The sequence below is a fragment of the Babylonia areolata genome, chromosome 22 (assembly GCF_041734735.1).
Source record: "Babylonia areolata isolate BAREFJ2019XMU chromosome 22, ASM4173473v1, whole genome shotgun sequence".
Lineage (NCBI taxonomy): Eukaryota > Metazoa > Mollusca > Gastropoda > Neogastropoda > Buccinidae > Babylonia > Babylonia areolata.
In genome coordinates this window covers 15,353,760-15,425,848 of record NC_134897.1, presented here as the reverse complement: position 1 = coordinate 15,425,848, position 72,089 = coordinate 15,353,760, and the positions used below count along the sequence as shown (strand labels likewise).

Below are 72,089 nucleotides of genomic sequence, written 5' to 3'. Positions count from 1 at the left end.
CACAAAACTCGACTATGTGCAAGCGGACGCCTCGCATACGTCGAGCCAATTTTTGTATCCCAGTAAAACGTACCCTTGTATAAAATCAACGCGAACATATACATCGTTCATTTTTAAGCTGTTCCTTCTGCCGGGCACAGAGGGGTATGATGAAACACCAAGGTGATGTTGGTCCACAGCACAGATGAGGATCACAGTCCTCGCTCTGTGTGTCGTGTGTCACGTTGGCCCGATGGACTGTGTCATGTCCCGGGCTGAAGCCGCGAAAAACTGCCGCCATCAAAAGTCCGGTGTAGGGGGAAAACAACGCACACACCCCTTGTCATTTTGAATCGGATGGAATGCGTGACAGTCCGACAATATTTCTGTCGCAAACACCAGTTCATTCCAACACTCTCTCTCTCTCTCTCTCTCTCTCTCTCTCTCTCTCTCTCTCTTCCGGGGGGTGGGAGACTTCTTCGCTAGGAAAGCAGTGTTTTCAGGCTTGGAAACTGACACTACCAGTTACTCTACCAAGTAGAACGAACACTTTGAGAATGCTTCTTTTTCTTCTTTTTTTTATTTTCGTTCTCACCTGTGTCACCAAAGCCAAGTTTCAGTCCTGGGAAAAGTAACTCAAATCGGTGCGGAAACCAAAGCTCAATGAGAGAAAGAAGGAGAAATGTGAATTCAGCATGCCAAAAGTTAAGGATTACTCAAAACTGAACACAAGTGCAAGCACTGAAAACGTGTTTGAAACAAAAACGTGAATCAGAGAAAATGGTCTGATGAACTGATGTGACAAAATGCAAGGGAGAGGGGGGGAAAAGAGATTTAAAAAACGAGAGAGAAAAAAAAGTAATCCCAAACTAATTTTTAATCATCATGACCTGCATGCAAAGGAGGTTGACAAAACAGATACACGTAAACCGATAGATACATCTGATAACCAAACAATATTTGTCATGCACCAATATAACACAGAGGCAGAAATAGTGAATGTTATCACATTTTCAAAGAAAAACAATCGGTTGTCATACTATTTAAGTGAAAATCAAACAAACTGACTTTCCATACCTTGGTTCAGTAGACTTTCAGCCCCCCAAAACGTTGACTGATCCAAACATCGGATAAATATACCTTATTTTCAGCAAAGGTCGACTTCTTCATCATACCTAGGATAAATTGAACTTGGGATAAATTGAACATGGGATAAATCGACCTGGGGATAAATCGACCTTCATGTTTGGTCTTTGGGGAAAGGGGTTGGGGGGGCGAGGGGGGGCGACTTATCTGGAGACAACTCTATCTTACAGCATCGTCAGAGGACTGTCTTGCTTTGAACAATCTTAGTTTGATTTTGATATCGCCACGCCGAAACGACTGAAGATGGAGAATCAGTGACTGAAAATTCTCCCATCCTTCAAGGGGACTGGGGTTCGGATCTCTGTCGAGCTAAAAACTTTGTTGGTCCGAATCTGCGGGTGAAAACTTGGTGGCTGTCTCGGTTTTGCTTCCTAGGTAAGTACAGGTTGATCACATTTGTTGCCAAACATTGCAACAACCCAATACACACACACACACACACACACACACACACACACACACACATATATATATATATATATATATTCGTACACCATTATAGTGAGGGAAAACAAATGAGGTAACAGCTCTTCCGTTATTTGAAAATGAATTTGCAAAGTTTAGAAAGGGGTCAAATGGAAACCCTTCATACTGCAATTTAGGGCCAATTGAATTCTCCTTGAGAGAGAGAGAGAGAGCAGACTGTATGTATACCTTATATGACTGCAGTTTCGTCCTCTCTGGACTCCTCGGATATCTCGACATTGGCAGTGACCTGTCATCCGCTAATGGCAAGTGACCCAGAGACACCAGTCATCGTATAGAGTGGAGTGATGGCCTAGAGGTAACGCGTCCGCCTAGGAAGCGAGAGAATCTGAGCGCGCTTGTTCGAATCACGGCTCAGCCGCCGATATTTTCTCCCCCTCCACTAGACCTTGAGTGGTGGTCTGGACGCTAGTCATTCGGATGAGACGATAAACCGAGTTCCCGTGTGCAGCATGCACTTAGCGCACGTAAAAGAACCCACGGCAACAAAAAGGTTGTTCCTGGCAAAATTTTGTAGAAAAATCCACTTCGATAGGAAAAACAAATAAAACTGCACGCAGGAAAAAATACAAAAAAATGGGTGGCGCTGTAGTGTAGCGACGCGCTCTCCCTGGGGATAGCAGCCCGAAATTTCACACTGAGAAATCTGTTGTGATAAAAAGAAATACAAATACAAAATACAAACAGTGGCGTTCCCAGTCCTAGTGGGGGAAAAGTCACAATCCAGTGAGTTCCCCAAAAAGCAGCATATGAAGGATAATGACAAGAATAAGGCCAAAAAGGAGACAATGAAAAATAATTATTGTAACAACAGACAATAATACTAGCTAATAGAATACTTTGTAAATAATCCATCTCTGCAGCTTATGCTTGAGGATTCAGACAAGGATGCAAGGGAGGTGATACATGTATGCCCAGCACGAGTGACCAGCTCCACTCAGCTTTTAGAAACCCAAACATTGTCAGGCGAGCAAGCAGTTGACACAGGGTAAGTATTGTGGTGTAGCCGCCCTAACTTGGATCTCCGAAGAGCAGAAGCTATCGGCCACTGGGTGACCAAATCAAGTTCGTGCAACAGAACTGTGCAGGAAAGCAAGTGCAAGCAACAACTAAACAATTCTTTCGTTACTGAAAAAAAAAAGACTTTGCAAAGATTAACAAGGAAATGTAAAATAGAAACCCTTTAAAGACCGCAGTTTGGCGACATTCGAATTCTATCTGTGTGGGAGAGAGCTAACTGTATACATCATAACTGCAGCTTCGCCCTCCCCCCCCCCCTCGGGCCCCCCTCCCTCCCAAACTTAGATATACCTACTATTATGTCCTGCGAAAAAGAAACAACTATCTATCTGAAATTGTATATTTATGGTGGGCTGGTGTGTGTGTGTGTGTGTGTGTGTGTGTGTGTACGCACTCGCGCACGTGTGTGCGTGCACGTATATCCATATGTGTGTGTGTGTGTGTATGTGTGTGTGTGTGTGTGTGTGTGTGAGAGTTGGCAGGCGTATTTGCAAATAATTTTTTTTATGTGTACCAAGGTGAATGTGTTAGCATGCAGCAGACGTGTATATCAGTACATGCGCTCGCATGTATGAACTCTGTGTCTGTGTGTGTGTGTGTGTGCGTGCGTCCGTGTGTGTGTGTGTGCGTGTGTACGCACTCGCGCACGTGTGTGTGCATGCGTGTGTGCATATCCGTGTGTCTGTGTGCGTCCGTGTGTGTGTGTGTGTGTGTGTGTGTGTGTGTGTGTGTTGTCATTTTGCTATCTGAAAAAAAAGAAGAAATAGTCATGACATGGGCAGATGTTGAATACGTTTAGAACGGCTATATATTCTGCACTTTATTTCCAAAGCATCGTGTTCAAGCGCACATCACAAATGCCCCAGCTCCTGACAAATTTAAATTGGAATGTTGCTTGAACAAGATTTTGTGAGGTTTTGAAACAGAAACCATGTCCCCGTCTCTGTTCAAACTGGTTTCTCTTGTGAATTTGGTCACGTGGGATCTGTTGGTCAGCGGCAATAGCACGACACAGATAAACGGCGTCCAGCAAGACACCACACATAGAACCGAGAAACCCCCACCAACCACTCCACCTGTTGTAGACGTCCAGCAAGACACCACATACAGAACCGAGACACCCCCACCAACCACTCCACCTGTTGTAGACGTCCAGCAAGACACCACATACAGAACCGAGACACCCCAACCAGTCAGTCCACCTGTTGTAGACGGCAAACGATGCACCACCACACCGTCCGATTTAGCAACTGACACGGACATCTCGATCAGCTTTAATAAGTTATTGTGGAACGACTGCCATCTCCACCTTCAAGCACCTGCTGGGAAGCTCGTCAAGATGCAGCTAACTCGTTGCAGTTCCGTCGACGTCCAGGTGTGGCAGTTCCAGGCAGGGGAGCGTTTCTATCCAGACATCCTGTCTAACTGGTGGTGCCCAGAGCTGTGCACGGACATCTACACTCAGACCAATAGCGTCGTGCTGAAGGTCAAAACGCGTTTCCTGTCTTTCTCCAGCTACTCACTCGGCTTGATCTACTCTGCGATAAACGTGTCGGATGCTTCTGGTTTGAAAGTCCTCTTTCTGACTCCGTCTCTTGGTGAGTGAAAGCAATGTTTTCAATTTGTTGAAGACTGTTCGCCGCCCCAGTTTCGCTCAGGGATGATGTTTCCAGTATCAGCCAGCAATTGCAGGACTCGTCGTGCATACGTTTATTTAAGATTTATTTATTTATTTATTCATTTATTTTCCTTTTATTTTTTTTTTCTTTAAAGACGTTACCCCTAAAGTCTGAACCCTTCTCCCCCCACCGCCCCTTACCCCTCCCCCTCCCCAACCACCCCCCACGCCCCCCAAGCCCCCTACTCACCCACCCTCCCCCAAGCCCCCTCCCCCCCCCTCCCCCCTGGCACTGTCACACCAGAGCTTGTTTGCCGCCTCAGTCAGTGGCCAGAAATCAGTGTTAGATCACCACCGATCGACGCCTCTTTCTAAAGGAAACTCTGCATTGATTACATGTCAGTGGTTGTTCGTGACTTCCTGACGTGTTCTAATTCAAAGCCCCGCAGCAGACATTAACCGTTATTAATTTTAGTCTTACCGTTTTATTTCATTTTTTTTAATGTTAATCCTTTACACAAACCTAGGATGGGCTGTAAAGGGCCTCTATCAGCGCGTTGGGTTTATGCGAAGGTCTGGCACCTTCAACCTTTAATTTTTTTTATTTTTTTTTTTTAGAATTCATTTTTCACTAACAGATGTGGCGTGGCGTTTAGGAATCTGTTCGCACGCCCTGACACCTCCTTGACACTGAAACTGACATTCCTGACCGACCAACAACACTGGCTCTGTCGCACACTCCGACTGAATAAGTACGCTCCTGGTGTGGAAGGCAGGGGGGAAAAAAACCCGCACGTACTGATGCAGTTCGAATACCCGAAGACATCGTCTATAAATCAAATCCTACGTCTTCTTTATCAAACCGACATATATTCCGCATTCGAAGCTTGCTTTGCCTTTCTCTTGTTCCCGATGATTTATGTGCGGCGGTAATGTCTCTGCTCTGTTGCGGTTGTTTATGAATCAATAATGTGTTTACGTACCTTGTCAGGAGAACTTGACGTTAACCAACTGTGTTACAAGTTGGTTGAAATAGCTCTCTCTCTCTCTCTCTCTCTCTCTCTCTCTCTCTCTCTCTCTCTCTCTCTCTCTCGGTGTGTGTGTGTGTGTGTGTGTGTGTGTGTGTGTGTGTGTGTGTAGGAAGGGGATAAGACGTATGAGCAGATATAAATTATCAAGTGACAGAAACAGTTGCAATGACAACTTGTACATACATACATACATACACACACACATCAAAAGCGGAAGATTCTACTCTCTTTTGGATTTTTCTAAAGCATACGATAGTGTTCAGAGATAACAGAAATCGTTCTATCTTCTGTTACACAGACAAATCAGTTGTGAAGTATTTGAAACACTGGAAAGTGTGTACAAACATGTGAAAACTGCAGTTTGTGTTGGTTAAGATTATTTCAAATCTATATCTGGAGTCTGACAAGGATGTGTTCTAAGCCCTTTTTGATTTTCTCTGTTTTTGTCGGAGCTCCAGGTAGGACATACATCACGTGGCTCACGTGAAATCGATATATATATATATATATATATATATATATATATATGTGTGTGTGTGTGTGTGTGTGTGTGTGTGTGTGTGTGTGTGTGTGTGTAAATCCGTTTGGTATTCTACTTCTCATGTATACAGATGATGTTGTTCTTTTTTTTTCAGAAGAAAGCCAGCTGCCTTTGGACAATATTGCAATAAAAGTCTTTCTCTGAATTTTGAAGAAAAAGAAATTTAGGCAGTAATTTTATCTAACGTCCTGAAAGTTGGTCAAGATGTGTTGAAAATCTGTCACGCAGAGCATTAAGAACTTAAGCAGGATTTAGACAGCTGTAATTGACTGAACGGTCTAAAAAAAAACAACAACAAAAAAACAAAAAACCAACAACAAAAAATAAAAAACAAACAAAAAAACTTTTTACGCAAAACAAAAAGCTTTGACATTTAAGGAATGAAGAAGCACAAGAATATACAAAAATGAAGGTTAGTAAATATTTTATCAAGTGCTGGAAGAGACGCTAAGAACAACATTGCACTTGAAGAATGTGGCAAGTTCACAATTTGCCTGCACGCTAATGTACGGGTTGTGAAATACTGGTGTTGATTACTATCAATACCGGATGGTCGTTACCTAAAACAATGCCACAAAATGTCATTTTCACAAGATGCAGCAGGGAAGTGTAACTGGATTAGTCATGTCGGAAAACTGCTTTGCTGTCATGGTTTAGGGTGCATGTGTGGGAACTACTGACATTCAGTGGGTAAATGAGTCAGATTTTTTCATAGCGTTCACTTGCAGATTGAACTATATGTTTTGTCAAGAATGGCGGGATTTATCATCATCTAATCTAGAATACCGCAGTTATCGCCCAGATATTTTGAGATGCATAATACTCAATTAATCACTGACCAGAAACACGGACGAGTGCTGTGTCTGCAGAGAAGCAACAGACTGCCCCTGAATTATGGTGAACGAATAGTAGACCCATATTGATTTAAAAAAAAAAAAAAAAAAAAAAAAGGTATTGAAGATCTGTGTTTTTTTGTTTTTTTGTTTTTTTTCATATTAATCCTTTGTTGCCAAAAATACATACATGCAACAAGCAAACACACACACACACACACACACACACACACACACACACACACACACACACACACACACACACACACATACATACACACGCCATAATGGTTGTCTTCGGGCGTTGTGCCACACATCAGTGGACATGCAGTAGCTCCGTTGCCCAAAGCCCGAAGCACACACGTGGTTACAGGAGGGGCAAGGAACACCAGCAGGCAGGGCAGGGCAGGGCAGGGGCAGGGGCAGACACAGGTCTGTGTTGCCGACCTCGAGCAGCTGCAAGAAGCTTGTGGTAGTCTCCCTTAAATGTCCTCATTGAAATGTTGTTTGTTGTTGTCGTTTTGTCACGCCAGTTACTTCTATCAGCAACACCAATCTCAAGCTGCCAAGGTTTGACGGATTTTAATGTGGAGTTCGGCTTTGCGATTGTCTTTGTACCTCTTCTTTGGGCGTCCCTGGCTGCGACTGCCACGTGCCAGCTACCCACAGAAGAGCTGTCGGGGAATTCTGGACCCTTCCATGTGGGTGACATGTCATGTCATGTGTCACGGCTTTCAGGCTTTAGCAGTTCTTTGCCTGGTCATTAGGAATTCTTTTTTTTTTCCCCAGGCCATAGAAGGTGGGCCTGGAGGATCTTGCCTTTCATGCTTGTAGGACTTCTTGGTCAGTCACACTGTCCTGCCAGCATGTCCGTATGACTGACCCCAGGGAACCTGTGTGGAGCACATACATACATGCATACATACATACATGCATAGTAGTCAGTCGTGTCCGACTCGGACCACCAGAACAGCAGAGAAGGCAACTGCTGTCCCGACTATCTGGGCTAGAATTTGATTATAGTGGAGAGTACCTTGCCCATGTTACATCCCCACTCTCTCGGCCAAGAGGGTTTTAGGACAGGTGGCGTTGGGATGGTCCCCAAAGGCCAATTTCACCCCCAAGGCTGCAGCACTAACAGCTAGTGCAATTTTGCCTCCAAGTTTGAGAGTCATGGTCCTTAACAAAAGACTAGGTTGTAAATGACGTCCCATTGCAATGAAGAAACCATTCATCATACAGCTCTCACTTTGCTGTTGGCCCAACTGTAAGCTTGTGTCAAGAGGTGATATTAGCTGAGCGGAATGATAACATAGATGTACGAGTCAATACAGAACTAGAGATCCAAGTATGTCTTGAAGGAAGGTTTGGAACGAAGTGATATGGATGCACACTACACTCTTTGATATATATGATAGTCGTGCCTGACTATGACCATCAGAACACTCAGAGGAGGCAACTGCTGTCCCAGCTAGATATCTGGACTAGAATTTGATTATAGTCGAGAGTGTTGATATATATGATATATATATATATATATATGTTTATGTTGCGTCAGCCAGACCCGAGGCATTCAAACACACGCGGTGTTGGTCAGGGAAATCGTTGCAACTCTCCCAAAGGCAGAATCTTAGAAGGGTTCATTCTCACCTCAGTGGTCCCAGTCAAGCCTGAGCAAGGGGACGAACACCCCCACCTGTGGTGTAGCTCCAACACGCGTCTTACAGGCAGGCGTTCAGGGAATACAGTGTCCCTGGCCCGTGTTGACCAGAACGAACCCAGAGGAACCTTTTTCCCAGACAGAAAGGTCTCCTGAGGTCAGTCTGGTGAATGTAAATGGTCGTCTTCACTCCTTCAGTGTCCCGTCAATGAAACCGTAACATGGATCATGAGACAAACATGATATATATATAAAAAACAACAACAACAAAAAACAAAACAGACAGACAGACAGACAGACAGACAGACTCAGAGAGAGAGAGAGAGAGTCAGAGAGAGAGAGAATGAATGAATGAATAGTGGTACCACTCATCTATTGTTATACTATTCCGTACTTGTCTACGTTTAGGAGATTTTTTTTTTTTTAAACATTATTCCAAAATTCCTGTTGGGTGTGAACTGATTAGAGAGAGAGAGAGAGGAGAGAGAGAGAAGAGAGAGAGAGAGAGAGAGAGAGAGAGAGAGAGAGGAGAGAAGAGAGAGAGGAGAGAGAGAGAGAGAGAAGAGAGAGAGAGAGGAGAGAGAGAGAGAGAGGGAGAGAGAGAGAGGAGAGAGAGAGAGAGAGAGAGAGTTCAGACAGAGGGAGAAGGCTGATAGGAAACTGGTGATCAATTATGTTCGATTGGGTCAGTATGCGCACTATTTGTAGGTAGGCAAGTAACAATGATAAAAATTACAAGCGTTAGACCGTTGGACTGATTAAACAAACAGACATACAGATAGTTAGATAGATAGATAGATAGATAGATAGATAGATAGATAGATAGATAGATAGATAAATAGATAGATAGATAATAGACATATATATATAGATAGATAGATAGATAGATAGACAAGAGAGCACTTCAAAGCATAGACCACACACACAGACACACAAACAGACACACACAGACACACACAGACACAGACACACACACACACACACACACACAATTATGTAACATTTTGGATACCAGGACTAGCTTCAAACATCAGGGCCCATCAGATCCTCGAGGTTGATCAGTGCTTCAGTCGGACGAAATAGGGTGAAACCAATCCTGACATTCCCAGCCACGCGGGCGTGGAGGAATTTTGTTTAATGTCCCGTCACACATATCGGTGATTGAAGACATTTTGTTAAAGTATTTATGAATACATTTGAGTATTATCGGCTAGAAGGGGTGGGAGATGTGAATGAATGGAGGGTTGGGGGGAAACTGGGCAAATGAGGGTGAAATGTGGGTGAAATTTGAAAAAAAAAAGAAAACAAAATTCTACATACAATTACAGGAAATTACTTAAAGGACTTCGTAAAAGAGAAGTCGTTAAACTGACAAGCGAAACAACTGATAATGAATGCCAAAAGTCAAAAACATCAACGGACGTATGTACACCCTTGTTCATACCGACCTTTATACTGAGACAGAGTTTGGGTCTGATTCTAAACTCTCCTCTCTATTTCCCCCCCCCCCCCCCTCCCCCCCAGGTTACATACAGCTGCCCGGATGCATCAACAAATATTTCAAATGGTGCGAAACCATCACTCTACCAGCAGGCCACGTGATCTTTCTGAGCCACAATGCTACTTCCTCTTCACAAATCAGGCCGGTCCTTTTTCGAGGTCCCTGCGGTCAGCCAAACTCGAAAAGTAAACGGCCAGGACGATTGCCCATCATCTTTCCAGACTCGCTGTGGTCTCCCAGACGTAGCTATGGCTGGTTCGGTTCCGACAGAGCCGGTGAGAAACTTTGGAATGGAACGCCGCCCATGTCCATATTGCACGATGAGACCTCCAGCTGCTCTGCCGCATGGAGTCTCGTGTTCTCCTTCCAGTGGAACAAACCTCAGGAGGTCCGTGGCGAGTGGAACTGCTCCAGGTCAGAATGGCCAGAGCTGTACCGACACTTCCCTTGTGACAGACGCTATCAGTGCCTGGACGGTGAGGATGAAACTCAGTGCTTTTACTATTCGGAAAACTGTGGGAAAGACAATGTAATTATATTCATGTCTATCTTTTTTTCTTTCTTTTTTGTTGTTGTTGTTGTTTGTTTGTTTGTCTGCCTGTATGCGTGTTTTTTTGTTACTGAGAACAGGTAAGTGTACATGGGGAAGTGTTGCTGCGTTCGTTTATGAGGTATTAGAATAACGTATTTTACAACATCAACAACAACAACAACAACAACAACACCACACACACACACACACACACTGACAGACAGAGAGAGACAGACAGACAGACAGAGAGAGAGAGAGAGAGGGAGGAGAGAGAGAGAGAGAGAGAGAGAGAGAGAGAGAGAGAGAGAGAGAGAGAGAGAATAGCTATAAAACTACAATAGCAGCAACTGGCTCGGAAAATGCCTACAACAAAGTCCAATAACAATTTGCGTTTTTGCTAAAGGATGCAGGAAGTTCGACACTGAAAATGGTTGAAACCATTTTTCGTTTTCCTCCCTCTCCCTCCCCCCCCCCCCTCCCTCTCTCTTTCAGGCACACCTCGCAGCCTTCACAAACATGCGCTTAAATATTGTACTAAACAAAACTTCATCCTTGACAAATCTGACACAGAAAACTTAACATCTACCGCTGCACCAAAGACTGACTTACAATATAAAGGAGTACTGATGCACAAAATAGTGACAGGTCGTGCTCCAGACTACCTATTGAATATATGTTCCATAAATGAGAACCGAAATCAAACAAAATGAAATGTCCCAGTACCCAGAATAGACCTATATAAATCCAGCCTTGCTGATTTTTGGTTCACGACTCTGGAATACACTCCCAGTATCCATCAAACAACACGAAATCATCACAACTTCCAAAAAGTATTATTTTCCCGCATCTTTTCCAGTAAATATAGAACAATTCCCACTGTTACAAAATCACACTCAAAATGTTTTCCTTCTTTTTTTTATTATTTCAATCTGCTGTACTTTGTTAGCGTTCAGTAGTAGTGACAAATGTATGAGCTTACTACAGCGTTTACATTCAACGCTGTACTTCGTTAGCGTTCAGTAGTAGTGACATAAATGGGTGAGCTTACTACAGCGTTTACATACAATGCTGTACTTTGTTAGCGTTCAGTAGTAGTGACATAAATGGGTGAGCTTACTACAGCGTTTACATACAATGCTGTACTTTGTTAGCGTTCAGTAGTAGTGACATAAATGGGTGAGCTTACTACAGCGTTTACATACAATGCTGTACTTTGTTAGCGTTCAGTAGTAGTGACAAATGTATGAGCTTACTACAGCGTTTACATTCAACGCTGTACTTTGTTAGCGTTCAGTAGCAGTGACATAAATGGGTGAGCTTACTACAGCGTTTACATACAATGCTGTACTTTGTTAGCGTTCAGTAGCAGTGACATAAATGGGTGAGCTTACTACAGCGTTTACATTCAACGCTGTACTTCGTTAGCGTTCAGTAGCAGTGACATAAATGGGTGAGCTTACTACAGCGTTTACATACAATGCTGTACTTTGTTAGCGTTCAGTAGCAGTGACATAAATGGGTGAGCTTACTACAGCGTTTACATTCAACGCTGTACTTCGTTAGCGTTCAGTAGTAGTGACATAAATGGGTGAGCTTACTACAGCGTTTACATACAATGCTGTACTTTGTTAGCGTTCAGTAGTAGTGACAAATGTATGAGCTTACTACAGCGTTTACATACAATGCTGTACTTTGTTAGCGTTCAGTAGTAGTGACATAAATGGGTGAGCTTACTACAGCGTTTACATACAATGCTGTACTTTGTTAGCGTTCAGTAGTAGTGACATAAATGGGTGAGCTTACTACAGCGTTTACATACAATGCTGTACTTTGTTAGCGTTCAGTAGTAGTGACATAAATGGGTGAGCTTACTACAGCGTTTACATACAATGTGACTCGAATTTGCTTCCACCCTCGCCCAGTTCTCTTTCTCTCATATTCTTTACTTGAATCCACAATTGTTTCCGTGACGTGACTTTTCTTTATATCTTCCGTAAATGGAAAAAAGAAGAGATGACTGTTGTTTTACATGTGAATATCTTTCACTTGAGTTTTCATTGCTCGATTATTATGTAGACATGGATTGATATCGTCCCTCTCTCTCCTTCTCACTTTGTCGTTCTATTTACCTGCATCCCCGCCCCCCCTCTCTCTTTCTCTCTCTTTGTCTTTCTCCCCCTCTCTCTCTTCACACACACACACACACACACACACACACACACACACACACACACACACACACACACACACACACACACACACACTTCTACTTAATGATAGTTACCTGGACGACTATCTGCGTCGTCTCGAGGGTCACTCTCGGGCCCTTAACCCTACTAACCGTTTCACTGCTGAATATTTCAAAAGTTGGGGCCTACAGTCTCTCACCCAGAGACTGCCGTAGAGTTCCAAGCCTGAGATGCTCATCACTACGTAGCCGTCATCACCACGGACCCGAACAAATGAAGGCAGCAATACCCTGGCAGTTCTGACTCTACAGACATGTATGATAGTCAGTCGTGTTCGACTATGACCATCAGAACAGCAGAGGAGGCAACTGCTGTCCCAACTATCTTGGCTAGAATTTGATTATAGTGGAGGGCGTCTTGCCCAAGTTACATCCCCGCTTTCTTGGCCAAGAGGGTTTAGGACAGTCAGGGCTGGAATGGTACCCAAAGGCCAACTAGCCCCCCAAGGCTGCAGCACTAAGAGCTGGTGCAGTTTTGCCTCCTAGTTTGAGAGTCACAGTCCTTCACAAAAGACTAAGCTGTAATTGATTTCCCACTGCAATGGAGAAAGCATTGATCACACAGCTATAACTTTGCTGTTGGCTCTACCGTTTATGTCAGTCTGTGACATAAACTGAGCGTAGGGCTTTGGCCACCGCGAACTTGGAAGACCCCGCAAGCGCTTCAAGGGCACCTTGAAGACAAGCCTCAAAGCCTGTGACATAGACATCGCTTCCTGGGAAACTGATGCCCTTGACCGCTCTCGCTGGAGGATGCCGTGCTCTAGTGGCATAAAGACGTTTCAAAACAAGAGAACGCTGGCCATTAAGGAGAAGCGTGAGCGAAGGAAGCAGGGCTCAGCTTCTGGAGACGTTTTCCCTTGCAACACCTCTTCTCCCATATGAGGATACACACCGACAGATAAGCCTGCCTGCCTACTCATCCGTCGGAACGACGGGAGACTCCATCAGGGCTTTGAAGACAAAACAAGTCCATAAAAGCCAAGGAGAATGCCGAACTGTTCACCACTGCTGCTCACTCGAAACTGCACAGAGTTCAAGTCTGTCAACAGCCAAAGTGTGCAAGCAGGTAGGGAACCAGTCAAACGCTTCGCGTGGAAATCGGTGCATTCTGCTTTGCGTCAAACTGAAAGAGTCCGAGGGTTAAAAAAAAACAACAACAAAACAACAACAAACAAAGAAAAAACAAACAAAGAAAAAACAAAAACAAAGAAACAAACAACAACAACAAAAAAACCGAAGAAGAAGAAATATGGAAAAATAAGAAGAATAAACGAAGAAAGAAAGAAAGAAAGAAAAATAAATAAGATAAGATAAAATAAAATAAAATAAAATATAGGAATGAAGATCGGTTACCAATCAATGAAAAAATCATAGAAAATGTATGTATGTATGTATTATTATTATTATTGTTGTTATTTGCAATCAATGTGACTATCAAGTTCTCTATCTATCTAAATATTTTAACTGTTTTTAATGTTTTGTGTCGTTTATTTTCTTTCATTTGTTTAGACATCTGATTACTTTTCTGCTCCAACACATGTGATGTACGCGATTGTTTGTCCGAGTCCATTTCATCCCTCTTGAAAAAAAAACACGTCAGGAATGTCGCATTTTTTTTCCCCCTGCTTGTTTTATGTTGGTTTCAGATTGCAGTTGACGGGAGTTGCTTCCTGTTGATCAAGGATATGCTTTGGAGCTCCGATGTCGGGCAGGCCAGAAAGGCGTGTGAGAAGCAAGGCGCTTTACTGGTCAGTTTCGATTCCGTCGTCCAGTGGAACAACACCATTTTTACACTTGCGAATCTTGGTAAAGGTGCATCTTCAATGTGGATTGACATGCACGCTATCAGGCATACTATGAAAACTTCAGAAAACATCTACATCAGGAACATGTGAGTTTGAATTATTATTATTATTATTATAATATATATATAAAGTGGAGTGATGGCCTTGAGGTAACGCGTCCGCCTAGGAAGCGAGAGAATTTGAGCGCGCTGGTTGGAATCACGGCTCAGCCGCCGATATTTTCTCCCCCCCCCCCCTCCACTAGACCTTGAGTGGTGGTCTGGACGCTAGTCAATCGGATGAGACGATAAACCGAGGTCGCGTGTGCAGCACGCACTTAGCGCACGTAAAAGAACCCACGGCAACAACAAAAGGGTTGTTCCTGGCAAAATTCTGTAGAAAAATCCACGTCAATAGGAAAAACAAATAAAACTGCACGCAGGGAAAAAAAAAAAAAAATGGGTGGCGCTGTAGTATAGCGACGCGCTCACCCTGGGGAGAGCAGCCCGAATTTCACACAGAGAAATCTGTTGTGATAAAAAGAAATACAAAATACAAAATATATATATATATGTAAGCACTCATTTCTGGCTGATGGAACGCTGATCCAAAGATACCTGGTGACGTGGTTGGCTTGCGCTGAGTGATGCATCACTAACAGACAATGTTTTAAGTGTGTACGAGTGAACGAGTAGTCTCGGTATCACTGTTTCTCAGTAACTGTCCGTGCTTATCACCAGAATCATCTTTTCCATTTAATACCGTAAAAAAAAAAACAAAAAAAAAAAAAAAAAAATCATTTCATTTTACGCAATATACACGTATACCTTAGACAGCAATAAAAATCATTTCATTTTGTGCAATATTCACGTATACCATAGACAGAAATAAAATCATTTCATTTTGTGCAACATTCAAGAATACCTTAGACAAAAATCATTTCATTTTGCGCAATATACACGTGTGTACCTTGGACAAAACTAAAATCAATTCATTTTGTGAAAATACACAATAAATTTTCAGCAAAACCCCGGAACGATAAATCATCAGAGCGGAATGAGTGTGTACAACTGTGCATTAGAATCATCATTGGCAGAAAGGAGTAGCCAGTCTGTTTTATGATTTTATATTTTAATTTTGAGATAAGCAAGACAATGAGAGACGCTCAAAGAAACTCTCTGATTCTCATACTTAAAACAATGCAGGCATAGATACATTTAGAAAATGCAAGGGGCAGAGAGAAATTTTCCAGAAATATAATCATCAAGTTTTTGGATCACATGTTTCGATCATATTATTCTTTCAGCACGGCACATCTTTGGCAATAATGTCGACCTTTTTGTTTTCCCACAGGTCTTCGAAATGCCTTCTCTTGTATATCACAAGTTGGACATTGCTAAAAAATAATATCTTCTTTTAAAAAAGAAGAAGAAGAAAAAACAGAAAAGAAAAAAACATTTTATAGATCTGCTTCCACATTTATAGGTAGCTTTGTGGTATATTTCCTGTTTGCGGCATTTTGTACAGTTTCTTTAAAAAAAGAAAAAGAAAAAGAAAAGATCTTATATGTGGTGTACAATGTGTGTGTGTGTGTGTGTGTGGTGTGCGTGCGTGCGTGTGTGTCTGTTTGTCCGTGTGTGTGCGGACTGCAGAAACAAACACTGTTCCATGTTTTTTTCTTCCCCCTTTTTTTCAGGTACAGCAACACCTGGCAATGGGCCCGTGGAGCGATAGTCTACAGCTTCCACCCCTCGTTCCGTCAGTCATGCAACGGCGCTTTCTTCTTCATCGAAAAAGACTTCCTCGGATATGACAGCACCAGCATTACCACGACAACGTGCACTCAGGTATATCGCTTAAATTGAAGCATTTAACAAGACCAAGAATAATGATAACAGTAGTAGTAGTAATAGTAGTAGTAGTAATAACAATGATACATTACCACGACAACGTGTACTGAGGTACATCACTTAAATCGAAGCATTTAACAAGACCAATAATAATGATAACAGTAGTAGTAGTAGTAGTAGTAGTAGTAGTAATAATAATAATAATAACAATGATACATTACCACGACAACGTGTTCTGAGGTACATCGCTTAAATTGAAGCATTTAACAAGACCAAGAATAATGATAATGCTAATAATAATGATAATATTAATAACAACAACAACAGCGATAATAACGATAATGATAATGATGTTAATAATGATAATAATAATAATAATAATAACGATAAGCAGCAGCATTATCTTCACCTTAATCGTCAATATAGAAGAAAAATCCGATGACGCACCCTTCACACACACACACATACACAGAGAGAGAGAGAGAGAGAGAGAGAGAGAGAGAGAGAGAGAGAGAGAGATGAAGTTCATTCTGCTTTGTAATGTCCTGCTTTGAGTGATTTGTGTGAAAAACAAAAATCTCCAAGAAATATCATACATTCATCTCGATTTATCTTGCTGATGGCATCCACAGATAATAAGAAAATATATATATTTTCAGCATTGTCCAACTGAGGTTGTTTTTTTTTCATTAGAAGCCTTTCTGTCAAAGAGAGGTATTATGCCATTATCAACTGTTGTTGTTCTGGTGACACTATTACATGTTGTCATTGTCACTTTTTATAGGGGATGTGACCTAAATAGATAACTCGAGTCTCTCTCTGTCTGTCTCTCTGTCTCTCTCTCTGTCTGTCTTTCTGTCTGTCTCTCTGTCTCTCTCAGATACACAGACACACACAAATACACACTCTCTTCCTCTCTTACGCACTCAATCACACACACATTGACACGCACACACGCGCGCGTGCACACACACACACACACACACACACACACAGAAATATGCACACACACACACACACACAGAGGCATGCACACACACACACACACACACACACACACACACACACACACACACACACACACACACACACACACACACACACACACACACACACACACACACACACACAATTATGCAGCACATCCACATAATAGATCTCAAAGGATATGGGAAAATAGATACATATATTGATGATAACATTAAAGAGGAAGATCATGTAGAGTAGGAAAGCCTACGCGCCTATCACACACTTCACAATCTAACGTCTGCTTCGACCTCGTTCTGTGGTTCGTCCGTCGGGATCGACGAGGACCATCTAGTCATCTTCCAAGATGACTGGTCAGGACAATCCGCGCCCGGAAGGTTCTGACGCAGTGTGGACAGGGGATGGTGGCGGCTGTCGGGGACTTGTTGGCACTGCTTTTCCTGGCCTGTCTGCGTTGCTCTGCTGCAGCGATTCTGTTGGCCTCACAGGATTTGGCGCCTTTGTGGACAGCTGAACGCCACTTTGGTCTGTCTGAAACCTCGTTCTAATACCTTAATGAATATCCATTTCCAAGAACCAGTCAAACATCAGCTATTTCTGGCTATTTTCCGCGCTCTTTCTTCTCTTCGCGCACCACCGCCGACCAAGTTCACAAACGTGCTCTCAAAATCCTAAAATCAAGGGAAGGAGGTTGTAGGACTTGAACTTTGACACAGTTTAGAATAGCTGATTTGACTGATTATGGAAGATTTTTAAGAAAGCATGTTGGTGACAGATCATAACGCCAGTTTTGACAGGAATCTCCAAAATAATGTCGTTTGCACTTAGACAATGGGATATTTTGACGTGAGTCTATTTGCGAACGATGCTGCACAGTTACTGAGCACTCTCAGAAGGGTGTATGTGTGTGTGTGTGTGTGTGTGTGTGTGTGTGTGTGTGTGTGTGTGTGTGTGTGTGTGTGTGTGTGTGTGTGTTGTGTGTGTGTGTGTAGATGTAAGTCGAAAAAATAGCTGTCATCTTAAAGAAAAAAATTCCCAGAAAGAAAATGGTAGCCTAATGACTTAGTTAAAGGTTAAAGGTCTCATATCGGAGAGAAGAAGAAGAAGAAGAAGAAGGGCGGAATCTAGATTAAAAGAAGACCCCACCCCCCTCTCTCTCTCTCTCCTTTTCTATGAAATGGTTAATGATTCATGCAAAGAAGAAGAAAAAAGCAATGCAAGAATCAACAATCGGTTTGCACTGTGAAAGGATACTGATCAGCAAAATACTGATGGATACTTCATCTTTCCTTTTTTTTCTTTTTTCTTTCTTTTTTCTTTTTTTTATCTCGCAGTCCAGTCCTCGGAAGCCGAAAAGTGGCGGCGTACTTTGCCGAGTGCCGGTACCGACCGACTACAAGCCCAACAACGAAATCCTCCTCCTCCTCCATGCCAAAGCGGACGTGACAGCCTCACCCTCACCCTCACCCACACCACTGGTGGTCTGCCCTTCACGGCACGTGACACACGCAGTGCTGGCTTGTGACCCTGACAGTCTGTGCACAGAGAAACTGGAGCACACAGACACGTCACGGCAGACTGCCACGTGCGCAGCTGCCGGCGCCGAGACATACGCCTCTCCTTACTTCCGCTGTCAGAAGACCGGTGACCACGTGCCGTACAGTGTGGTGTGTGACTGGCGGCGGGACTGCGCTGATGACTCCGATGAGACGTTTTGTCGCTTCCCGCCTTGTGCCAATAACACTTTTGATTGTGGTCAGGGCCAGGTCTGTGTGTGTGTGTGTGTGTGTGTGTGTGTGTGTGTGTGTGTGTGTGTGTTATTTTTACCATGCTTATGCCTTTATGTAGTATAGTATTCGCATTCCATGACTTTAAGTAGCATTGTGTAGTGCATGCAATGACATATATAATGTGGTCTTGTGTAGTGTAGATTCTGTATCAGGGCGGGGACTGGAAAAAAAAAAAAGCGCGTCAGTGTTTATCTATTATCCTCGATAATAAAGAATTTGTCCTCTCTCTCTCTCTCTCTCTCTCTCTCTCTCTCTCTCTCTCATTCTCTCTCACATTCTCTCTCTCTCGCCCTTCCATGATATGAAATGGTAAATTATTCACAGAAAGGATGATAGCAAGACAGACAAAAAATGAAGAATTACAAAAGCACTATCACAATTCTATGGCACATGTTTGGAAGTAAACAGATGGATAATTATTCTGCATACTTTTAGAAGTACGTATTATGATTGAAAAAAAAAGAAGAAGAAAAAGACATCTGCATTGAGCCATTGCCTTCAGAACATACGCATTGCAAGAAATAAAGGTAGAATAAGAGACACAGAGGCGGACCCACACACACCCACACCCACACCCATACACCCCCCACATCCACACCCACACCCACACCCACCCACCCATGCACCCCCCTCCCCCAGATATATATATATACATATATATATATATATATATATATACAGATAAACAGACATACATATTGAGAACTGTGTACAAGAGAGTGAGATTTTAAATGGAGAAATTGTCAACATTTTGTTTTTGTCTTTCTGAATCCACTGCAGCCATTTATATCTGTGTCTGCACACTGCTTTCAGTGCATAAGCCTCAAACAAGTGTGTGATCACGTGATCAGCTGTGAAAATGAACGTGATGAAAGGTACTGTGGTTCAAAAGGCAACAAAGTGATCTCCACAGTGTTCAACCTGACAAACCCACCGGCGCTCATCAACTTTGACAGACCTGGCAGTTTCTCTTCCGTTCCCCTTCCTGCAAATGCAACCCAGTGTCCAGACACACACTTCCAGTGCCATGGAAACGGTCATTGTCTGCCAGTCTACACCCGGTGTAATGGCATGAGCGACTGTCCGGGACATGAGGACGAAGCTGAGTGTGACAAATTCACGTGTGAAGGGCTGTACCGATGTCGTGGAAAGGACCGACAGATATGTCTTCACGTGGGCCACCTCTGTGACGGCTGGCCTCAGTGTCCACAGCAGGACGATGAACTGATGTGCCAGATGAGTGTCTCTTGTCCTGACCAGTGTGTCTGCTACGGACCGTCGTTTACTGACCGTCTCGTCTTTCAGCCTGACACTTTCCCCAAGATACGTTATCTGGAAGGCAGGGGGAGTGGACTCAGCTTGGATGTCATCACAAATCAGACCATGCTGATCTATCTTGGTGCTGGAGCATGTGGCTGGAGAAATGTGAGTGACATAAATCTGCCCAATCTTCATGTGCTGGATATCAGTGATAACATGATACACAGTATCAGTTTCAATCACTTTTCGCAATTACGCAACCTGAAAGAACTGCATCTCTCTGGTAACCCAATGTCCTCTGGAATTTTTGGTTACGGCGAACGTCACAGATTGAAATCCCTGCTGTTCCTGAATATCTCCAGAGTTTCATATGACTTTTCTCACTTAAATGCTCTTTCAGATGTAATGCCACAAATTAGATCAATAGATTTTTCCCAGAGCAGACTGAGCTCTCTTCAAGGTAAAGGACTATTTAGGAACCTGAGGAGTTTGTATTTGCAGGGCTGCCCTGTATTTGATATCAGCCCTGATTTCTTTAAAGCAATGGATAAGCTACAACAGCTGTTTGCTGACAACTTCAAGCTTTGCTGTCCAGCTGTGTTGCCAGACAATTTTGTGGGAATATGCAGTGTGCCAGAAGACGAAATCTCGTCTTGTGATAATTTGCTGAAATCTGGCTCTTACCGAGCTGCTATTGCAGTATATATCTTGAGTGCATTGCTAGGGAACTTGTACAGTATAGTATACCGCACACGGTCAAAAAGTAAAGTTGGTTATGCAGTGTTTGTCATCCATCTCTCTGTGTCCGACTTTTTCATGGGAGTTTACTTGTTGATAATTGGGCTGGCCGACCGTGTATACGCTGGTACTTACGTGTGGAACGAATCTTATTGGAAAAGGAGCACAGCGTGCAGAATTTCAGGGTTCATTTCTCTGATGTCTTGTGAAGTATCATCAGTCATTATCGGCCTCATCACCCTAGATCGCTTTCTGGTCATGCGCTTTCCTTTCAGTCGTCTTCGTTTTGGAACCACGTCAGCTCACGTGACCTGCGCTGTCATCTGGGGACTGGTGGTGATCCTGGCTTCAGTTCCTTTACTCCCTCTGACGTCACATTGGAAATTCTACAGCCAGACAGGTATCTGCATTCCTCTGCCCGTAACTAGAACTTACTTTCCTGGTCGCCATTATTCTTTTAGCATTATGATTGTGTTTAACATGGTCATATTTCTGAGCATTGCCGCAGGCCAGGCCCTTATCTACTGGTCAGTCAGAGCCAACACCATGTCAGATCGTGGCTCCAAGAGCAAAGAAAACGCCGTTATCGGTGACAGATCCAGAACAAAAGAAGCCACCATTGCTCGACGCCTGCTGGTCATTGCCATGTCAGACTTTCTGTGCTGGTTCCCCATCGGTGTCTGTGGACTCCTAGCAAAGCTGAACGTTCCTGTTCCGGGAGAGATGAACACAGCAATGGCTGTCTTTGTGCTGCCCTTCAACTCCGCTCTCAACCCTTTCCTGTACACATACACTATTATCCAAGAAAAGCGCAGAAAGGAGAAAGAAGCCAAACTGCAAAACCTTATCACGAGACAAGTCAAAACATGAATGTGTGTTGTTAATCGCTGATCTCGTTGTGCGACATACGAGCTGTTGGGCAACGTCTGCGTGTATCATTGGTCATCACCATCACCATCACCAAGTGGAGCGGTGGCCTCGTGGCAGAGAGCCCAACTAGGATGCAAGGTGGCCATGGGTTCGAGTTCTGCGTGGACCAGGATTTTTACCCACCCCCCTCCTCCACACACACACACTGCACTAATCTGGGTGCTTACCTTCCGGATGAGACGCTAAACTGAGGTTCCCTGCACAGCACGCAGTAACCCATGACAATACAAAGGACGCTCCTTGCAAAATCATTTGGACCAGGATATTTTTAACCCCCCCCCCCCCTCCCTCTCCCTCAACTGTACTAATCTGGGTGCTTGCCTTCTGGATGAGACGCTAAAGGTTCCCCCCTCCCCCTCCCCCTCCCTCAACTGTACTAATCTGGGTGTTTGCCTTCTGGATGAGACGCTAAAGGTTCCCCCCCCCTCCCTCTACTGTACTAATCTGGGTGTTTGCCTTCTGGATGAGACGCTAAAGGTTCCCCCCCCCCCTGCCCCTCCCTCAACTGTACTAATCTGGGTGTTTGCCTTCTGGATGAGACGCTAAAGGTTCCCCTCCCCCTCCCCCTCCCTCAACTGTACTATTCTGGGTGTTTGCCTTCTGGATGAGACGCTAAAGGTCCCCCCTCCCCCTCCCTCTCCCTCAACTGTACTAATCTGGGTGTTTGCCTTCTGGATGAGACGCTAAAGGTTCCCCCCCCCCCCCCCCCCCCGCCCTCCCTCTCCCTCAACTGTACTAATCTGGGTGTTTGCCTTCTGGATGAAACGCTAAAGGTTCCCCCCTCCCCCTCCCTCAACTGTACTAATCTGGGTGTTTGCCTTCTGGATGAGACGCTAAAGGTTCCCCCCCCCCTCCCTCTCCCTCAACTGTACTAATCTGGGTGCTTGCCTTCTGGATGAGACGCTAAAGGGTCCCCCCCTCCCCCTCCCTCAACTGTACTAATCTGGGTGCTTGCCTTCTGGATGAGACGCTAAAGGTTCCCCCCTCCCCCTCCCTCTCCCTCAACTGTACTAATCTGGGTGCTTGCCTTCTGGATGAGACGCTAAAGGTTCCCCCCCCCCCCTCCCTCAACTGTACTAATCTGGGTGCTTGCCTTCTGGATGAGACGCTGAACTGAGGTTCCCTGTGCAGCATGCAGTCACCCACGACAATACAAAAGACGCCCCTTGCAAATTATTTGGAGAAAAAAAAATCCATTTTGACAGTAAGATAAAACAACCCTCCACGCACTCGCCTGCGGTGGTCATCATCGTCAGCTATAATCAACAATGTAAGTAAGTATCATTGTTTCAACCCCAAACCCATGTATCTTGGGTCACATATCCCAAGTAATACTAAAGCAATTTTGCGATCTCTGTGTGTTGAACATTTTACCAACGACACGAAATGTTCCGCCTTGTGGTACGCGGTGTCGCTGATGTCACGAGGCTTGTCCATTATCATGCGAGGAAAGCTGGGTGTCACAGGCTTGACTCGTCACGTGTAATGACTGAAGCCATGTACTGAAGCTTGAAGCAGGTATCACGAAACATTCTGAGCGTCATGGTTTTGACGTTCATCTGAATAAAGAAGGAACAATGTCGGAGAGCAAAGTACACAGCGTGATGAGATGCTGAGGATTACCCAGCTTTGGCAATACCAAGATAAAAAAAAGAAAGAAAACAAGAGAGGCAAGGCCTTCAAGACTCACTTGTGATACACTTTTAAAAAAATCCAAGCTTTTTATGTATTGAGTATAATTTCAAAATGTAATGTTTAAGATGAGAAAGATCAGTTTAAAACAAATTAAGTCCCCTAGAATTAATTACAGAGTCATTTCCCTTTTTTACTATCTGCACCAAAACGTTTGCAAAATAAATAAAACTTCCATGCTTAGCAAAGGAAGTTCCTGTTTGAACAAAAAATGATAACAATGACTGCTCTTGTTGTTGGGTCAGAATATCAGATCAAAGTGCCAAGTTTAGAGAATACAAAAAATATAAATATAACAGTAAATGCAGTTTGCATATAATTAGGCTTGATTTTTTTATTTTTTTGTGCCCATCCCAGAGGTGCAATATTGTTTTAAACAAGATGACTGGAAAGAACTGAATTTTTCCTATTTTTATGCCTAATTTGGTGTCAACTTACAAAGTATTTGCAGAGAAAATGTCAATGTTAAAGTTTACCATGGACACACGGACACACAGACACAGACACACACACACACACACACAGACAACCGAACACCGGGTTAAAACATAAACTCACTTCGTTTACACAAGTGAGTCAAAAATCATACATAAACACAGATACAGTAGAAATTAGGATAGGGGTGAGTCAAAAAGGGTGGGGGCGGGGTGGTGTCAACAGTATAACAACGTACTCCCCGAGGAAATCAACTCCACAAAGAAAAGGAAGACAGACTTCACGAATGGTGGTGCACCGACATACACCCCCCCTGAGCCCAAACTCTGACAAACAAAACACTATCACTACAAACAATACACCCCCCCACTTGTCAGTGGAAGTGCAGAACACAGAACACAGACCAACCCCCATTCCACCCCTCCCTACCACCCGCCCCCTGCCCCCCCCCCCTCCCCTCCATAAAAGAAAGGAAACAAGAAGAGAACAAAATTCAAAATAAAACAAATCAATGAAACAACAACAAAACAACAATAATAATCATAATAACAATAACAATCACCATGATCATAATGATAATGATAAATATATACCTACATATACCTACATACATCACGGAAGTTCATCGTGAACGATGAAGACCAGTGACTTCAGAGATGAGGACGAAGTCTAATATAAAGGCATACACACAACTGCAGCCGCACTGTCAGCGGACAATAGCAGATAACGGCTCTCGTCTCCTCTCTTTGCGGAATTGACGCTTCTGGTCGAGACCCTCAAGACTGATGCCTCTCCTCAAACGCCACAACTTCCCTGTAGACAGCCAGTCATCAGGCACTGTAGTCAGTGGCAAGGGTTTCACACCACAGGATCGGAGTGTCACCCCGAGGGAAGCTTTCAGGCAGTCCCTGAAGCAAGGCAAGGCAAGACGTTTATTTCATGTACCCCACTGAGGGCATAGAAACGTTTCAGTGATTTTCCCATGTTCCTTGCGCCAGCAGCCAGCTCCGAAAAGACTATCTTTGAGACCCGTGTCCACAGCCTGTCGATGGAGACACCTGGCTCTGCTTGTCTGTTTGAGACCTGTTTGTCGATGGAGACCCCTGGCTCTGCTTGTCTGTTTGAGACCTGTTTGTCGATGGAGACACCTGGCTTTACTTGTCTGTTTGAGACCTGTTTGTCGATGGAGACACCTGGCTCTGCTTGTCTGTTTGAGACCCGTTTGTCCATGGAGACACCTGGCTCTGCTTGTCTGTTTGAGACCTGTTTGTCGATGGAGACACCTGGCTCTGCTTGTCTGTTTGAGACCTGTTTGTCCATGCTCGAAAGGCAGTTTCCCTGGTACGTTCCGAGTTGTTTCTTCTTCCTTCGTGGGCTGCAAGTCCCACGGTCACCCGTTTGTACACGAGTGGGCTTTTACCCCCCGCCATGCAGGCAGCCATACTCCTTTTTTCGGGGGTGTGCATGCCGGGTATACTCTTGTTTCCATTACCCACCGAACGCTGACATGGATTACAGGAGCTTTAACGTGCGTACTTGACCTTCTGCTTGCGTATACACAGAAAGGGGGTTCAGGAACAAGCAGGTCTGCACGTCCGAGTTGTTTGGATGTGAGGACCTGGAAGGGCAAGGCCTGGTGTAGGCTGGAGCATTACTTGTTTTCTGCAGGCTGGTGGTCAGCATAGACGCCTTTGATGCTGCTGAGAGGTAGCTGGTAAGTTCTTGTCGGTCCGGTTCGTTCAGTGCTGTAAATTTTAACTCTCTCCATACGAACGGCGAAAGAGACGACGTTAACAGCGTTTCACCCCAATTACCATCATCAAAATATTGCAAGCGGAAGGCTCTTATACTGAATAGGTGAATGTTGACAAAGAATACCACAATTCTGACGACGGAAGCTAAAAGTTGGGTCATTCAGACAACCACTGGACATCCGAGGGGTCTGTGTAGAGGAGAAGAGAGGACTGGCCGTACTGAGTGAGTTAAAGCAGTCACCTGTGAACATGAGGTCCCTCACTAGAGGCCTCCAGGAATTTGATTTTTGCCCGCATACATCACAGGTCAAAGAAACGGCCATCACATCTGTAGTGGACAGTGCAGTGACCTCAGCATCGGTCTGGGATGGAGTGCTGAAAAACATTGTAGCAAAACTGAGGCTGAAGAGGGCGGGGGCCAGCGCACGACCCTGTTTGACGCCTTTGGAAACTGGGAATGGACCCGACGCATCCCCGTTTTCCACCAAGCGAGCCATCATGGGATGATCACATGCCCTTGTTAAGTCAACGAAGAGGGTGAAGAGGTTATGAATCTGCTCACCACACTTCCAGTTTTATAGTTTCGGGACAGCTAAAATCACGTTAATCGGCCCATGTTGTTTCTAGAAACACACTGTTCAGTTCAGTTCAGTTCAGTCACTCAAGGAGGCGCCACAGCGTTCGGACAAATCCATATACGCTACACCACATCTGCTTAGCAGATGCCTGAGCAGCAGCGTAACCAAACACGCTTAGTCAGGCCTTGAGGGGGAAAACCATATACAAATAAATGGGTAAGTCATCAAATTAATGAAAAAAAAGAACAAAAAAAAGTAGAAATAAAACCTTTTTTTTTTAAGTCAGCAATTAGATAAAGAAGTAAAATCAAATGTAGGGGAAAAAATGGATAATACTGACAATGACAATAAATGAATAAACAAATTAACAAATAAATGTAAATAAACGAAAGACACGCACGCACACACACACACACACACACAGGTAATGGTATGCAACAAATTGCAGTCTCACAGATGTGAAAGCACAAATTGTACACAGGCCGAACACTACACATAAAAACACACGAGCCCCAACACTTAAATACACACCCATTCACGTACACAAACACACACATTCCCCATCTCGCACATTACCACGGCCACCCCATCTCCAAGTGTGTGTTCGCTGACAATGCGATTGTCCCTGCTCATATGGTAATAAACGAAACTGAACCGTGTGCGGAGTTCAGCTTCTGAATCTCTGTGTGTGTGTGTGTGTGTGTGTGTGTGTGAACAATTCAATGGTCCCGGCTCATATCAATCAACAATTATCACGTGCCGAGTTCAGCTTCTGACTCTCCCTCCCTCTGTGTGTTCGCGCGTGTGTGTGTGTGTGTGTACTGACAACAATGTAAGTTCCCTGCTCACATCAAAATAAACAAGGATCACGCGCGGACTGAATCTGTGTGCGCGCGCGTGTGTGTAAAGAGAGAGAGAGAGTGTGTGTATATTGACAATACAATATTCCCAGCCTATATTGAAGTAAAAGTTATCACACAGCCTATATTGAAATAAACGACAATCACGTAATGAGTAAATATGAAGCGTTGTTGTTGTTGTTGTGTGTGTGAGCGAGTGTACTGACAGCAATGCAAGTTCCCCGCTCGGTGTGTGTGTGTGTGTGTACCAACTAAAAAGCATTATAATAAATGTGAATCATACGGAGTTCTACTCCTGAATCTGCCTTTCTCTTTGCGTCTGCGTGTGTGTGTATGGAGGTGTGACGGGTGAGATTGACACACAGGGGAAGGTGTATTCCAGCCACAAGGTATCCCACAATGGCATGAATACTCACAGCCTTTGCAGCGACCAGAGACCCCGACTCTTTTTTTTTTTTTTTTTTTTTGAACTTTCAGCGTTCACATACTTCCAGGTGAAATTCTTCATTGTGCTTGGCTGTGTCCAGAGTGACTGCACAAGGGTTAATTTCACCTGCAACAATTGTGCATGTAAATTGTAATGGTGCAATTTGTGGCTCAGTCACCATTTGGTACACTTCATTACTATCAACTTCACAAAAAAAAACAACATTTTTTCTTTTTCCTTTTTATTATAAATGTCACACACAACACACCGCAACCACCCCAAACATTCGCAGCCAAGCAATGAAAACAAGACAGCGGTGACCCCCATTTCGAAGTCGTTTACTTCAGTATGGCAAATAGTCGCAGGAGAAATTATGTAACCCCAAAGACGCTGCACGACGACCCCACAACACGCGGACACACTGACAAACACACCAAGGTCACAGATTCAGAGACACAGAGATAGGCAGACAGACAGGCAGAGAGAAAGAGAGAGAGAGAGAAAGATTCCACCAATGCTGAGTGATACATCACCAAATACAGGAGAGAAATCCAGTTACAGACACAGATCCATCAACAGGAGATAAATCCACAGACCATGGAGATAAATCCATCAATACTTTGTCCAGACACAATGTGAATTGAGAAAAAAAGAAAAAAAAAGGTCCTTACTTTTTTTCAAGCAGAGTAGTGAGAAAAAACACTGAACTTTGCACAAAGTCAAAAGTGCTCATCAAGCTGTTTGAAAAATAGAAAAAAACAAACAAAACAAAACAAACTAAAAAAAACATCAACAAGAAAACTGACATATTTTATTTCAGAAAAAAGAGCGAAATGGTAGAAAAAAAAAGAAGAGGTAAACCACAGCTAAGTCATCCACGTGAAATTTAAAGATTTACACACACAAAATATCTGTACGAAGTGTGTGTGCGTCTTTGTCGAGATAGTGTTTGGGGATGTGTGTATAAAACATGCAGTGGACTGAAGACAATCAGTTATCTTTAATGTAGCAAATGCATCACAAATATCAAAATAGCTCTCATGCACAATGCCTCACCCCTCCCTACCCCACCCCCTTCCAGTCCATCAAATACTGCATTCCACCCACCCCAAACATCCCTCCTTCCACTTGGCCAAACTGTAAAACAGAAAGCAGCCACCAACAAAGAGTTTAAATAGTATGTGTACAATGTACAAAGAATATATATATATATATTTTTTTACAAAGCAGTATTGCATCGAGCAGAGGACAAAGAAAAGGTGTTGAGATAATGAAGAAAATCTAAAGCGAGACAGACACAGAGAGAGCGAAGGGGAAAAAAAAGTGATATTCAAAAATGGTGACAAGGGGTAAGAAAGACAGAAAGATTGGGGGAGGGGGGAAGGATTGTGAAGTAAAACCCTGCAGACAGGAAGAGGGAAGGGAAACAAACACACACACACACACAAACCTTTAAGAGGAAACACATGCATGTTGAAGTTCAAAATCATTAACCACAGCCACAGACAGACCAAAGGACAATTCAACATGGGTGAAAAGGTCAATTTAACAGCTGACTAGAATCAGGTGAGAAAGCACACGTTCACACAAGTAACAAGGATGGGGGGTGACGGGGGGGTGAAGGGATGGACAAAATAGAAGTGTGACAGTATGTTGAAGCAAAATGGGTGTACACTCTACAGATATTTCATATAAATTACTTCTTTAAATGTCTGTAACAACTACAATTACTTTAAAATTTTGAACTTGCCATGAGTAAAGCTTTGACGTGTCTTTCATTTTGCTGGGTCTTTTTTTTTTTTTTTTTTCTTCTATGTATTCACTTACTTGTTTATATTGACTGCTTTTCTCTTTTCATTCTATGTTGATGTTTACCACAAACCTGGGGTAGACTTTCAAGGCCTTATGAGCACGCTTGGATTACGAGAAGGTTAAACATCTACTTTTATGCGGGTTTTTTTTTTGTTTGTTTGTTTTCGGTTACAACAGAAGACATGGTGAAGTGTATGTGGATCGGTCTGCACACTTTTTTGACACCTCTTTGAAACTGAAATTTTAGCAGATATGCACAGGCATACATTTGTTTTTCATCACTGGAGTAAAGTATATCTGTCTCAAGACCACAGACATAGTATTTTAAAACAATCTTAATCTTAAAAAGCAATCCCTCTCTCTCTATATATATATCTATATATTTGCACCATGCATTTACAACAACAAAAAAACAAAAAATTTAAATCCTGTACCACAGACATGGGAATTCAGGAGCTTGTCTCCCTACTTTTATCTCTCAGAACCTAAAAAAATGTGAGTTTACCATGTTTCCAATTTTTAACTTGGTTTCAATTTTACATGGTTAACTACCATAAACTGGTCCAACATTGTTTCAGTCGACCTTTTATCATTTTTTTGTGTTCACTTGATCTGAATGTTTTTCATAAATGAGCATGCTCATCCAAAATACTGAACGTTTAAATACCAACTGGACTGCTGGAGTCTACAGTTGATAAGATACACTGTAACAGCCTTGCAGTCTAAGGAACTGTAAACACTAACTAAAAAACATTTCTTTCTTTGCATGAATCTGTATGTGTGCACGTGAGTGTGTGCGTGTGTGTGTGTGTGTGTGTGTGTGTGTGTAGTACAAAAGCATGCACCAGTTGAATGTAAGTAAATTAACATACTTTTTACCTGCTTATGTTAAGTATATGAATATATACTTTTTGCCTGTCATCTGTCCTAAAAATGTTCTTGATGTGTCGCTGCTTGGCCACAATCTCTGGCAGGCATGAAGGTACTGACCTCTTTGTAGACAGACTGAATACTTGTCAAACAAAGCAAAAAGAAGTCATCCATTTGCACAGAACACACTCACACATCTGTTTGATATCACACTTCTGAAAAGACATTTAAAAAACTAAAGTCCAACCACTGCTATTATCACTACAGCTGCTATATCATCACTATGCACACACACACACACACACACACACACACACACAGATCCCCAAAGGCATTAACATCAGCTGGCTCTCGGTATCAAAATAACAACATCACATATCATTCAGCTGTGGAAACAATCCAACATCACAAATCTTTTAAAGGCCACAAAAAAAGACAAAAATACATTTGACACCTTTCTCCATAAATCTGACATATATTGTACCCCCTCCATATATTGTATGACAGTCACATCATCTCTACCCAATCTTAAGTTCAATAAGCTCTGAAACAAGTTCACACAATTTGGAACTGTCGATTCTGTGTGTAGTGCAGAAACCAACTTATCACAGTCATAACAGTCTAATACTTAGACATTTTTTCCCCCCCACAGGCAACATTTAAGTGGTGGATGTAGGACTGATACAAAGTAATCACCAAATAGTGGGAAATGTTAAAACACCAACAATCCTTACAATGTGAAAGATTTTTTTTTTTTTTTTAACACAAAATAACAACAACAACAAACAGTGCAGCCGTCATGTTTCTTGTTACTCTGCACAATATGTAGATGTATCAATAATGGAAAAAAACAAAAAAAAAAAAAAACAAATATATATATATATATATTGGAAAAAACCAGTGCAGCTGTCAGTTTCTTTTTTTTCTGCACAATCTAGAGATTTTTTTTTTTCAATTTTTCAAGGGACCCCCCCCCCCTCCCCAACCGTTACCCCCACACTGATTTGTGCTTCAAGGGAGAAAAGTCCATAACACAGGTGCTGTCTGTATTATACATGTTTAGAAAAGGCAAAACACTTAATTCATCTCTACCATGTTACAAGTAGAGGGGGTAAAAACAGAAAAAGAAAAGAAAAGGAAAAAAACACAACAAAAAACAATCTAAGTAACAGTGACATAAAATGCACCCATCAAGAATGGTGCTGATGAACCAGTCAACAGGTTGTCCTTACTCCACTCAACACTACATGCTAAACACATCAATAACCAATCAACTTTACGAATGTCTTTACTCCACCTAACACTACATAAAACACAGAGAGATCTACAACCAATCCACTTTCCTATCTGTTACACAGGAGGTGTTCACAAGAGTGGTAAAAAGGATATAATTCATTTAAAGTTTTATGTGCTACATACAAATTACTGATTCAGTGATTGCCTCGTCAACGCCCACTTAAAGAGAACATGACATTGTGTGTGTGTGTATTACGGGGTAGCAGGGAGATGAGAAACTGACCTATGAAGACAAGGGAGATAATGGACAGGGTTAGAGATAAATGCACCACCCAGGACAACGGAGGAGAAAGGGGTTGGGAGGTGGGAGAGAAGACAGAACTACTCCACAGAATAAGCACAGATCTGAAGGGAGAGGTCTTCAAAGAACCAGCGTGCACAGGATCTCTCCTTTATACAACTGCCAGAAAAACAAAAAAACAAAAACAAAAAAAACCCCAAGTGATGGAAGTGAAATCTTGCTGTTGAAGACCGTCCCACATACACACACAAACTTGACAAAGGATAAAATCTCAGGAGTTGTAGACACTGCAACATACATAACATAATAACAATGAATATTAAGGTAACTGTGGCATGGACATGAGAGTAAGAAGGTGCTAAAATCTTACAGAGGCAAAGATCTAAAAATTGAAATCTTTAGCTCGAAGAGAGAAGTCCCAGTGCCATTTGTATCAGCGAGGCAGAAATGCAAATTCCATCTGATCATTCAACCATCATGTTAACACTGACAGAATATATATAAAAAGAATCTTAAAAAAAAATTAAAAAAAAAAAAAAGGCAGGCAAAAAACCCTCTTTAAAAAAGCATAAAACCATTCAGTATTCATATAAAAAGATTTTAGTTTTATGAAAGGAAGAAAGCAAATGTCAGAATTTGATCAGTAACTTACTAACTAGAACAGCAACAGGCAGAACCAGACCCCCACAAAGAAAGAAAACCAAAACTTCATGATAGGTAATTACCGATTAAATGAAACCAAACAATGAAATAAAAAGTAAAACAATAAACTGAATAAAAAGAAGGCATTTACAAAAAGGACTGAGTGGAGGTAAAAGACAACATACAAAAATACATATCAGCCAAAACCAAATGCAGTATCATCGTTTCAACAAACATCTGAATTATGATCTAAAGTGTCTGAAAGTTAGATGAAAGTCACATGATTTGCACATAATCAATCAATCAGGGCCGGCCAGCACTTAGCAAAGATGAAGCACAAAGGTCTCCACATAACCAGTTCTCAAAACAGTAAGCAATAAAGCAGGCACGGTATCAAAGTAATTGTCAGGTGCAGTTTCCCCCCCCCCCCTCCCAACCCCTCCAGAATAAATGATAATATAAATCCTCTGTTGTTGCCCTATCCTTTTCAAGATCAGTTTCATTACACACAAAATGCATGTACACACTATCACAAACTAATACTTCAAGCACCCTCATTCTTTCTCTGTCTTACCTAACAACAGAAACATCCTCTTTATCTTACAAACAGGAACATTCTCTCTCTCACCTAACACCATGTCTTTTCGTTCGTTCAGGTATTTAACCTGAAGACTGCCATATACACACTCCCAACCAACCAAAACATTAACAAAGATAACACAGATAAAACAACAAAAAACATACCAAAGGTAATGTGATACTGTGTCAAACACATTTCATACTAACCAAACAACACCAACAAGAAAGATAACAAACAGCAATAACAGAGAGAAAAACACCTGCACCTTTCAGCGTGACTATCAGATGTGTATACTTCATAAACATGTATCCTGCTAAGCTTCCATTGTTTCTGACCATTTCAGTTGTGCGTACAAATACGTGATCAACTGGTGGGAATGCTAACGGTTACAGAGCATGATCACCACAACTGCTAGCATGCCAATATTCCATGTCTGCACCCTCATGAAACTTTGACAGAACAAGACAGCCCATGCATTACCCTCCTGTTACACATTAAAACTTCGAATACGTATGACTTTTGGTATTGTTAGCAATAAAGGTATTACACTTATCATCTTCAGTTAGCCAGTTTGAGCGCTGCTAAGCAGAAAGTAGAGGAGCAGAAGGCAGAGGGTGGAGGGCCTATACATTCATTTGTCACATGACTTACCTTTGTGAAGTAGTTTCAACTTCTCCCTATGACAATAAGAGGTGTTGTCCCATGTACCAACTAACAAATACATATCACATCATATCCAATGCTGTGATCCTGAATATGGTAGACAGAAGCGAAAGGGGGGCAAGAAAGGAGAGAGAGAAAAAGATCAAGACCTTACTACTCCCACATACTTTTTCAAGCTACATGTTACTGCTTCTGCGACCTATCTCTCACTGAAAATTGAATCCCCCTGGCTGAAATTACGAGTTCTGGCTTGAGAATTTCACCCCTTGTTTTAAGCCAACCTCTTTGCAACTGACAGTCATAAAAAACAAAACAAAAAAACTTTCTCTTGTTTATGAATCTCAAGAATAAACTTGACCTTGACAGGTTTAAGAAACTGGTTTGACTCACAAATGGTCAGCAGTCTCAGTCAACATACAAGACACTTGTCACAGCTTATCAATAATTTCCAATTTCTTACTTTCTTTCTTTAAATTGATTTTTTAAAATTTTCATTACAGCTTGAAAATATTGTGACAACTGAGAGTCAACAAATAAAACTGATGCAGACTGATCAACAGCTTTCATATCCCATGTACAATCATGTGAGCAGTGTATGTTAGGGTGGTGGATTACTGGTCTTTATCTTAGTGCGTATGTGTGTTGTTTTTGTGTGTGTTTTTTTCCTCTCCTTTTTTTCTTCTTTCTTTAAAGGCTGCAGGGATTGGGAAGGGAAGATTTTCACACAGACTTAATATATTCTCACTTCTTGGGCTGACCTAAACACCTGTCTAGGTAAATCAGACAGATGAGGGAGGACCTAGCCACAGGATAAGGACAGCAGGAATGTTAGGGTCTTTTACCAGACAAAAAGATTCATCAAAGCCAACATCTAAACTGACATGTCAGCGTTGGACAAAGGTCAACAATGGTACACTGAACAATGGTCAATTGAACATATCTGGAATGGCTGAAACCATGTTAGTAGTAATCTAGTACATGTTACCTCTTATAAATTATATGTTTTGTCATGTGTTTTTGCAACAAGTCATTGTGAAAAAAAACACCAAAACTTTTCCTACGAGCTACAAGTGATACCGAAGAACCTAATCAGTCGCAACAATTAAATCAATATCGATGTGGGCTTGAATTGAGTGGCTACTTAAATATTTTGCAACTTTGTGCATTTGGATTTGCGCATGTGAGGGTGTGGGTATGCATGCATATGCAGGAGACAGATGGATCTGACAAAGAAGATTTACTGTCAATCTTGACTCTACCTGCCTTTCACCAAACTGGCTCGTAAATTTTCCTTGTTGTTGATTTTCCAACAGTGTGACCTACATTCAAAACAACAACTCCAAATCCCACTACTTTATACTGAGCATTTTGGGTCTTCTTTTCCCTGCTTCAGCCATCCCATTGCCTGTGCCTGACATCAACACAACGGTCGTTTATCACCAGATCATCTGACAACAAAAACAACTGAACAAGCTCTTGATGACGCCCAAGTTTTGGCATAAATTTTTATCTTTTCATCTGGAAGCGCTATCAATGCAAGGGATGCGTGCAAAAGGAATGGAAACATTCCTTCTTCACATACAATACAGATATTTCCGATATTAGATCAGGCCTTCTGGGTTTAAATGATTTTGGGTTTAAAAACAAGATTGTCAAGTTAGGGAAAAAACAAACAGGTTTAATCCCCTCAAACACAAGAATACAAGTTATTCAACACCAGACAGCAAGGATAAAAAAAAATTTAAAAAAAGGATCCTCACACACGCAAATCATTTCAATGCAAAAACTTTTGAGCAGAACTTTGTGACAAAGGATCAAGAATAAATACCACACGGTTTATTACCACAAGTCCACTCATCCAAACACAGTGATGTTGACATGAAAAACCCCTGTAAAAAAAAAAAAAACAAATACAGAAAAAAAAACAACCACTGATCACTGTTTCTGTGAAGCGCACACCGGAACCTGAAGTCTGAACACAGAATATTTCAAACACTCAGAGAAGAAGGGAATATCTTGTCCATTTGTCCAGTTCCTCTTCCTGACCTGTATTTTATTCCTTTCTCAAAGAACACACGTTTCTTTTCTTCTCTTTAATGCTGGCACAGTCAGTAGATGCTTAAGAGGCCAAGAAGTTCAACTGTTCAACTCTGACCTGGTTGTTAACTCCTCTCGAGTTGTTGTCAATAATGTTAAGAAGTCTGTTGATTACTTTTTTTGACACACATCACACAACTTAAACCTTACGCCTGTTCTTCGACCAGCCAACTAAAGATGATGCAGTGTTGCTGATCAAATGGGAAAAAAACCCACGGAACAAAACGTTCAGATAAAAATCGTGATTGGCAGACATGGAGAACGAAAGTGAGGTGTGGGGAATGGGGGGGAGGGGCGGGGGGTGGGGTGGGGGTGATGGATATTTGATTGACAAGTCAGGATGTCATCACAAGCTGTTCACTTGTGGATACTAGCGGTATTCAGCAGGGGGCAAGTCCTTTCAGTTTCACATCAATCATTCAAGTTCTTGTTCAAACTCTCCCCACACTCACCATCATCATCACCTACTACACCTCTCTAGCTAAATTGTGTAAAGCTGCCTGAATAGCATGTCCCTTGAACACACGTGCTGTATTTCTACCAACTTCTTCCTTCTCAACAATGAGTCCATGTTCAAAATAAACAAACAAAAACAATAAGGCATTATTTAAAAACAAAAACACAAAAAAAACTCACATCTTATTTATGGTATGGCCCAGATAATCTTCGACATCTGGAATGGGAATATCAAACTGCAGACTGGTTGTAGTAACCACGATCACCAGCTAACCACCACGAAAACCTGCACACCCTTTTTGTTCACAATGATCACACCATCAATATGATTTCTAGCAATCCATTCACTTTTTCCTAATAAAGTCACTGTATTAAAATAACTAAAAAACAACAACAACAAAATCTGCAACGTTTATATCTAAACAAGCCTCATCAGAAAACAAAAACATAAAATATGTTGTTTAAAAACAGTACCAGCTATAATTTCAGTTTTCAAAAAGATACCATGTCGCAATAAGAACATTACTTTCGCTTAATCAGTCACCCCTCCCCCAACCAGTAAAATATATGGTGCACTTCTGCTACTTTACCACTGCGGCAAACAATAAAATGTGAACATGTTATTGTTCACATTACCACATTTCTGAAATTCATTTCGACTACACTGACAAATGTCCAGAATAAACTATCAAATTGTGGAATGATGTGACAATCCAAGGTTCACTGTTTAAGAGCTGCTTCTTTTTTTTTTTTCTTTTTTACCACATGGATTACTGAAGTTTGTCATGCATGTTTATTATTACCCAGCTGGTCTGACAACCATAATTCATGTTCAGAGTACTGTTAACTCACTCCGGACGAACAGTTTTCTCTCTTGTTTTCCCCTGCAATTTTTAAGCTACCCGATGAGGAAAACATGGAAAAAAATTTAATTGTTGAAACCGCAAAAGCATTCTGTCATCCCGAATGCTACCTTACGTCAGGAACACTGTAGTGTTCTATTATCCGGAGTGAGTTAACCAAAGCACCAACACAGCATGACACACAGGGTGTGGGGGAAATCCAACCTCCTCCTCCACACAAACACAATAATAATTCCTCTCACATACACACACACACACACACAAACAGAATATCCCTCAATAATTTTTTTTTTTTTTTAAATCTCCAAAGTGTCCCATATGTAAGTCTAGTCTCCATTCTATTTCCTCATCCGTTTGCAAAAGCTGTTTCATGGTAGCTTCAAATGTCATCCTACAATAAAATGCACCTGACAAGGTGACACAAAAACACGGTCATATTGCTGGTCCTGCTGATTCTTATTCTGAAGCTGAAAGTCTTATTCAAAAGTCTTTTATCCCTTTGTTTCAGGGTCATGCATGCATGTCAAAATTGGGTGTGAAATCCCTTTTTAGTTTATCTGTCAGCGCTAAATACATTTATCATCATCATTATTTATCATCATTATTATTATGACTTCTGCTTGCCTCCCAATCAATAACCAAACAAACAAACAAAAAAAACTGAGATGAGAACAGGGACAATGTTGCATCTTTGCTTGCTATTGTTTCAATTTCCTCCAGAAAAAAACATCGCAACTGCACAAGCACAAACCAATACACGCTATGCTGACAGTTTACCATACCTGCTAAGGTAAGGTACTGCACACAAAAGGAATTTTTCTTCCTCACATTAACAAACTGTGGCCCACTGGTGCACACCGGGTCTGATTCCTGACCTGTACTAACTCCTCCTCCTCTAAGGCACACAAACCAGAAGTTGCTGTAGCTAATGACCTCCCTTAGAACACTAACTCCATTCTGTATGTCAATACACTGTTGAAAATACCCTTACTGCTTTACATCACTGCATGAATTACAGCCTGGGGAAAGGGGTATAGATGACATGGTTTTCACCCTATGCATTAAGTTCAGAAACTTTATCTGATCACACTGGTCAAAGATCATATACTGTCAGACTCAAAATGCACAATTATGTGTTTAAAAACTGGGGTAAAAGGAGGGTATCTTTTAGAATGTAAGAAACTGTGTGATATATAGATAGCCTCCTGTATATCGTAATTAAATATTTATACAAATACCTTTTTTTTTTCACCCTCTGGTAAGTATTTACATGAACTTTCCCTCAGACACCGAGTCTTGAAAACGCATCTGAAAAGGCTGATATACAAATCACTCTCTCCTTTTCCTTCATGACATAGTCACCAATCCAGTATAGTCTGTTTTAAAGACTGGGGGGTTCTTCAACACATATCACTTTACTCAGATCACAGCCAATGTTAACACAAAGCCTGAAAAAACTCTTAACACTTGACATGAGATGTGACAGGCATCTTACCCCATGCCACCTTCAAACTTTCAGAACAAAAATACTCAACACATGAACTTTCCATAAAAAGATTCCCCCTAACTACACCCAATTTGGTAAGAACAGTTTTACATGACACTAAACACTAAATTTTAAACCTGAACAGTTTTTGTACTCTTTTGCACAGCTCACACTGGTTGCAATCTGTCTTTGTGTTCATCTGACCAGCTGTGTCTGCTTTGATTGTGTCCCATACATGTCAATGTAAGCACAGATGATATTCCTTTCTTCAAGATTATACTTCTAATTCATGGTATTTTCAACTCATAATCAAACCCTTTTCTTCAACAAAAAAAAAAGTTCTGAATCTATGACAATCACCAGGCAATGAAATCAACAAAACCAAACTTAGGTTGAGTACATCAAAAGGGAAAAGCTCTTTAAAAACAACATTCAACAAAAACATCTTCACTAACATGTCACAAGACATTTACTTAAAAATCTATGCACAAAGTTGTCAATAGATTATTTGTTCCTTGTTCAAAACAGAGAAGGACGATAAGAAAACCAGAGTCAAAGTGGAACTACTATGCCTTGTTTGTTAGTGAAAAAAAAAAAGGAAAAAGAAAAAAGGTCAGATCTATTCTTTTATGGACCATGCCTATTGACAAAAACGCAGTCCAGGCTCCCATCAAGGTCAGTGTGGTCTCACACCTGACCGGTTCAGGTCCCCAAGATGCTCACTGAACCGCAAGGCCTGACTTCAAAACTGCAAGAAGTCAGACTGACTCCAGTCATTCAGCAGAAAGACGTTGAACAGGCAGATGTGCAAAGGTGATCAAAAGGTGGATAAAAACTGTCTTCTCATCCAGTCTGGCAACAAGCTTGATGCTTTCGTGCAACGAACAGACACCTCTGCATGTTCCCCCATCAACACGATGACCCCAGGACCATGTTGTCCAGAGACTGCGACCGACCCTCAGAGCTGGAAGTGTGTTTTCTTTCGTAGGGGGCCGACACATGTAACAAGCAACGTGTTTTCCAGCAAGTGCAGCACTGACCCGCACAAGCGGCATGTGTTGCTGGCCACACATCACCCTCTCAGAGCAGGCACAGAAGCATCCTGACAGGTGCTCCTCACCAATAGTGCCCTCCTTGTGCATGCTGCTGCTGCTCTCCTCCTAAACCAATACATACCCATTTTCCCTCTCTCACAGAAGCTTCCTTCCTTGCCATGAACCCTGGCAGCTAAGTCTTGTTCCACAAGCTGTGCAGATCAAAGCTCCACAAAGTACAAGTTTCCCAACAACAAAGCTGTCCGTGCCAATTTACAAGCGGTCCAGTTTGAAGGTGTCTTCTGTGGCGGGGTCTGTCACCATGTTGGGGTCTGTCAACATCTGGAAACCGTCAAAGTCCAACTGGCCCAAGTCGGCCTTGAAGGCTTCGTCGTTGGACAGAAAGTCTGTGTCAAAACCATCGGCCATGCCCGTGATGGCATTGCCCAGCTCCTTGGCAAAGTCCAGGGGGGTGCGGCCAAACGGGTCGTCTGCACCTGGTCACAGAAATCCAATCTGCTATTGCTGGCTTCATAACAAAACAACTTGTAACAACTGTCTTCTGCATTCATGAACAAACTGAACATACACAAACATGCAACAACAGAGGCAGAGACCAAAGAGGAGAGAGAAAAGAGAGAGATGGCGACAAGCAATAAGGGGTGAACTACAAACACACCTGTCAACACGATGTCTGGAATCTTGCTGGTGGTGGACGTGGGGATCATTTGTGGGGCCAGCTGCCCAGGGTTCAACCCGTACCCTCCCAGCTGGGACGACCCCAACAGCTGCATCTCCCCAGAGTGGAAAAAGTTAGGTGGAGGTGGCTGCTGCTGATGCTGCTGCTGTGGTGGTTGTTGTTGCTGCTGCTGCTGTTGCTGAAGCTGTTGCTGTTGTTGCTGCTGCTGCTGTTGCTGTTGTTGTTGTTGTTGAGGTGAGGGCTGGGTGGGGGGCTGGGGCTGGAAGTCCATGCTGCTGCCCAGGCCTTGCATGACCACCTGGGAGAAGGGGAGTGGGGGGTTCTGGCCCATCAGCTGTGTGGGACTCATCACCTCTTTGGTCTGCACCATCTGGGACTCCATGGTGGAGCTGGGAGGGTTCTCCTGTACCCACCACACGCACGCTTTCTCTTTCAGTCTGCTGCATCACCTCCACCATCCCCCCTGCACCCCCCACATGCACCCTTTCTCTTTCAGTCTGACAATGCTGCATCACCTCCACCATCCCCCCTGAACCCCCCACACGCACCCTTTCTCTTTCAGTCTGACAATGCTGCATCACCTCCACCATCCCCCCTGAACCCCCCACACGCACCCTTTCTCTTTCAGTCTGACAACGCTGCACCACCTCCCCCTGCACCCACCACACGCACACTTTCTCTTTCAGTCTGACACTGCTGCATCACCTCCACCATCATATATCAAACTTTAATAATGCTTTACAGACACAGGTGTGCACAGGTTCATGTTTCTATGTCTTGGGTCTGTAGTTTGTCCTATACTTATCTTTCACTTGACTATACTTTATTGCAATTACTTTTTCCCTACAATTCAATGTTAATATTTTACATAAAAACAGAGTAGGCTTTCAAGGCCTGATCAGTGTGCTTGGTTCATTTGAAGCTCAGGTGCTTTTTCTTTTCTTTTTTTTTTTTAAACAGCGTACGTATTGTGTATCTTTATCAGTCTGCACGCCTTCGTACCTTGAAACTGAAACTGCACTGCACTTCAGGGGAACAAAAGCAACAGGATGTACGGCACCACCAAAAAAAACCCCATCATGGTGGACATTTCAGACTTATTTTCAAGCCAGGAAAGTTATTCACTGCTTAAATCACGCACAACCCTGCAGATGAGATTGACGACATGTGCACTGCAGATGCAGGGTACAAAGGCAGCAAAATGTGCAGCCATCTTCTTTTTCTTTCAAACAACCAGGTGGATATTTCATACTTCTTTTCCAGCCCCGCCCAAAACAGATTCAATGTAGTGCAGAAAAGATTGATGACAATCTACTTCTTTGTACTGGTAAAGCCATTAGAATCTCACCAGAGCGAGATTCCGCTGTCTGGCTGCTTGGCTTGCTAACTTTCAACGTGCACCTTCTCCAAATGGATCCGGTGATTTTGCACTTCTAGTTGGTCTCTTAAGATTTATTTATCCCCCACTCTTTTTTCCCCTCTAACTTGTAGGCTGACCAGTCAGTCTACTAGTTACTGGTTGCCACTTGTAAATTTCCAAATATTTCACACATGCCTACACAGGCCTGTATCTCCTACAGCTGCACACAGTGACTGTCTAACCCACAGCGCTGTTCCCCAGCATCCTATGTACTGCACTCACCATGTTGAACTGTTCAAACTGATGCTGCAGGGCACTTGTCTGCTGCTGCTGCTGTTGCTGCTGCTGCTGCATGTAGTAAACCTCTGCAAAGGGTGAGTTCTTCAGGCTGGCAACAGGGGGCAGCACTGGAGACTGGGCGGGGGAGAAGGAGGGGGCGGAATGGGGTGAGGTTGGGGACTGGCAGCCTGCCTCCGTTACGCTGTTGCGATACTGCGTCATGGATGGCTGACACAGAGGAAAAGATACTTCATCCTTTTTATATGTCTGAGAGGGCAAATTTGTAAGGAGGACAGGGGAAGTTCATGCCCTGGATAACTGCAATTTCAACATGCACATTAAAGGTCCAACAGCCTTTTAACACCATTCATATCCACTGTGACAAGATTAACTTGTCTGATCACTATTCGCAGGTGTTTTCAAGGGGAATGGGTGTGTTTTTGATGATGTGCCTTTTGTGTTTTCAAGGGAATGGGTGTGTTTTTGATGATGTGCCTTTTGTGTTTTCAAGGGAATGGGTGTGTTTTTGATGATGATGTGCCTTTTATGTTTTCAAGGGAATGGGTATTTCTAGTGATGTGTGCCTTTTGTGTGTAAAGCATAAAGTATGGCTTCAACAGTTCACTCAGGTGTTGTGGGGCTGGTCCACAGAAACTGCAGAGCAGCTGCACTAATGGGCTACAAAGTATTGATCAACATGCAATCATTTCCTTGAGGATGCCAACAGGGCCTGTCAGTGTGTCAAGCACTGCACTTTCATGCTCTAGTTTTTGTAATCGCTCTGCTTGTCAAGTGTTATATATATAATGCGCATATTTCAAAATAAAACTGACTGTGCAGAACATTACAGGAATGCACACAACTCAGTCCAGACAGGTGGCTCAGAAAATAAGGTTCAAGCTCTTTCAGACATAGATCGATTTTCACACACATACATTCCACACACAAAACTAGTGACAGACAAAATAACAGCAGAAGACCACTAGCTTGAGCATCTAACTAAACTAAAGCATGCCAGCCTAGAACAGCTCAAAAATGATTTCAAGTAATTCTACACCATCACAAGCAAATGGGAACACAATAACGAGATTAGCTGAGCTAAAAATGAATTAAAATAAAACACAAAAAGACAATTTAAAAGCACTCTGCCACTCGGGACAATATTAAAACACCAAAGCCATGCATTAAGCTATCTCTGTCTTCATTTTCCCCCCTGCTCTCTGGAAAAGAACAGTTTCACAAAACAAGACTTCCAAACCTGCTCTTCATTTAATTCAGCTGCAACAAGTGGCTCAGGATTTAGTTGATGTTGCCATTATCATAAAACATCCGAATTGGGAATCAAACTTCAAAACAGGGTGCTTCCAAGCAGAGGGAACGTAAGAAAGACTTGAACGGGAAACTTCACCAACAGGAAATAACATGGTTTAACACGGTGACAGAAGAAACAGACGGAGAAGGAAGGGATACGGGGGCAGGGGGAGGGAGACAAAACCCACCTGATCCGAGGCGTGGCAGGCTGTTATGTGCACCTGCGGCACCTGCGCCTGAGGGGGGGAGAGGGCGGCGGTGGGGTGGGGAGGAGACCCCACCAGCTGCCCCCCCTGACCCATGGCCCCCTCCCCCACCCCAAGACCCACCCCCACCCCAGCACCACCCACCACCGAGGGCCCCAGTGCCGCTGCGCCGTTCTTGCTGACCACGCCTTTAGACGCCGACGCCACTGCTGTTGCAGGGAAGTGGTGCTGCTTAGGGGTCTGTTGGTGGTGGTGGTGGGGGTGGTGGTGGTGGGAGGGGTGGTGGTGGTGGTGGATGGGGGAGCGCTGGCGCTTCTGGTGCATGTGTAACATATACTGCTGAGCGATGCGGGGGTCCACAGGCAACCTACTGGGGTCCACCTACAGAGCAAAAGGGCAAGCCACTCACAACACTCAAAACAGAACAATAATAAATTCCACCAGCACAACAACAACAAAACAAAATAAACCAAACCAACACACCAGCACCACAAAACGAAAACAAGAAACAATCAACCTCAAACTTTAAACAACATATTCACACCACGCTTGTTGGGGTATGCAACTGATCAGTGTGTCAATCATGCCTTGTTTCAACAACACCACAGCCACATACATTAGCAAGTTAATACAAACACTGGACCAAAAAAACAAAAACAAAAAACAAACAAAAAACTACTTTTCTCCACCATCTTTAGACATGTATCATGTTAAACTTTGGGGAAAAAAAAATGGAATACAACTTAAAAATACAAAACTGTATGGGCTATAAGGCAATATCCATCCAAGGATGCAACACCTGACTAAAAAAATTAACAGCATTTTTATTCCTTTTTTTTTTTTTTTTTTTTAAATAAAAAAGAGGAGAAAGATTATCTACAAATCATGTTTTGATTCCACAGTGGACTTAACTCTCTCCATACGAACGGCGAAAGAGACGACGTTAACAGCGTTTCACCCCAATTACCATCATCAAAATATTGCAAGCGAAAGGCTCTTATACTGAAGAGGTGAATGTTGACAAAGATACCACAATTCTGACAACGGAAGCTAAAGGTTGGGTCATTCAGACACCCACTGGACATCCGAGGGGTCTGTATAGAGGAGAAGAGAGGACTGGCCGTACTGAGTGAGTTAATTCCCAACAGAGTTATACCTATTACACCTATACACGTACTCAAAGCGGAAGTGGGTTTCATACACTTTGGCAAAAAAAAACAACAAACAAACAAAACAAAAAACAAAAAAACCAAAAAAAACCCACACACACCTTATCCATAAATCATTTTTGATTTACAGTGCACTTAATTCCATACAAGCTGTATTGTATAGCATTGTACCATTGTACTACTCTTCTGTCGAAATAGATTTCTCTGTGTGAAATTCAGGCTGCTCTTCCCAATGACAGCCCATTGTTACAGTGACAGTGCCATCCATTTTGGGTTGGTTTTTTTTCTGCTTGTACATGTGTTTATTTTCCATCAAATTGGGTTTTTCTAGAATATCTTACCAGGACATTACCCATTTTTGCTGTCATGGGTTCTTTTACATGCGCAAGTGCATGCTGTGCACGGGACCTCTGTTTCTTGTCTCATCTGAATGATTAGCATCCAGACCACCACTCAAGGTCTAGTGGAGTGAAGAAATATTTACAAGTGTAGGATTCAAATCAAGCTAAAATTTTCTCATTTCCTAGGTGGATTCGTTACCCCTAGGCCAACACTCCACTGCTCAGAGCCAAAGTAGACTTAACAAAGAATACAGTGACAAAAAGGTGAATTAAAACACACTGGAAAAGAATGCCTTTAATCTTCAGCCTTCTTCAACCTGCCAAATCCCTTATATAAAAACAACAACATTGTTCCCATGCCGACCGTCCAGATAATATATCATTCTTAGTCTAATGCTGAATCCCAGAGATATGTTCATGGCATCAAGTTCTGGTGGTGGTGTGGCTACATACTGAATCTCACCATCGCCTCAGTAATGGTCAAGTTTTGCCTGCTGTAGGGAATGACAAGAACCACTCAGTCTTTTCTCTTTCACTTTCCTAACCAACAATTCATTCATTTATTCCCAGCTTTAAAACAAATTTCTAATGGAATTTCTGATGGTTTTATCTTGTTGGCTTATGCAATCACCGCTTTGTTTTACGTCAATAAAGACACGGTTTTGCTAAAAGACCTCCTAACACGAACAGTAAATGAAGATGGGGAAAGAAAATGTATTGCCAGTATCTTAGCATTGTGAGCACTAAGCAAGCAAGCAAATTCATATTAAAAAAAAAAAAAAAAAAAAAAAAAAAGAAGAAGAAGAAAAAAAAAAAACCCATCTCAACTCCCCTTCCTGGCCCATTCACTTCACACACTATGACCGGGGGGGGGGGGGGAGAGATTCATTTAGTTACCTTACACACACATGATTTACAACCTTCATCAATGCCGTCTACATTATACAATGTCCACGAGATGAACATTAAACTCCAGACGATATTTTTGCAACCTTCCAATCGCCCCTCACCCCCACCCCATCCTCCTCCTCCTGTACGTCTCCCAGGAGACTCATCATCAGTGTCATGAATCATCCTCAAGATCAGTCAGTGTCCTAAACTGTCTCCCAATGGTAAAAAAGTTACATGAAATGTACGCTGGGGGTCCTATGGAAGTGGGGGAATGATATGGGATGTTACAGTTTCAATCCAAGTGACCAACTGCAGCTTCGTCATCACAACTGTCAATATGCTGACCATTTTCAATGTCACTGCATTTCTTCTAATATCAGCATCATAACCTTCACGTATTCGCCCAGATACATAACACAATCCTGACAACACACAAAAAAGCTAACAAAACAACCACAACAACACCATCTGATTATTCAAAAAGTAAATGTCAACAAACAAGGACATACAAATTTAATCTACAAATACTACCCTCTCTTACTACTCAGCAACAAGCAAAGTGCTTAAAGAAGACCCACAAAAAGGACGCTTACAACACTAACCGCAAAACAACACCAACACACCAAAGCTTATTGCCACTCAGTCTGGAAGACAGGCATCAAAACAGCAGAAGCAGTGTCCAAACTCTAATGAAGCCACACACAGTGAAACAGTGCAAAATTACAAACTTTCAGTGAAACAGAATCCTTCCTTCTTTTCCTTCTAATTTGTTGTTGTTTTTTGGTTTGTTTTGTTTTTGCAAAAAATGGTGACTTCGTCAGTGAAATACTATGAGCACTTTGCTTTCCAAATGACTTTTTTCCCCTTTTCTTTTCTGCACATGAGAGGAAGGCAAAGAGACAGAACAAATAGTCTGATGACATTTTCAGTTACAGACCAGAGAAAGAGGGGATGGGAAGACATCTGTGCATCTGTCGGGAGTCTTTTAGTATTATCACCATTACTGCATCCAACAAGCACTCACGTTCACTCGATGGAACGAACCAAGAGACATTCACAAGCAGGGTGTGTGACAAACTTTCTGATGAAAATAAAATTTGTGATAAGCAAAAGTAAGTGAGGTAAAGCAATGATGTATGCAAAGTCAAAACAGAGACAAAATAAGCTTCTATTTAAAAAAAATCTGATTCTGAATCACAACAGAAGGTAATCAACATAAACTTATTACGATATAGACAAACACTCTCACAGTCCTCCCCCTCAACCCCTAGCCCAAAACTTCTTGTCCCTCAAAACTGTGTAGCCATTGGGGCTTTGTACAGAAGAATTGTTCAACAGATTCCTCCAGGTCCATCGGTTGTGTATCAAAATCTGGGTCTCTGCAGAGACTCAAGCAGTGTTCCCCGAAAAACAAAACTCGACAAAATAAAACAAACCCCCTTCTCCTAAAAAATAAAAAAGCCAAAAAAAAACACACAAAAAAATCATGCACGCACACATACACACACCAGCACTACAGCACACTCACCGGTGGAGACAGGGGGGCGTGCATCTGGGTGCCATTGTTGAGCACCAGTGGGGACGGGACGGGCTGCACGTGCCGCCGCCTCTGTGCAGGGGACTGCGAGCTCTGGGGTGGGGGCATGGTCATGTGGTGCGGGGAGGTGGGCGACAGGCTGGAAGGGGAGCTGCCTCCCCCATAGCCCCCGCTCCCACCCCCACCGCTGTTGTCCTCAGCGTCCAGTGGGGTGGTGAGGGGGGAGGGGAAGTGCAGCACTGTCAGGTCGGGGAGGGAGCCTGTGTTGTTGGAGACAGGAATGTGCTGGCCGCCCCCCACCGGGTCCTGCTCCTGGGAGGGGTAGATGCTGCAACAACAACCCCAGGAACCAGTCACCATCATTGTCATCACACAGAAACCAGTCATCAACACTGTCATCACCAAGAAACCTGTCACCACCACTGTCATCACCTAGAAACCAGTCCCCTCCTTTATCGTCACCCAGAAACCAGTCCCCACCATTATCATCACCCAGAAACCAGTCCCCTCCTTTATCATCACCCAGAAACCAGTCACCACCATTATCATCACCCAGAAACCAGTCCCCTCCTTTATCATCACCCAGAAACCAGTCACCACCATTATCATCACCCAGAAACCAGTCCCCTCCTTTATCATCACCTAGAAACCAGTCACCACCATTATCATCACCCAGAAACCAGTCACCACCATTATCATCACCTAGAAACCAGTCACCACCATTATCATCACCCAGAAACCAGTCACCACCATTATCATCACACAGAAACCAGTCACCAACATCATCATCACCTAGAAACCAGTCACCAACATTATCATCACCCAGAAACCAGTCACCACCATTATCATCACCCAGAAACCAGTCCCCTCCTTTATCATCACCTAGAAACCAGTCACCACCATTATCATCACCCAGAAACCAGTCCCCTCCTTTATCGTCACCCAGAAACCAGTCACCACCATTATCATCACCCAGAAACCAGTCCCCTCCTTTATCATCACCTAGAAACCAGTCACCACCATTATCATCACCCAGAAACCAGTCACCACCATTATCATCACACAGAAACCAGTCACCAACATCATCATCACCTAGAAACCAGTCACCACCATTATCATCACCCAGAAACCAGTCACCACCATTATCATCACACAGAAACCAGTCCTTTATCGTCACCCAGAAACCAGTCCCCTCCTTTATCATCACCCAGAAACCAGTCACCACCACTGTCATCACCCAGAAACCAGTCCTTTATTGTCACCCAGAAACCAGTCCCCTCCTTTATCATCACCTAGAAACCAGTCCCCTCCTTTATCGTCACCCAGAAACCAGTCCCCTCCTTTATCATCACCTAGAAACCAGTCACCACCATTATCATCACCCAGAAACAAGTCCCCTCCTTTATCGTCACCTAGAAACCAGTCACCACCATTATCATCACCCAGAAACCAGTCCCCTCCTTTATCGTCACCTAGAAACCAGTCACCACCATTATCATCACCCAGAAACCAGTCACCAACATCATCACCCAGAAACCAGTCACCAACATCATCACCCAGAAACCAGTCCCCACCATTATCATCACCCAGAAACCAGCACCCACCATTATCATCACCCAGAAACCAGTCACCAACATCATCACCCAGAAACCAGTCCCCACCATTATCATCACCCAGAAACCAGTCCCCACCATTATCATCACCCAGAAACCAGCACCCACCATTATCATCACCCAGAAACCAGTCACCAACATCATCATCACCCAGAAACCAGTCACCACATTATCATTACCCAGAAACCAGCACCCACCATTATCATCACCCAGAAACCAGTCCCCACCATTATCATCACCCAGAAACCAGTCACCAACATCATCATCACCCAGAAACCAGTCACCACATTATCATCACCCAGAAACCAGCACCCACCATTATCATCACCCAGAAACCAGCACCCACCATTATCATCACACAGTAACCAACATTATTATCAACTATCAACCAGTTGCCAACACTGTCATCACCCAGAAACCATTGCTACACACATACAGGCAGGCTAAAAGTCTGATACACTAATTTAATTTTTTTTTTTATTAATGTTTCTCCTAGAGATTTTTATCATGCTTCACTGATCCACCCAATGGACATGCAGTGCGTCCTTTCCACTTTTCAAAATGTTATGCATTGATTTATCAGATGCCCTATTTGTAATTCGGTACTCTTTTCATCTTCTTTTTTTTTAAAATCATATCCATTCCCTGTTGCAACAGTAAGCTTTGGAGCAACTGATGTTTTGACACCAAAGAATGCTGTATTGATTTACATCATTTATGAGACTTTCATGTCTTGACAAATTCACTGCATGTGTATTGTGACATTCATATAAAATACTGTTTAAACCAGTCTGCATCATCTGTCATTAAAAATAATTTTGAAATCAGCTGTCAAACGCACCTTGCTGAAATCGGACAACCAAAATGGTGGACTGCATAATATTACTATGTGCTGATTTTAATATATATATAAAACAACAAGTATCCATGATGTAAATAATTAAATACTGTCATTACACTCACAATGCTTCTCAACTGTAATACACGCTACATCCTGAATGTCCATGGAATAGCTTTGGGGACTGATTTTGACTATATATATATATATATAAAGAAGAAAAGATTACCTAGTTGTACCAATGGTATTCAATTCCATCACAAGAATTCAAGGGGTTTTGCTCTTGCTGAGAGGCTGGAGTGAAGCACTGAAAGGTCATTACAAATAAGATGCAGGGCAATACAAAGAATTCAGGGTGAATAAAAAAAACCCCCGAAATCCAGAGTGATGATTTAGGCACTGCTCGTTACATGTGCTTTTAACTGCTTACTTGATGTTGGGAACTTCACAGGACTTAGGTCTGGAGCCGGCTCCCATTTTCTTGGGGTCCCAGTAACCTTTGACCTGTAACGACTCCGGTGAGTCCTCCCCCACCATCTCCATGACTGCAACACACACACACACACACACACATCATCATCATCAAGCTGGCAACTTTTTTTTTTTTTTTTTTTTTAATAATAAATTCTACTGTCACTTAAAAACAAATAAACTTATAATAACAGTTAACACATTTATAGAAGTAGCTGCTCCCAAGCAGATGTTACACTTCTCCTCTTCTTCTTCTGCGTTCGTGGGCTGCAACTCTCATGTTCACTCGCATGTACACGAGTGGGCTTTTATGTGTATGACCGTTTTTACCCCGCCATGGTTAGGCAGTCATACTCCGCTTTCGGGGGGGTGCATGCTGGGCGCCGTCACCGTGATTCGAACCTGGGACCCTCAGATTGAAAGTCCAACGCTTTAACCACACGGCTATTGCGCCCGTCTAGATGTTACACAATCATAATCGGTTTATCATTTGCATGTTACACAATCATGATCAGTTTACCATTTGCAGTCATTTTAATACACAATACTAATACTGACAATACTAGCACTTAAATGCAGTCATATTATTGCTCACCATCGCAAACAGGTGGTTGTACAACCAAAAAGTAGTGCTCTGGAAAGGGAACAATTCCACCTAAAACAGCACACATTGATCTGCATTTCACTGTTCAATCACAATATAGGTTTACACAAGTTTTAAAATTTCCCTGTCTTTATCATGTCTTTCCAGCTTGGACAAACCATAACAAAAACTATAACAACTTGTGTGACACTTCACACAAAAGCACACATTATAAAACAACAGCTGAATTCCTGCAATTAGACGTGTGTAAACTTCATGAGACACAAACACTCATAAAGAACCCAAACAGGATTACTGTATCAACTCATAAAGGTGTCATCTTGACATCATTAGCTCCACCAGTTTTCATACTCGATAGGATATAGCTGTGACATTTTTGTATTTGTATTTCTTTTTATCACAACAGATTTCCCTGTGTGAAATTCGGGCTGCTCTCCCCAGGGAGAGTGCGTTGCTACACTACTGCGCCACCCAGTTTTGGGGGTATTTTTTCCTGCATGCAGTTATATTTGTTTTTCCTATCAAAGTGGATTTTTCTACAGAATTGTGCCAGGAACAACCCTTTTGGGCTCTTTAACGTGCCCTAAGTGCATGCTGCACATGGGACCTCGATTTATCATCTCATCCAAATGACTAGCATCCAGACCACCACTCAAGGTCTAGTGGAGGGGGAGAAAATATCCGCAGCTGAGCTGCAATTTGAACCAGTGCGCTCAGATTCTCTCACTTCCTAGGCGGACGCATTACCTCTAGGCCATCACTCTTGGTTGGCGACTGCATTTTTGTTTGATCATGAATACATGCATCAGTAAAATCAGCATAAGTACACATTCCATATCTGGAGCGATGGCCAAGAGGTAATGCCTCCAACTAGGATGTGAGTGTCCAAAGGTTCGAGTCCCCATTGGTTACGTCCCCCTCCCATGGACCTTCAGTGGTGATCTGGATGCTAGTCATTCGGTAGAAAAGATAAACCCAAGTCCAGTGTGCAGCATGCACTTTACCTATATAAAGAACAAACGGCAATATCTTGATTTAATTTCATGGGTGGCGCTGCCCTGCGCTGCAGCTCTGTCCCCAGGGAGAACAGCCTGAATTACACAGAGAAATCTGTCGTTACAAAAATACAGTATTTCTCCTTCTCTCTGTCTGTCTCTGAGCACAGTGAAAGGCACTACCAGTACACAGCACAAAGGCACGATCAGCACACGGCAGCTTACTGCGTTTGTGTGTGGGAGGGGTGTTGGGGGGGTGGCTGTACTGCTCATTGGTGCCATTGCCAGGTGAGGTGCCCATGGCGCTGGTGTGAAGGGCCGAGTCTGAGTGGGTCCTGAAAACAGCGCCAATACAAACATAAACACTACTGACATCTGTAACACACACATATGCTTTGTATAAATGTAAATTCTGCCACAGCCCAGCTTTCATCTCTTTATCATCAGCAAGAAAGGATACAAGCTTGAAAGTGAATGTGGTGAATAGTATCATTTAATCAGATGACTGCAAATTAAAAACTGAATTAGATTATATCTAAAAAATCAAAAGCTAGCACATGTAACATCGAACAGCAGCAGATAACTGATATGTGATTCCTCAGTGTCAACTATTAAGTCAAAAACAACTCCAAAGATTCTGAAAATAGCACACATACACACACGCACACACACAGACATGCATGCGCACATGCATAGATATATCATTATATCAATATATGTACATACATATCTCTACACACACACGCGCGCACAATTCTTCTTTCTGCTAATGATCAATGATAGGATATATGCTTCATAACTAAATGTAGTGACAGAACTGAAGGCTAGCAAAAACTATTTATCTATTTGACACTTTTGATTAAATTTAATTTCCCCAGTGTTTGTTGAACTCAGATGTACTTGTGAGTGCGCAACTGAAAGATCTTCCTAGCACATTATAGATTCACTGATACACTGATATACACAAACTGGAAGAGAAAAGAGACAGAGAGAGAGAGAGAGAGAGCAAGGGGGGAAGAAAGGAAACATCCTGACAGAGAGGGGAGACAAGACAGAGTAAGAAAGACTGCAAGAGAGGGGGAGAGACAGAGAAAAGAAAGATGGCGGCAGAGAGAGAGAGGGGTGTGTGTGTGTGTGTGTGGGGGGGGGGCGGGGGGGGGGGGGAGGGGCGTGGGTAGAGATAAGTGCAGACACACAGACAAGACAGACATACCGAGCTGCAATACAGAGACAGTGAGACAGAGAGAGACACAGAAACAGAGGGTGGTAGAACCCAAGAGAAAAAGATTAATCAAATGGGAGGGGGGGAGGCTTACTTTTCAAAGTAAAGAAAGGCACCCGTCACAGAGTTAGGAAAAGAAAAAACAAGGCGAGACAGGTAGAAGATGGAGGTAGTCAAATCCACCACAATTTCAATTAACAAAGGTCAACCTCACACAAAACTCTGTGTGTGTGTGTGTGTGTGTGTGTGTGTGTGTGTGTAAGAGAGAGAGAGAGAGGGAGAGAGAGAGAAAGAAAGTGTGTGCGCGAGAGAGAGGGAGAGACAGAGAGAATGTGTGTGCGTGAGAGTGAGAGAGAGAGAGAGAGAGGGGGGGGGGGATGTGTGTGCGCGTGTTCAAGTATGTGCGTGCATGTGTGTATGTGCTGCAAGACATCTGCTAAAAAACAACAACCAACAACAAAAACCCACAAAAAAACCTACAACAGGACAGTTTCAACAATCCAGACATTTGATCTCCTCCACAATATTACTGTGAATTTATGTGACAGTGGTTTCAGAGCAAACTTCATATAGGAAAACATAATAATTCTGGTTCAAAGAAGAAAACCCAAATTTTTTTATGTTCCTTCTATTATAGCATAAAACATTTTCATAAAACATATTTTTATAAAAACTATCCAAGAATCAAGAAATGGAAAAGGAGGCAGAAACACCACGCCAACAAAAACTCACTTTAATCAATCCAGTTTTTATTTTCAGTTTCAAAGCTGACACAAACAATTTTTAAATTCAAATAATAAGAAAAATAATAATGATATTAATTTATTATCCACATAACTTTCTCCCCTGTTCACTTATTGAACCACAGGAATCAGTTTAAACAACCAACAAATTATTCTTTTCCTTTTTTTTGGTGGGTGTGGGAGTGGATGGGAAGTAAATTCTACTTCTTCACATTAACGAAAGCAAAACAAAGAATGAAAAATGTTGAACATGAACATCTTCTCTATCTAAAGTGTTATCATTTTATATTCTTTCATTCATTCACATACAGCCATGCAACCCCCAAATCAGAGATCTATGCATACCTGAGCACTAAACAACCCTAGGTTAATGGAGTTAACAAGCCTAGGTTAACTGGTTATCAGGCCATGGGCATGATCACCACAATATATAAATAAACCATTTCTTCCTAATTAAAATAATTGTAGTTACTTTTAAAATTTTCCCAATAATTCCCAGTAGAAAAATGCAAAGGAGAGTTAAACACTGAGACACACACACACACACACACACATACACAAATATGCGCACACATACACACACACACATATATATATATATATGTACACACAGACAAGCAAGTCAGACTAGACAGACCAACGTAGCAACCAAATAATACAACTGGAGTGAAGAAGTTTATATCAGAGATGGTGGGAAAATAAGAAAGTGAGAAGTAAAATCAAGAAGCTCAAACCAATATCTGTTCAGTTCAGATCAAGATTAATTCATTCATGCCACCATTAATTTGTTTCTTCTTCTATTAATTTCCTTTTCAGACGGCGATGTAAGTGAACTTGGTCATACCACTGGTAATATATGTTATCATAAAATTTACACTACCCATTTGAGGGAGGAGAGGGAGAGAACAGAAGGCAAAAGAAAACGGGGGTGGGGGTGGGGGGTGGGTAGTAGTACAATACAGACACACAGACACAAAAGTGACTGATCACCACCAGGTATATAGCCAGCCACTGGGAAATGGATAAGGATGATAGTATATCTTCCCTTTGCAGGAAAAAAAAAAAAAAAAAAAAAAAAAGTCCTCCACCTGACTCTCGCACACATACTCATATTCACACACTGAACTGTGCATAAGCTGGGAAGAGATTAGCCAGATGACTTATTAAGGATCCCCGCCCCCCAACTCCCAAAATCATGTTTATCAATCAATCACTTGCTGGTGCAACCTTAGCATGTCTCATTCCTACCCTATACAAATTACTAATCCACTCCGGCAGAGAAAATGGAGGTTACTGCAGACAGTGACTCCCCTTCGTCCACTACCTCCCTTGTGTGTGTCACTGAAGTGCCCTCTTTGGTGTTTGAGGAACAACAAGAAAGGTGCAAAGCTGCACCACTCCACCCTCCAGTCACAGTCTCTAAAGCCCATCATGAGAACAAAGAAATAAAGCAGGTGAAGTATCTGAAGCCTTTCATCTTTTACATCATTCCACATGACCTTGCCAGTAACCAAATGAAGCCAAATATCTTTTGTGAGATCAAGTTTTTTGTTGTTGTTGTTGTTGTTGTTTTTATAATAAATTTAATGAGCTGTCTGTAACAATTGATGTTATTCATTACTGTCAATATTCTTATTATTACTATCATCATTATCATCATTCTTATCGTGATCATAGTTCTGGCTCAGTGTCTGTCATTATGTCATTACTTTTTTTTCTTTAAAAAAAAAAATTTTAATTAGAGGAAGGGGAAAAAATTAATATACAGTCTGTATCTTTTTTCATTAACTTGATTAAGTTACCAGCAAGCATCAAGCATCACTGACTTGAAGGTCTACTCTTTTTTTGTTTAGAACTAAGGAGTGAAACTGGCAGTTTTCTTCTTTTTTTTTTTTTTTGCTGCCACATCATCTGCACCATTTCAGCGGCATTACTCCCACGCTGCTCATTAAGATTCCCTCAAACCCAGGTTTGTCCGTCACAGTACCAGCGTCGGCAATCCGCAGGGAGCCATTGATTCTAGGTCGCCAGGAGGCCACACACCAGAGGAGACCCTGCACAGCTGCTGAGTCACTTCGGTGTTGTTCAGTGGTGCCTGTTCTGATTTAACATACTTAAGACACCACCTATGAAGCCCCCTACTAATGACAATAATGGCTTAGTCACGGAGCCAGACTGAGTGAGCGTCCCTCCCAGAGTGGAGACTGCCACCAAATCCCTCAAACAACAGCCCCCTCATGAATCTGCCGACACTGGAGACATTGACAGGACTCGCCCCAAGCACGGAAGTGGACGGGCATCGAACTGAGTTCACCATGAGAGCAGGGCATGAAAGGCCACAGACTTTGAGACTGTTTTGTTTATACTGATGACGATGGAGGAGGAGGATGACGACGATGGCGAAGTTGCTATGGAGGTCCATTTTGGTTTGGGACTGCGTGACAAGGCTGTACTCTATGCTTCCTGTCATAATAATATACCGGCGTTAACCAGGCCCAAGAGATACAGACACTTGCCATGTTGGTCAGGTAATTAGAGCAACACACCCAAAGACGCATCCTTGAAGTGGATGACACTTGACTGTGTGGTCCCAGTCTCCCCATTTCAGCCCACAGCACACTTAACTCTGGGTAGGAGCCGGCCACATGCTGAAAAACCCACCTCCACTAGGATTCGAACCCGCGTCCTCCCAGCCAACAGTCTGTGATGCTAACCATTTTGCCATGGTGGCTGGTTCCAGTTTTCTTCTTTACTATTTAACTAATTTTCAGTTTTGTTATATATTATATGTGATGAAATGTTATGTAAAAAATAAAGGAATAAATAAATAAAATAAAAAGGCAACAAGACTTCTATTTTTTAAATACAAACTCTGTTGTCCTTCGAAACAACTGAAAGAGGATTTTCTAAAAAGAAAATAACAGTAGTTGAATTTGTAGTTGTACAACTGAGCAGTATCACCAGCAGTGATAAAAATAGTAACAGTAATAATAATAGCAATTATTATAATTGATGTGTTGGACTGAAGGTTCCAGGTTCAAATACGTCATGGCACGTGGTGGGTATAGGTCAACAGATGTGCAGACCTGCTAGTGCCTGTGCCCCCTTCATGTGTATATGCATGCAGAAGATAAAATACACATGTTAATAATCCCGTAATCCATGTCAGTGTTCAGTGGCCCCGCACCCCCATCCCACCCCCTGAAAATGGGAGTAGGACTGCCTACACCAGTACATGGCTGGGATAAATAAAAAGGGAAAAAAAAACAAAAAAAAAAAAACACACACACACAAAAAAAAAAAAAAGAAAAGAAAAAAAAACGTCCATACCCATAAAAGCCCACTATGTATATCGAATGAACGTGGGAGTCGCAGCCAATGAATGAAGAAAAAGAAAATTTACTGAGAAGTGTTTTATTCAAAAATATATATTATCTAAGCCTATCAAACTATTATAATAGTTCTAATTACACACCAATTGTGTACTGGATAGCTCTGTATTTGTTGCAACAGCAGAATATGAAGAGACAGGGTAACCACCAGTATAACCAAAAGAAGAAAACTGACAGACAGATCATAGCAATATGAAGAAGTGAAGCTGCTGATGTTATCGTTTACAGCTGCACAGCTTGACTGAAAACCACTGAGCATTCAATACACTTTGTTGAAATTCATGCAAAAGGAGGGCATCACATCTGTGTCGGCAGTGCTTTATCCATATTATATGTTTATCCATGACAAAAGCTTACTGATGAACATGCGCATCTCCACAAGAGAAATACTTAGCTATAAATAATCTGAATGCAGTGAAACACTTGAGATGTTATGTCAATACGACAAGCAAATGGTCTTCAGTTAATCATACATTGATACAATCAGTGGCGGTTTGTTCCATGTCATTCTCCCCATACCCATATACCCAGCTTATTTTGTCAACCCCGCCCTCAACCCCCAAAACTGCTTTAACTTTCTAAAAATTACCAATCACATGTCATGATACGTGTCAGTGATGTATACTGAGGAAATATTAATACAATGGCGAATGCTGTTATTCTATCCTTTCAACAAATGTGTAAATACACAATATACAATGCAACTGCAAGATTTAATGAACATATGAAGCTCCTCATGCACAGGCTTGCCAGCTGAAAATGGGTTTTGTCAGTGTCATGGAACATTCACAATCCAATGACGAGTTTTATGCAACCAGAAAGAATGAAGTCACAGAATTAGAGAGAGAGAGAGAGAGAGAGAGAGAGAGAGAGAGAGAGAGGAAGAAGAAAATGGGTCACTGGTCAACAGGTGTACCACAGGTAAATTTCAGAAAAAAAAAAAAAAAGTCAGAAATTTACATCAGCCCAGAATTATCTTGGAATGTAAGGGGTGAGGGAGTGGAAAAGGCAGTTTGGGGAAGAAAACTGGACCCTTCACATTACAGGCCATAACTTTGAACACAATGTACAGTTTTTCAGTCACACAATACACTGGATAGAGGAGGTGTGGATGGGGGGTAGTGCTTTGAACAAAGGCCAGAGGGAAAGTTCCAGAGGACCTTGAAAGTTCCAGAGAATCTTTTATCAGGGTTGCACATCCATAATTATTATTTAAACCTTTTTTTTCTCTTTTTTTTTTTAAACCACTGTTCACTTGCTCTTGGGAGAAGAGCGTAGGGCACCTTGCTTTGATCTGAAAAGAATTTGAAGCTTTTGTGAAATGTAACCAAATTAAACTGTGAGTTTTGCATAGAATTTTTGGTGTCCAGAACAGGACTTTTAAAAAACTGACACCTGTTCTTAACAGTTCACTTCCTGTATGTAATGTGCAACCCTGCTTCAGAGGACACCAACAGGATGTACTGTACGGCTGTAAACAGCGTCGGCTTACCTATAAAGGCGGGATCTATGGCGGCAACACACTGGGTGACCCAACATCTGTCTGAAGTCACAACACTTCCAACAAGACTTTTACACACAATGTGGACATCAGGACGCCAATCTAACCCAGCCCATTAACAACTTTTAAATGTCATCATATGGATGTTCCTTAATTTACTGGGGACAACAGTAACTAATAAGTCTGCAGTAAACTTCATCTTTCAGTTTCAATAAACTTGAGGCGCGTTTCTTATTCTCTGCAGTAACCTTTATCTTTCAGTTTCAATAAACTTGAGGCGCATTTCTTATCCTCTAAATAATGTTTAAACGTTATCATATCAACGTTCATTAAATTACTGGAGTAATCTCCATCCTTCAGTATATAAATCTGAGACACATTTCTTATTCATGACCACGCTCGCCATGCTAGTGATGAGACAGCGAGTGCTGAGGGCAAGAAATACATCTGCAAAGAAACAGGCTCAAGAGGGGAAGTAGATTTTATCTTCACCTCACCGAAAAATGTTCTTAAGAGTCTGAATAGTACTACACCTTGACCTGTGAGAACCTCACCACTCATGCCGCTTGGAAAAAAGAAACACACCTTCCTAGCATATCTTGCGAGAACCTCACCTAACTAACATGAAAGAAACACACCACTGTTAACACTAAAAAAAATTATATGAAGACAATTCGGGTAGGAGTAGAGGGTATGGGAGAAGGAGATCGTGGATCAAGAAAGACAAGAGGTGTGAAGAAAGGAAGTACAGGCTAGACAGACAGGATAACAGAGGTCAGAATTCCCTTCAATTTTCATTAATTTACTACTACTGCACAAGAGATACAATTCTGTGTCATTTAAAAATTTTTTTTAACATGTCTACATAGTACATTATTAGTATTTTCCATTCTCCACATTTACAAAATGTATGTTACAAATGTACCATAACAACAAATGCAAGGCATGCAAATTATATTGCATTCACTGATGGTGGTGATGAAACAATGAGCCCAACAACCGCAGCATACATGAGAATGATCCTTCTCTTATCACAATCTAGGCCTTCAGACAGCAGCAAATGGCAAATCTCTATTTCAGTCAAGAATTCTCAGTCAATGACGTACTGAAAGACACAAACCCAGCAAATCCTGGATCATGTAAATGTCGGTTTGATTCTATGTGCCTAAGCCTCTAAACTAACAATGTTAATTTAAAAAAAAAAATTATTACAGCAGACAATTTTACAAACTTGTCCATGGACAAGACTAGTCACACAGACTTTTTTTTGGACAAAATGCAGAGGAAGGTGGGGGTGAGGGGGGAGGGGGTGGACAAAAATATAATCAATAACAACATAAACAAAGGTGAACATTTCTTTGTTTCATCTCTTCTAGAGCTCAAAATGGTACTTTGTCCTGTTTCTGTAAACAAGTATCCTTTCTCCATTTTATACCCTTGTAAGTTAAAATTACTAAACTAAAATGTTTTAGATGAGCAAGAGGAGTAGTGGACATCATTCTGATCCAAATAAAAAGCATTCATCAGTTTTATGTGTTTTAATCACATTAAGACCCCTCCTACCCTTTATCAGTTTTCAGAAATTTCACTATTTTATCACTCACACACATTCACATACCATTATTTCCAGCCTATAAGTATAAGGCACAACTTAACTCTACCCCTGCATCTTATCAACTGCACACACCCAATCTGTGTCTGAAATGTTAATTCTCCCCATCACTTGATACCAACTTGCACAACGAAATCATACAATCATACTGAATAGCAACAATTACATGCTGAAGTCTTTGTGCCATTCAGTTCAACATTGCTGATGTTCACCACCTAACTGAAACAAATCCCATATGACGTCAAATTTAAAAATATGAACAGGATTGCATTCACCTTGATGGCATGAAAAATAGCAGCATCTGAGTTGGTGCTTTCAAAAAGGAGAAACCAGAAAAGTGAACTGACAGCCTTCAGATCTTTTCAAACATACAAAGCATGGACTGGAAGCAGGACTAGCACATCGGGTTCTGTTTTAACAAGTTAATGCACTGGGGCTTGATGGTGCAAGTTTGACTGAAGGCTTCAGAATGGTAACAACTGTACAAATTGTACCAGCTGATGAAAAAGAAGATAACAGAGCAGACAAAGACAATAAAGGAGCCTAGTCAACAAACAGACGAAAACAACTCTAATTCTGATCCAGTTCACGAAGATGACATCACTAGTCAAAAAAGGACGTCAAAAGAGCCATTTAGCAATCAATCTGGAAAACTTTCACTTCTTGTGATTTTGGTAGATGCATGTCCAAAATAACTTTTCCCTATAAATTCAAGGGGTGCACCTTATGTGCTGCATTGCCTCATGGGCCAGAAATTACAGTACTCAGGACTGATAAATGTTCATGATGATGTGATGACTGTAAGTTGAACATAAGTCTACACACAGGTTAAGAATAGCTCAACATCCACTCCCTTTTCTTCCTTCTATTTTTTTTTTTCTTTCCTTATTCTGTTTTAGATGTCAATGATACCGACAATGCATACAATTTACATTTACACTCAAGATGACCCGGCCTTGACAGCTACGTTTGACAAGAGCGGTTCATGCCCATACCCCATGATCATGCAGTCCCTTCACCGTGTCTACGATGAAGCAAAACTCACCGCGATAGGGATACTCCATTAAGATACTGATACCTCCTGTACAGGGCAAAATACCACACCAAATCACACACCTCAACAAAAAATAAACTGAAAAATGAATAAAATGAACAAATGGAGAGCAGGACAGCTGCAGGCAATGTGCATGCACCCCAATATGAAGAATTCAGATTTCAGTTACAAAGGTTTGACAGTAAAGTGCAGTAAAAAAAACAAAAAAAAAAACAACAACAAAAAACCAAACAAACAAAAAAAAAAGAAGAAGAAAAACCAAGAGTAAATAAACAAATAAAACCCAAAGCAAAAGTCAACCAGAATACATTAACAATGCAACTGCACATTCATATCTGTTCAAACACCCTTCTTTAAGGTAAAAAAGTATTATTCACGATGCAACCAATATTCGAACTGGAGCAAAAGCCGCAAGGGTAAAATCTCTCATCACACGATTATTTATATAACTAAAATGAATACGGATCATTTCAAAACTTTAAGGGTTCTTGGAATACTTCATTCCAGCCCACAGCAATCAATGGTAAATTTAATCATTGCCTTATGTTACAGATGAACACCAGGTACAGTTTCAAGCCTTGCTTGTCAATATCTTTTCAATCACACTTATTTCTGACAGTTCAGACTATGCAGTAGCCCTTAATGAAAACATTTCCATGAACCAAAAATCCACTATCACATCAAATCAATTCAAACCTGGAAAAAAATAGATGAAACCAATGCCGAGTCGTTCTTAATCAAACATCTGAACCCAGGGTATGCCTCTGGCGCCACCTGTGTGTGTGCGTGTGTGTGCGCGCGCGCACATGCACGCACTTTCATGTGTATACATGTGCATTATGATACTTATTTCAAAGGCTACTTTGTCAGTTCACTGCATTCACACTTTTATCAGCCACTAATCTCTCATATATTTTCTTCAGTTTCTCTCGTTCCCCATCACCCACCATTTCAATATCCCCCAGTAGCTGCCCCCCTTAGCTCCCAGCCCCCACCAACCCTTCCTTTTCCCCTCCTTTTCCTGGGGCCCTACTGCTTCCTTATCCGCACTATGTAATGTAAAGCACTTTACACATGTGCATGGCACTGACAATTTCTGGAATTGGAAAGCAACAAAAGCAAATGCCAGCCGTGGCAGAATGGCACTGAGCATGAGAAACCACATGCCCATAAATCAAATTACTGGGTAATTGGAGTGGACTCCAGGCATGAATAATACTTGGATCTGTATTATTAATGTGTTCTTTCTTAGCCATCTTAACAATTAGTGCATTATTGCTTCTAAAGAGCTGTACATAAAGCTGTAGAGTGTACTGGAGACTACATGTTCAGACTTAGGACCATTGTGGGTGGCGTGTCCAGTGATTACAGGATAGAAATGCATAATATGAAGTGGTTTTTTTTGTTGTTGTTTTTTTAAATTGGCAGACATAAAGTGATGTAATACACAATAACCTATTGACAACAGCAATTTTCAAGCACCATGCCAAGAAATTCTGTGGCTTCGGAACCCTGTCAAACCCACTCACACCAACATGCATGCATATAATAAAATGATATATATTATACATGTTCCCCTTTCAGTTTCATGTAAACTTGTCTACACGCCGCTCACTCATACACGTGAGCTCATACTGACACATGCGCAAAGGATGCAATCATGGAGAGAAAAAATACATAGGGAAATCAGTGAAAGGATAAGGGCTGAGGGGCATAGGAGATGAAGAGTATTGTCTGTGGAGATCTTCCTCCACCACAGTGTTGGGTCCTTCACTTTTTTTCTGGAAAAGTTATCACTGGAATTTCAGCTCCTGGCCAAAATGTTTTCAGCATTCCATGCATTACTTCATACACATGGACAATGAAAACACAGGGTATATTACACAGACTCACTTTGTTTACATATGAGAGCCAAAAACTTATATAAATAATAAAAACAAACTTGTGGGACAAAAACTATCTTGATCATATTTCAGCACAAATGATTATCACACAAACAGTATACTATAACCTATGATGAGAGAATGAGGGGGTAAAAACAAACAAAAAACCCCCCTTGTTTCATTCTTATAACCTTTTTCTTATAAATTTTCATTTCCATCTCACATCTACATACTCCATTCTTCTCCATCCATGCACACAAAATCCATCAAAATGAACCAGTGACTCAAGGCATGAAATCCATGCTCATCTGGTGATCAAGATAATACTTAGTGTGAACTGTGAAGTGGGATTTTTCTTTTATCATGCAGATTAACTGGAGCAAACGCCAACTCGCCCAATCTCCCTGGACAGGATTTATGATCTAATCAGAAACTGAGAATGTATTTTCTAAACCTTTCTTTTTCTTTTCTTTTTTTTTGCAAGCAGCAGCAATATCATATATGCTAATATCAACCAGTATTCACCAGGCTGGGGAACTGTCCAGAAGAGTTTCCTCTGAAAATCGGCCTTAGGCCCCTGTGTGGGTGCAGGGGCAATGCCCTGTTGGAGGGTCCAGGGGGACAATGAAATTGAAATTAGTGGATTTTAAGAGGTTTGTGGGGCCTCTCCCAAAAGCTAAAACAATAATTCACAGAAATGGACTTGAAACGGACAGGACAAAAATAAAACGTACTTGTCAATTTTTTTTTCCACTCAAATTTTTTCTCTGCCTCGGAAATCAACTGCTCTTCCACTGAAAATAGCGGATCCACTGAGCGTTCCCCAGCCTGTTTCACTGTTCATATGAACAATAGCTCTAGTCTATCACAATCAGACGTTGTCAATCTCTGTAATTTTCAGCTCGAGAGAATCTTAAAAATTGACCCTGGTCAATTTGGTCTTGAGGGAAGCGGATGTCAAATCTGATAAATCATTTTATATATCCTATTCCAGTCAGTCTACTTGAAAATATTACTCACTGCACCTGTGGCAGCAGAGTGTCTAGTATATATCTCCCTTTTTTCTTTCTTTTTTTGAAAGCATGTGTGTGTGTGCTCTGTGTGTGTGTGTGTGTGTGTGTGTGTGTGTGTGAGAGAGAGAGACTGACATAGCTTTAACTGAGGCCACCAGCCCATCACAAAAGGGAAGGGGTAGAGAGGGGGTGCAGGAGGGTAGGGGGCGCGGGATACAATGGGGAAAATCAACATGCAGAAACAATACATATTTCACTCATCCAAAATAGCCTATACTGTACATGTGTAATCAAAAAATGAATGAAAAGGAAGGGTCAGTAAATACATAGCATGTTCGTGCTCAACATATTGACAATTATACCAAGTGATTCACTATATAAATTCTCTGTGTATGTGTGTGTGTGACTGTGTGTGTGTGTGTGTGTGTGTGTGTGTGTGTGTGTGAGAGAGAGAGAGAGAGAGAGAGAGAGAGAGAGAGTGTGTTGCACATGCTTTTGTCACATTTTTGTGGAACAGACTGTTCAACAAAAATCCATGCCGACATTTGTGAAGTTGTGTTTCAAGACATGCAATTTCGGTAGAAAAATACCAACAATCTAAAACAAGAGCCACTAAAACTACTTGTGTACCAGTAAAAAAAATGAAGATCAACTTTCAACTTTAACACACAGCTTATTATAGTTATATGCAACAAAAAAACAAGAGACAAAAGCCAAAACTTGTACAGAGACAAGCAAAATAAAAGTAAACAGACTGTCACATGCAATATTCAAGAGGTTCTTCACTGATTCATGACTTGAGCAACAGAAGTTTGAGGTGTCCTGCTGAATATTATCGCTATCACTGTGAGCAACAGTGTTATCACTTAAAATAAAACATTAAAGGCCTAAATCAAAGTAAAAAGAAACTTGAAAAAGTGAATTCTGGAAAGATTAGCAGGAGTTATCTAAGAAGGATTGTGGGGAGGAGGTGAGGTGGGACGATGGGAGGAGGTGAGGGTTGAAGTGGGGAGGAAGGGAGAAGGAGAGAGAGAGACCTCAGGATCAAGCAATGAGACTCTGAAAGAAACAGCAGAATTTCATGATATGGGCATGCTTTCCTGGTTGTTTGATGCTAGGTTTTCACTGGGTTTTTGTTTGTTTTTTCCATTGGTTTTTAACATTGTCCAATTCCTTCTCAGCCGACAAAAAACAAAACCAACCCCCCCCCCCAAAAAAACACAAAACAAACAAAAACAAAACAAAAACAAGCAGGACATGTTCTGTACCAACATCTGGCCAGAATCTAAAACATGATTCTTGTGTTTTGGAACCCGATATTTATGACATTGAAAATCAAAATAAGATTTTCAACAATGTTTTATTTTATGCCTTAAAAAACAAAAAGTAAAAAAGTATAGCAACAAATTCACTCTTAGTCATTATGTTCACTCTCCCCTCTTACCCCATACTGACATTAAGTTACTGAAACTGAAAGCAACAAACATTTTGTTCAATTATTTTTTTTCAAGAAATATATACGGCTTCATACATGCATTACAGTGTGTCATCAACAGATGAACAATCAAATACACGCTTAGCTCTGATGCTCACTTATTCAGATTATTGTAGACACTGAAAGATACATGTACATAATATGAATATACTGGACAAATGACACACATGACACACTGATTAAGGAGGGATACAGTAAAAACAAAACACAACCACCACCAACTTACAAAAAAAAGAAATAAAAAATAAATCAAAATGTACCTGCGCCAGCTGGTGTCTGGTGGAGGGGACAAGTAGGTAGCTGATCCATATGGAGAGCAGTCCACCTGTGATCTTAGTTAAGGCTCGAACTCCAGACAGCAACTTTCTGGTTTCTCTCTGTCATATAGTCACACTTGTCACCTTTTACTAAGATGACTAATCATGACAAAAAAACAAATTTCTGATGTAATTATGTTTAATATGATGACCCAACAGTGCAGACTACTGCTGGGGTCTGATTCATGTACTGTGCAAATAGTGAAATAGAACATTTCATTTCTTGAAAAGTTGAATCAGTGAATACCTGCATTTTTATAATATTTAAAGTGAATGGCCAGAACAAATGAGAACAAAGGGAAAAATTATCTATGGATCAAAAAATAAAATAAAATAAAATAAAATAAATAAAAAAATAAAAATAAAGGAAATGCATCTGATACGTTATTGTAATTATTCTCACCCACAGGTTTTAGCACAAAGGGCTATCTGACCTATAAAGGGCCATTTGACCTATTTATGGAAAAAAAAAGAAAAAAAAAGGTTACTATGAACATTCATGGGAGAGAGGAAATTTATACCAATCTATCTTGCTCTACCACACTGGCAACTTACCAGAGTCCCAGGATATTTGTGAGCTCATTTCCACTTGATCCATCTCTCCCTCTCATATCATGATTTCATGTCCTGTTGTCTAACAGTTTTCATACATCTCTCCTACTCTCCCCTACTCTTTTAACAGTGTGTGCATGCGTGTGTGGGTATCATAACTCATGTACATGAGGTGTATGTATACACACGCACACACACACACACATATATATATATATATATATTGTGTGTGTGTGTGCATCTGTATGTGTGTGCACGTGTGAGCATGCACAAGTGTGTATATGAGCATATATTATGAGAGAGAGAGAGAGAGAGAAGGGTACAAGACACAACAATAATATTCATGAACGAGGGTTGAATATAAGCTGCTTTTTAACATGATGTACAAATTAAATATAAAAACCCCAGAAAATTTAGGGGAATGCGAAACTATGAAAGAGAGAGACTCAGATTGAGGAAGTGAGAGAAAGGGAGTAACTGTATCTGTAATTGTGTTCCAACTGTTCAAGACAGTGGATAGTACAGGTTTTTCGGTACAGTTTCATATAATTGTATCAAAACAAAAAAGAAAAAAGTGACAACTAAATTAAGGCTGTACTGCTGAAAGATGTTACCTACAGTGGTCAGCATCAGTATGATGCATAACACTGTTTTGGGTAAGCACTGAAGCAACTTCCTTGTTTTGGTTTTATCTTTCTGACCCAATTTCTGCATATTACAGCAATATCATCAAAACAACCCTCAGTATTTGATCTTATCTACATCTTTCCCAAATGGATAGTTAATTCTCTTCATCAGAATATTTGTGTCTGTTGAGAAATGCCATAAAAAAAGAATATCATATTTCGTATTCACCTTTGCTATGGCATTTTATCTTCTTTTATACTGCTTTATGTTTACACTGCTTTACTAGCATTGTGGCTTTACCCCTCACTTTGCCCATCAAAACATCCAATACACAGCAACATCTGTTGCAGTCGAAACACACAATGTTTGCTGGGAGCTACTGACAATATGCTGCCATGTGGCCACACATCACAGAAGACCTTGCACTATTGCTGGTGTAAAGACCAAGTGGGGTATCCGCACTGCGAAAAACTAAAGCACTGTTGCATTCCATTCCCGATATGTTCTAAAAGAAAATCCTACTTTGGACTAAAGACATGCTTCAAAAAGGATACACGTTTGTCTGAAGGAAAAGGCCTCTGTCTGTGTGCTCCCCCTCCAATCTGCCGCTGTCTGTCCGCACGAGAATGAATGCGCTCGGCGATGTTTGGTCTCCCTTGTTTAATATCCTCTAAATGCTGTAAGGCAGTCTGCACAAAAACAACAACACACCCTAATTTGCATGGTACTGTATCATGTCGAGTGGGTCAAGGGACGTTTTAATGAAATGTCGACTCGAGATGGTTAGATTATGACAGTGCCAAAGGGGTTTGACACGACGCCATGTTTTGATTGTGTGCGAGACGATCGCGAGAATTGGGGCAAAGCCACGCGCGGCCTCCTCACCTGTAAATCGATGCCCTGGCTCGTACCAATCTGGTTGACGTTCGGTAATGATCCTCCTCTGTAGGCACCAAGGGTGGGAGAGATCGGCAGGTGTTGTTTGGCATACACGGCCTGGAATGCAGAGAAATAAAACCCAGCGACAATACAAGAGTTGCCTACCCTGTGAGATGAGAGACCCGATGCGGATGCATCTGCGATGCTAATGGAAAGAACATTTTCTGAAAAATAGCTCTTACCGTTCGAGTCGCATTGTTCACTTCTTTCATAATAGCCTCAAAGGCTGCCGTTTCTTCCGCCTGCTTTTGATTGTGCAGTGCTATTTTTTCGCTGAACTTCCGAGGGTTCGCCATGATGGCTGAAAACGACAAGCTTGTTATGATTTTGGCCATGCAGGGGTCGCAAAAGCTACTGGCCCAATCAGAATGCACAAGTGTGTCATGTGATAGTGGTAGATGGCAGCACTGCACTCGCGAGCAGACATGTGCCGCAACACATCAAAGAAAAATTGTGCGAAGGATTGGACACGGTCCCTTGGATTTTACTCATTTTTAAAGGCAGAATAGTGTGCTTTCAGTGTTATCTGATTAAAAGCTGATGTTTTAATGTCGAATTTATTCTTTGAGACAAAGTGCCGTGTCGAGCGGCGTAAGTAGTTCACACCTGTTGCCGTCTGCTTAGTGGTCGAGGCCAGGTCATGGTCAGCTGTTCCTGGTTGATGATGCTATTATCGGCGTGGCACATGCAAACAAAAAGTGAATTTACGAAAAAGTTGCATCTTTCGATTTGACGAATCCTCCCCACCCCCTCTTCTTCTCCTTCTCTCTCTCTCTCAGGATCACGCATCCTCCAAGTTGTTTGCTTCGGTGATCTGTGTGTGCGTAGCAGTGCGTGTGCCGGCGCAGGCGCGCGCGCACGCGTGTGTGTATGTGTGTGTGTGTGTGTGTGTGTATGTATGCAACGTTGATTGATAGTGTCACGGTACGTGTGCGCGCCGGCGCGCGCGCGCGTGTGTGTTTGTGCCAGTGTGTGTGCGTTTGTGTCAGGTGTGTGTGTGTGTGTAGTGATTGGACGTGCATGTTAGCGGCCACGGTGGGTCAGTGTGTGCGTCAGTGTACGGCGAGTGTGTGTGTGTGTGTGTGAGAGAGAGAGAGAGAGAGAGAGTGTCGTGAGAGAGACAGCCGGACAGACAGACAGACAGACGGCCCGCCGCGGCGTGTGTGTGTATGTCTGTCAGCCCGTGGTATGTGTCCTACTGAGCGCGCGCGGCGCGTGTGTCAGTGTGTGTCAAAGTCATTTATTATTATTATTATTTCAAGACGGTAATTGAATAAGCAACGACTGCTTTAAAAAAATATATTATTTTATTTTTTACACCAAGCCATCTGGAAAAAAAAAGAAAAAGGAAAAGTGGGGAGATAATCGAGTTGAAAAACAACAACAAACGAACACGACCCCCCTTTCCCCCCCCCCCCCTCCCCTCACACACACAAAAGTACTGGAAATACACTGAGTTACATGCATACTAGTACAAGAATCGTGCGAAAATGAAATACACACTAGCATTACTATTTCGCACTCATACACAAAAACACGTAGACATACTACAACACCAATTTACAACACATCCCGTTTCGCGGCATACACTGACATCAGTACACCCTCATACAACACTGAGGCAAACCTCCACCAAAGGCATTTACAGATCATTTCACAAATCATGAATTAAGTGGTGACTAACAGATATACATTTGTATCATTGTTCATCTTTTGGACAGTTATTACTAAGATATTCATTCGATGTATCTTTTAATATGAGTGGAAGGTTATTCCATAAATTTCCACCAGAGTATAGGAAGCTGGATTTATAAAGGTTGTTTCTAGGTCTAGGTTTTCATAACATATGGTTGTGTCTGTGGTCATTAGTTTTAAAAGTTTCTGTAATCTTTTTGGGAGCATTTCCATATATCACATTATGCATGCAAACAGCCTTGTTGAAGAACAGCCTGTTGTGGGAAGATGATGCATCGAGTAGTTTATAATCAATATGGGTCAAGGAGCTTGACTTCAACAATACTACTTTTAATGCTCTTTTATACATACGATGAATAAATTTTATGTTTGTATTGCTGCAGTTGTCCCATAAAGTTGATGCATAATCAATGATTGGCAGAACATGAGCACACACACACACACACACACACACACACACACACACACACACACACACACACACACACACACACACACACACACACACACACACACTTAATATCAGTGCATGTAAGCTTCCCAAACTTCCAAATTATTATTTTCCACCAGTATATGAAACTGGGAACGAGGGCAAGAAGATAAGTACTGCTATTTATATACTTAGGGAATTACAGTATAATCTATGTGAGTCTCCTGTTTTAAAATCTATTGCAAGCTTTGACATACACTCTTGTGCAGCTACAGTAAAATTTAGCAACAAGCTAATTCTTAACGTACTTTCCGTTTATCTTCCGAAAGGTCCAAACGATCGAAATACTGAGTGGCTTAGAACATTACAAGAACAACAGCCTGGTAAATGGGTAATAGCTGGTGATTTCAATGCTCACGCTCCATTCTGGGAAAAGGACTGTAAAACTGTAACAAGCAATCGGTTAATAGAAAACATCACAGACAGCCCCTTTTATCTTCTGAATGATGGTAGTGTTACTAGAATTCCTGACGTCTCAAAACACAGACCAACAGCAATTGACCTGACACTAATATCCCCGGAGCTAGTCCCATCATGTACCTGGGAAACACATAAAGACACATTGGGAAGTGACCATGTGCCTATCATCATTACAATCGCTGATGATGATAATCAGCCTGATAATAACGTCGACATAATTCCAAAATATAAATATAAAAATGCAAATTGGGATTTATTTCAAAACATTCTTACCTCTCACGATTTTGAAAAACTTGAGAATGAGAGTGTAGATGTAATGTATTCAAATTTTACAGAAGCTGTGTTATCAGCAGCTGATATGTCGATACCAAAAGTAAAGGCTGTGAAGTCAGGTGACCGTTCAGGCAATGTCTGGTGGAATGATGCATGTGAAAAGGCAGTTAGTTACAAGAAAGAAACATTTAAGAACTACCTCGCGGACAGTAAGCCCCCAAACCACAAAGAAATGAAGAAAGCAAACACTCAGAGTAATATGACTGTAGCCCAAGCTAAAAAAGATCATTGGTCATCATTTTGTTCACAAGAAATTTCAGATCATAAAGACTTTAATAAAGTTTGGACAAAAATGAAAGAAATGAAAAATGGAATAAAGTTACCAAGTTGCCCAATATCAAATGACTCACAAAACAAGTTTCTATCAGATCAGGAAAAAGGCAGAAATCTTTGTTGAAATGTTTGCGAAAAATAGCAAATACGAAGGCCTTAAGGCTTATCACCTGAGTGTAAAACACACAGAGCCAGGGAAGAAAATAGTGCTTTATACAGTGATCCCATTCCGCAAAATGACTTGTGGTTTAATTCTCCTATTACATATGAGGAGTTACAAACCGCTATAGCTTCCCTTGGCAATAAAAAAAGTTCAGTTGGAATCGATGCACTATCGAATGTGATGCTAAAACACATCCCAAAAAATTGTATCGTTTTCCTACACAAAATATATCAGAAATGTTGGACATCTGGAACTGTACCACAGATATGGAAAACATCAATAGTTGTACCGGTTTTAAAAGCAGGAAAACCTAAACGTAATAAAAAT

General features: G+C 41.8%; 1 protein-coding gene across 2 annotated transcripts; it reads right to left on the bottom strand.

The window, feature by feature from the left end:
• Positions 1-30,329: 30,329 nt before the first annotated feature.
• LOC143296956 (CREB-regulated transcription coactivator 1-like) lies at positions 30,330-68,723 on the bottom strand. Of its 2 annotated transcripts, XM_076609007.1 has the most exons (11): positions 68,571-68,723; positions 68,335-68,445; positions 68,004-68,138; positions 66,214-66,278; positions 52,264-52,373; positions 50,399-50,513; positions 47,509-47,845; positions 43,562-43,960; positions 42,066-42,290; positions 40,403-40,826; positions 30,330-40,220 (listed from the first exon to the last, which is right to left on the bottom strand). In XM_076609007.1, exons 1-11 carry the CDS (start codon positions 68,721-68,723, stop codon positions 39,997-39,999), a joined length of 2,298 nt encoding a protein of 765 aa, XP_076465122.1. In that variant the 3' UTR covers positions 30,330-39,996. The 2 variants fall into 2 exon arrangements, with proteins under 2 accessions (XP_076465122.1, XP_076465123.1); XM_076609008.1 differs by lacking the exon at positions 43,562-43,960.
• Between the last annotated feature and the right edge of the window lie 3,366 nt (positions 68,724-72,089).

Coding starts and splice junctions, on each gene's coding strand:
- LOC143296956 (XM_076609007.1), bottom strand. CDS start 68,723: ATGGCCAAAATCATAACAAGCTTGTCGTTTTCAGCCATCATGGCGAAC. Junction 52,374..66,213: donor CCAGACACCAGCTGGCGCAG/GTACATTTTGAT, acceptor CGCTGTTTTCAG/GACCCACTCAGACTCGGCCC. Junction 42,291..43,561: donor CCTGCCACGCCTCGGATCAG/GTGGGTTTTGTC, acceptor CCTCTGTGTCAG/CCATCCATGACGCAGTATCG.